The sequence below is a fragment of the Nicotiana tomentosiformis genome, chromosome 5, assembly GCF_000390325.3.
Source record: "Nicotiana tomentosiformis chromosome 5, ASM39032v3, whole genome shotgun sequence".
Lineage (NCBI taxonomy): Eukaryota > Viridiplantae > Streptophyta > Magnoliopsida > Solanales > Solanaceae > Nicotiana > Nicotiana tomentosiformis.
Genome location: NC_090816.1, coordinates 100,573,634 through 100,645,722, shown reverse-complemented (window position 1 = coordinate 100,645,722; position 72,089 = coordinate 100,573,634). Strand labels below are relative to the sequence as shown.

The 72,089-nt window shown below is 35.6% G+C and overlaps 2 protein-coding genes and 2 long non-coding RNA genes across 4 annotated transcripts; 3 read left to right on the top strand and 1 right to left on the bottom strand.

The window, feature by feature from the left end:
* The first annotated feature begins 834 nt into the window (after positions 1 to 834).
* On the top strand, positions 835 to 2,726 carry LOC138891590 (5-epiaristolochene 1,3-dihydroxylase-like). The gene is made up of 2 exons (XM_070175157.1): positions 835 to 1,774; positions 1,897 to 2,726. Exons 1-2 carry the CDS (start codon positions 881 to 883, stop codon positions 2,518 to 2,520), a joined length of 1,518 nt encoding a protein of 505 aa, XP_070031258.1. The 5' UTR covers positions 835 to 880; the 3' UTR covers positions 2,521 to 2,726.
* A 22,132-nt stretch (positions 2,727 to 24,858) lies between these two features.
* Positions 24,859 to 26,711, top strand: LOC138891589 (5-epiaristolochene 1,3-dihydroxylase-like). Its single transcript, XM_070175156.1, has 2 exons — positions 24,859 to 25,783; positions 25,906 to 26,711. Exons 1-2 carry the CDS (start codon positions 24,890 to 24,892, stop codon positions 26,524 to 26,526), a joined length of 1,515 nt encoding a protein of 504 aa, XP_070031257.1. The 5' UTR covers positions 24,859 to 24,889; the 3' UTR covers positions 26,527 to 26,711.
* Positions 26,712 to 31,004: 4,293 nt separating this feature from the next.
* Positions 31,005 to 51,563, bottom strand: LOC138891588 (uncharacterized). The gene is made up of 2 exons (XR_011407961.1): positions 51,507 to 51,563; positions 31,005 to 31,545 (listed from the first exon to the last, which is right to left on the bottom strand). It is a non-coding gene; the product is annotated as an uncharacterized lncRNA (long non-coding RNA).
* On the top strand, positions 47,696 to 50,034 carry LOC108943768 (uncharacterized). The gene is made up of 2 exons (XR_001967713.3): positions 47,696 to 48,926; positions 49,196 to 50,034. It is a non-coding gene; the product is annotated as an uncharacterized lncRNA (long non-coding RNA).
* Positions 51,564 to 72,089: the final 20,526 nt, after the last annotated feature.

Genomic DNA, 72,089 nt, shown 5'->3' with positions numbered 1-72,089 from the left:
CCACTTTCAGTTTCTAAGGAACACAAGACAAGTTTATTTGTAAATACTTAATACTATCAAATTTCAGCCGCCAAATTAGTACAGCATTGTTGTTCTTTGAGTCAGCTGAATTATTTTGACTATGAATAATTAATGGTCAACAGGAAAGTAAACAAGGTCTGCTTCAATCAGATATTGACAAACAAAAGTTGCAGAAATTATTATATTTGTCTTTCCGTTTACTCCTAAAACTTTTAATACCACAAATTTTAAAAGTTTTTTTTTTTCTTAAACTCCATATCGAGTCAAACTAACTCATCTAAATTGAAATAGAAAGAGTAGATATTATTACATGTTACTCTGTTTGATTTGACCCTCTGGTATTCGAAGTCTATTAGCCCGACTAATTCAAATTTGTGTCAGTAGACCCGTGAAGGAAATAAAAAGCTCTGATTATTTTAGATCTCTGGTTAGGAATGATACAACTCCAACCATCCCACAGTACATGTATAACTTGGTACATACAAACAAAACTAAGTTGTCTCTCCACTTTCACTTTCTAAGGAACACAAGACTAAGTTTATTTGTTAATACTTATAATACTATCAAATTTCAGCCGCCAAAGTCTTTCTGGGCCATACCCCACACATTACTAGGAATTTTCCCGACTAATAATTAGCACATCATTGTTGTTCTTTGAGTCAGCTGAATTATTTTGATTAGGAATAATTAATGGTCAACAGGAAAGTAAACAAAGTCTGCTCTAATCATAGGTAACAAAAGTTGCAGAAATTATTATATTTGTATTTCCGTTTCTCGCCAAAGTTACAAAAGCCTATAAAAGACCATACACAACTAGACTTTGAAGAATCATCTAATAATCCTCCATTTATCTCCGAAAATGCAATTCTTCAGCTTGGTTTCCATTTTCCTATTCCTATCTTTCCTATTTTTGTTGAGGAAATGGAAGAACTCTAATAGCCAAAGCAAAAAATTGCCACCAGGTCCATGGAAAATACCAATACTAGGAAGTATGCTTCATATGATTGGTGGAGAACCACACCATGTCCTTAGAGATTTAGCCAAAAAATATGGACCACTTATGCACCTTCAGTTAGGTGAAATTTCTGCAGTTGTGGTTACTTCTAGGGAGATGGCAAAAGAAGTACTAAAAACTCATGACATGGTTTTTGCATCTAGGCCTAAAATTGTAGCCATGGACATTATCTGTTATAACCAGTCCGACATTGCCTTTAGCCCTTATGGCGACCAGTGGAGACAAATGCGTAAAATTTGTGTCATGGAACTTCTCAATGCAAAGAATGTTCGGTCCTTCAGCTCGATCAGACGTGATGAAGTCGTTCGTCTCATTGACTCTATCCGGTCATCTTCTTCTTCTGGTGAGCTAGTTAATTTTACGCAGAGGATCATTTGGTTTGCAAGCTCCATGACGTGTAGATCAGCATTTGGGCAAGTACTCAAGGGGCAAGATATATTTGCAAAAAAGATCAGAGAAGTAATAGGATTAGCAGAAGGCTTTGATGTGGTAGACATCTTCCCTTCATACAAGTTTCTTCATGTTCTCAGTGGAATGAAGCGTAAACTTCTGAATGCCCACCTTAAGGTAGATGCCATTGTTGAGGATGTCATCAACGAGCACAAGAAAAATCTTGCAGCTGGCAAGAGTAATGGTGCATTAGGAGGTGAAGATCTAATTGATGTCCTACTAAGACTTAAGAATGATACAAGTCTTCAATTTCCCATCACCAACAACAATATCAAAGCTGTTATTGTTGTAAGTACTATTGAATACTATATATGCTTATACTTACTCCCATATCCATTGCCATAGCTAAAAGATTTTCAAAATCCTATCACAAATAAGAAAATAATAGCTTTGCCATTATTAATTTACAGGACATGTTTGCTGCCGGAACGGAAACTTCATCAACAACAACTGTATGGGCTATGGCTGAAATGATGAAGAATCCAAGTGTATTCACCAAAGCTCAAGCAGAAGTGCGAGAAGCCTTTAGGGACAAAGTATCTTTTGATGAAAACGATGTGGAGGAGCTGAAATACTTAAAGTTAGTCATTAAAGAAACTTTGAGACTTCATCCACCCTCTCCACTTTTGGTCCCAAGAGAATGCAGGGAAGACACAGATATAAACGGCTACACTATTCCTGCGAAGACCAAAGTTATGGTTAATGTTTGGGCATTGGGAAGAGATCCAAAATATTGGGATGACGCCGAAAGCTTTAAGCCAGAGAGATTTGAGCAATGCTCTATGGATTTTTTTGGTAATAATTTTGAGTTTCTTCCCTTTGGTGGTGGACGGAGAATTTGTCCTGGAATGTCATTTGGTTTAGCTAATCTTTACTTGCCATTGGCCCAATTGCTGTATCACTTCGACTGGAAACTCCCAACTGGAATCAAGCCAAGAGACTTGGACTTGACTGAATTATCTGGAATAACTATTGCTAGAAAGGGTGACCTTTACTTAAATGCCACTCCTTATCAACCGTCGAGACTAATTTAATATTGGCATCAACTTTTTAAATTTTCTTCATCAACCTCATTATTAATGTACAATAATCTTTCTTCTGTTGTTGTAGGCTTTATCGATTTCCAATACATGTATTCTTTATTTAAAAATGTATCACATTCCATGTATAAAGGATACAGGACCTTCCTGCCTCGTGGAAGTTCAAACAGGAAAGTATGGCAAAAAGTTTTATTCATTTACCTAGGAGTGGAATAAAAAGTGTTGGAGGTAGAAATATTGTTTAAAAGTATCTTAGCTTCTGGCGCTTAATACAGGGGGTAGGAGGCATCGGATCATGCATCTTACTTCAACAGAAAGTAGATAAAAGGCCACAGAATTGTTCTATAGTTTCAACATCACTGGTAATTTGATAACGAAATTAGTACCACAAGCTGAACATAAGAACACCAAATCAGTGCATAGAATGCAATTGATCAAGAAAACCAGTGAATAGAATGCGAAAATCAGAACTTTCTAAAGCATGACCAAAAACGAGCTAAAGAATACAGAGAAGAAAGGTGAATATTCAAAAAATTTACTTCCTATCATTTAATCACATGTGTTCATAACAAAAAGGAAGGGTTTAATCTTGAGTAAATTAATTTAAACACCCTTATCATATGACTGAGTTAAAGGCACACCCCCTGTATTTCAAAATTCAAATATTTAATACCCCTATAAAATGAAAATCCTACATAAAAGTTAATGACTGTTGCTAACTTGAAGCCTAAGTTAAGAGAGTTAATCAAAGTCAACATCTGAGCTAAACGGATTGAGAATCATGATTTGAAGGTTCCTATTGGTTCGTACGATGGTTTTGGACTTGTGCTTATGTTCGGTCTAGCACCTGGGGGCTCAATCCCTCCTTTCTTTCCAATGCCTCCGGACACCTTGGAATAGATTTGATTGGAAGGAGGGTGCGGAACAAACACATTGGTTTGACTGCTGGGATTTCATTGGGACGCATCAGCGAAAAATGGAACTATTGAATCATGAGTGACTCGCTTTGTCATGATGGGAAGAATTGCAATAGTCCGTTAATCGTTTCCCTTTCATTCATATAACATGTCATAGATGGACTAAATTGCATTTCTGCATGTTTGCTTATATATACTTGTTTTTATATAGAAAAACCAAATTAATACATAAAACAAGAATCTGCAGAAATCATGATTAAGGCAGCTGGGAACACAGATAAGCGAATGCCTAAGCAATGAAACTAATTCCAAAATATCAAAACAGTACTTGAAAGCAACTTGGTTTCTGACACTTGGTTCCCGCCACTTTAGATCTCTAGGTTAGTTTGTCTTTTTCTAAAAGCGGCTGAGTCAGCTCTTCTAAGTTCTAACAATAAAAAGTTTTTTCTATTTCTTCTATTATATAAAAGAGAGAAGAGGAGGTCGACAAAGGGCATCATGGTCATTTTAAAAATATTTTTTTTAGGTAAAGACTATTTTTTTTTAGGTAAAGACTATTTTTTTTTTAAAGTGGCAATAAATTATGTAAATTTTTATTAAAGTGTTTTTATATTAGTATCAATTGATATAATTTTATACAAGTTCTCATTAAATTGCAATTTTAATTGGAATACTTTATAAAATTAGGAAAAAAATATTTAAGAATAAAATATAGTCAAGTTCCTTTTTTATTATAGAATATTGAATATTGTTCAAATTGTATAATAAAGATTTCCTCTATAAAACATTATTTGAGAATAATCTAAACAAAAGATTAAGACAACTAATTTGGGGAATTATTTTTTTTATTATGTATTAGGCAGCATAAGAAGTATCATTCTGCATGATTATACTTTTTTCTCTATGATTAAATTTAGTTGGGTACTTCCTCTGTGTTCAATAAATAATTCAACATTATATAAATTTTAAAATACATAAATATAAAATTAACAATTTTTAAAAAAACTCAACAAATAATTATGGTAGAGAAAGTTGTATTACACTCTAGAGCATCTCAATCATATCAAATGAAACTAGAAAAATACTGCAATGCTTCAATTTAAGGTCATTTTGATTAGTATTTAGAGTGATTGAAAAATAAATTTATTTTAAATAAATTATTCAGATATGTCATTAAACTAGAATAACATATAAATTTTCTGGTAAAAAAATTCTGAATAATTAAAAATTACAATTATTTTTTGCAAAGAACAAAAAAAATCTTTTTCGTCAACTATTTGGAAATAAAATGAATATGTTTTATTATTTAAATTTTGATTAATATAAAAAAAAATACATTAACACAATTGATAATACTAAAAGAGTAAAACTATATATATTCAATTTAAACAATGAGAAAATATATCGCGGCTTATTTTTCAATTGACTTTTCAATCAATTTTTTATAATCGATTTTAAGTTTGGTAGTGCAAAACTATTTTTTTAAAATAAAGATATGTAGAATCTATGTAGAAATACTCTACAGTGCACTTGAAGTATTGTATAATCTTTGTAAAATAAAATGTTAGACTTCAACAAGTATTACAAAGTGATTGGTATAGTAATACGATTTCAGAAAAATTAAAATACACATAACGCAAAAGATTTAAATATATATATGTAAATGTGGTTCTATACATTTACAAATGCCTATATTTTTTTTCTTTCCCTGAAGTCGAATAAATGTGGTTCTATACATTATTATACAAATGCCTATATTTTTTTTCTTTCCCTGAAGTCGAATAAAATATGTAATTAGCAATAGATCAAAAAATATTAAAAGGAAAAAAATAAGAAAAAAAGAGCAACAATTGGGCATGTGCATCGCACAGATACATCATCTAGTTTAAGGAAAAGGCATAAAATTAACTTGTCATGGATTTCCAGTTATACATTACTCTGGCCACATCCTATTACCTCTTGATCATTCCAGAGATAAAGTGTGTAGTTGGTAATTCATACTTATGTTTTTTTTCGAAAGTTTTTATAGCTCTTCATGTTCCTTAAATTAACCAAAGTTATTATATTTTTTTTAACAAAAAGTCACTCAACTTACTTATGTGTCATGAAAATCACTAAATTATTTTTATAACCAAAATGTCATTCAGCTTTGCCTAATTATAATAATAAGAATCTCTTTTTTATTTTTCTCATAATGATTTTATGTGATAATTAGAAGTTGAGTAACTTTTTAGTTAAAAAAAAATTCGGTGACATTCGTGATACTTAATTAAAGTTGAGTGACTATTTTATTTTAAAAAAATAACTTTAGTAAATTCGAGGGAAATGTGAATAAATTCAGGTTATAGAAACTTTTTATCCAATTTACTTTGTTCTAATTGTAAAGAGTTAATTTAAATCATTCCTTCCGTACTATTCCCTCTTGATGCATTAATCAATCATTTAAAGGGAAACTATTGGGTTATAGGAGCCAAATAGTTGGGCGTTTAATTATAAAAGAGTACGAGGGTTTTAATTAATAAATTGAAACGAGTCACTTTGTATTAGTGTTATGAGGTTATTAGGAGTTTATTAAAAGAGTGCTTAAGTTTTTTGTATTTACACAAATCTCTCCGTCTAAAAAGGCAGAATAGCCTAGTAAACATTTTTACTTGTTCAAATTTGACATCTAGGCCCCCCTACTTTATGAAATTTTAACTAGACACCTGAACTCGATCAAAACATATATTTTAGACCCCTGACCATTGACGGGGCATACACGCATATTAGGAGCCTGACTGAGTGAATTAGTATTTTTTATTAAGTAAAAAATATAAATTAAGATAAATCTATATCTATCTATACTATATTAAAAGTACGAAGGCTCTATCGAAATGTCGTTCGTCTTTTTTACCCTTCGTAAGTACATTATATGTTGGATATAATAGTAATTGTAATAACTATTTTATTCAGAAAAATTAAAATTAAAAAAAAGCTAATTGTCGACTACTTGCGGTTTACCTCCCTTTTGTATAAGTTTTGGATTCCAATTCCATTAGGCTTCTACTTACCGTGTTAGGCTTCTACTTACCGTATTAGGCTTCTCCCATTGTTTGTTTTGAAATCAAATTAGGTTTCTAGAATTTTACAATGGATTAAATTTTTCCTTTACTTACCGTATTAGGTTCTTTCTTCTTTGTTTTGAGATCAAATTAGGTTTCTAGAATTTTACAACTATAAAAGAAGCTATTTCTACATTCTTTGTCATAAACATACGTCCTCATAGCAAATTTGCTTCCCACTTGCGGTTAAAAAATATTCCTCTGTTCTATTCCACTGTGCCATTAGAAATAGCATTATGATTGTTCCTCACATCTTCTCCTTATGCCAGCTTACTAATTGTTATGCCACTGAAGTTGCTTATATTTTCTCACAAAATTAAATGTGATTATCTCTTTTAATTGACAATAGTATACATATCATAATTTTAAAATTATGTTCTTAAAGAATAGCCCTTGACAATTGGTGTCGTTAAATCCATCCAAAGTTTTGATAATTTTCGTTGTTTCGGATAAACAATTTTCCTTATCGATCTCATAAATAATATTTTATATAATCTTCTGGTTATGATGTAATATATTATGTTCTGAAAGTTATGTAGCTTACTTGCAGTTCAACTATGATTTTTTCTGTTGCTCTTCAAAAACTTAGATTGGGATATTCTTTTTTGAAATCCTTATTATGAAAACACACCCCATAATCAATATTTTGAAAAGACTAGCTTACTGTTCAAAAGGTGATGAATTAAGAAAATATGAAATAATATTGCCAAATCTTAGATTGGGATATTTGAAAATGTTTTAGCTTTATTTGATATTTATGCTACTATTGAAAAGTAATTGGTTTTAATGTGCATAAAAATTAACGCAAAACATAAATAGAATCATAAAAAGCTTAGCAATCCTCAATTTTAATAGTAGGTACATTGTGGTTGGATTAAAATGCATTAGTACATTAGCTATCCATATTATTGGTCTAAGTAATTCTTTTAAATCTTTTGTTAAATAAAAATTTTAAAATTATGAATGTCTTCTATGACTTTAGTGCCCTTTTGATATTAGACCACGTGTTCGCACTTGATTCCAGGTACTCGCAATGGAAACTGAAATTGAATTTGCAAACGAATGTGTGCTACTTAACAGTTTGAGAAGATCCGACTCTCAGTGGATAATAAAAGTCTTACTTATTTAATGTGGAGTAGTTAAAGAATGTAAAAATGAAACAAATCAAGGCATTCGATGGACTCTGATATTTGTAGATGAGGAGGTAATGTTATTTTTATCTTTGTATTATATCCAATATTTTTCGTATTATATTCAATCACGATATTAAATTATGATAAAACTTTACAGGGAACAAAAATGCAAGCTATACTTTTCACTGATCAAGTGAATATGTGGAAGGAACATTTAGAACAAGGCAATATCTATTACATCATTAACGGCCGCATAAATGATCGTAAACCTAATTTTCAATCTGTATACAAAGAATTTGATATTGTGTTCGGTAATAATACTATAGTCAAGAAATGCAACAACCTGTTTTCTACCGTTAGCTTCTCAAACAGTTTCGTTTCGTTCTAAGAGGCATTTCAATGCACCAATGGAACAATATTTGGTAATTTCTTTAGATTTCTTTGATTAATCTTACATTATGAATAATATTCTACTCCTACTTGCTTATTAATTCTTAGTAGTTATTTATATGTATTCTCTATTAATATTGTTTTGCAGACACACTTGGTATTTTAGTGAAAGTTAATGCTTCCATCGGAGACGTTAACAGGAAACGAAGAGAAATAACGCTAATGAATGATAGGTAAGTTGAATTTAGTTAACTTATTCATTTATTATCATACATTAACTATCATATTATTAATTGATCAAATGCATTAAATGTAGTTAATATAATATTGAATTATAAAACTCAAGTATAATCGTCAAACTGTAACTTTATGGGGAGAAATAGCAGAAAAAGATGGTGATATGCTCCAAAAGATGATGTTTGAAAAACCTATTGTGGCTCTATGTGATGTTAAGGGTACAACATACCGAGATAGTATATCCGATTCCTTTGCGCTTACGGTAAATTCTTTATCTTTTATATTGGACTTAACGTTTTCACTTTTATAATTGTGTAGGTAATTTCGTAATATCTACTACACATGTTAGTAGTGTAATAATAAATCCAGCGTTTGAAAAAGCAATTGCTCTATGGAATTAGTAAGATATGTTTTGAACTCGACTTAAAGGAATTATGGCTAAAATTTAGTTATTACTATGTACTAATTAATTGAAACGCATGCATAACCGTATAAAATCACAAGACAAAAAAATAACACTAATGCCAAGTAGATTGATAAAAAAGGCCGAAAATCTGAAGATCGTAGTAATAACACATGCAGATTCGTTTGACAATACAAAGGTACATTATTGATCAACTATTTAAAAAATAATTATACTTTGTATAATGTGTCCAATCTAACCAACTTATTTTATGTTTATTTGTAGGACACATATCGTAAATTTAATGCGAAAATAAAAGATATCATCAACAAAGATGACCCATGGTATTTATTTTGCAAGAAATGCTATAAGAAAGTGAGCTTGGTAGATAATATCGCAACATGTCCCCGCTGTGGCGGCAACGTTGAATATGAAGAAAGGTAAACACAAAAAAGGTTTTGCTGCCTGCTCATATATTAAAAAAGATATTTAGTGTTCTAATTATGTACTACTATGTTTTGTAGATATCTTCTAAAACTTGAGTTGTTTGACGAAAAAGAACATTGTTACATAACACTTTTTGAAGCTACAAAATACAATATTATTTACGATATTCAACATGTTCTTGAAGTTTTATAGTCATACTCGCCTCTTCCGTTGGCCCTTGGAAACATTAATCCTTAAAATTTGTATAAAGTTAGTCAAATAAACACTTGCATCATTTAGCTCAACTGTAAGCTTATTAGATAATTTCATATGTATCTATTTTGTAACTCAAATAAATATTTTTAGGATATATACGTAATAAAAAACTTTATAATTTTCGGATATAAATTTTGTAACACTTGACAAATAAGTTAAATTACACTTGCAACACACACTGAAACTAGTAAATAAAAAATGAAAGAAAAGGCCCGAAAAAAGAACGTCACCCCATAGCTATGCCGTCTTCATCGACCGGTCATCACCTTCACGAGTTCAAACAAAAAACAAATAACATGACCCAACTGAAGTAAGTGCATCTTCAAATCTTGGTAGCCTTTGAATCGAAATTATTGAGAGTATTGTAGAAGTATTTATGTAGTTGAGGGTATTTTTGTAATTAGTAGTTGAGGGTATTTTCGTAATTAGCTAAATATAGTATGTGTATATGTACAGTACAATACAGATATACATTTTACTTTTCTCTTTATCAAAACGTCGGTTTTTCTCTCTCTCTCCAGAACCTTCCACCATCTTCTCTTCTTCTCTCTCGTTTGTTTTCTCCGAGCTTCAATCACCACATCAATGGTGATTTCTGCTCGTATCTGAGTCTTTGTTCTCGACATGGTATCAGAGCAGGCTCATCTCTTTCATCACTAATCTCTGCTTGTTTTGAAGTTGCAAGCCAAGTTGGGAAACCCTAATTTTCACCCACAGTTTTTTCCAGATTTGTCGATTAATTCATCTTGTATCATGGCGGTAGATGACGATACTTCGGATTCAACTAGTTCACCAAATGTAAACAAGGATACGTTAGATTCGACCAATCCCTTGTACATGCATCCTTCAGAGAGTGCCGGATCGACACTAGTGCCGGTGGTATTTGACGGAACTGGTTATAGATCCTGGAGAAGAGGCGTCCTCAGAGGTCTCTCAGTGAAGAATAAAGTCGGTTTCATCATCGGAAAATGTAAGAAGCCAGATTCCGACCATCCGACATTTGAGCAGTGGGAGAGATGCGACGACATGGTCACATCGTGGATTCTCAACTCACTTTCAAAGGATTTGGCAGATAGCTTACAGTATGTGGTCGATGCCAAGGAATTGTGACAGGAACTGGAGGATAGGTACGATCAGACGAATGGAGCGAAATTGTACCAGCTTGAAAGGGAAATTAACGACCTAAGTCAGGGAACCCTAGACATTACAGGATATTATACAAAAATGAAGAAGCTTTGGGAAGAGTTAAACACATTGAATGCACATGCACAATGTAAGTGCCAGTGTACTTGTGGTGCCAAGGCAAATATGCACAAGGCTGAACAAGACAGAAGGCTAATTAGATTTCTAATGGGTTTAAACAAGGTCTACACAGTTGTGAGAGGAAGTATTTTGATGATGAATCTGCTGCCCAGTATTGCACAAGCCTTTTCTATCCTAATCCAGGAAGAAAAACAAAGGGAAGTTAGGCCAAGTAACCATCTGATGATGGAGTCTGCTTCAATGAATGTCAGTGGTCTTGCAAATCCAGCTTTTAGGACAAATTATGCTCAACAGAGGAACACTACAGGAAACAACTCATACAGAGGCAGTTATCCATCCAACAGGTCACGCCTGTTTTGTGACTACTGCAAGAAGCAAGGGCACACTAAGGATAAATGCTACAAACTACACGGATTTCCCCAGGACTTCAAATTCACTAAAGGAAAAAGTATGGCACCCGCTGCAAGTATGCATGGAGGACCTGAAGGGATAGTTCCTAGAGGATGCAGTGAAGTTGGTGCTAGAAATCAAAGCATGGGGATTCAAAACCTGACAAAGGAGCAATATAATCAGTTACTGCATCTGTTGGAGAACTTCCATGGTGGAAGTGCAATTGAAGTCTCAAATAACATCACTAGTGGGGCAGCAAACTTTGCAGGTATATTGGTTTGCTCTACTCATAAAGAAATCATTGGTAATTTTTCATGTAAATGCTTCAAATCATCTGCTGAATATTGGATTTTAGACTCCGGAGCTTCTAATCATATGTCCTATAACAAAGCCCTATTAACCAACATTAGAATTCTACCTTATTCTTTCCTAGTAACCTTACCAAATGGATACAAAGTTAGAGTGACAGAAATTGGTGATGCAGTCCTTAGCCCTAAGCTGACCTTACACAAAGTGTTGTTTGTCCCCTATTTTAAGTTCAATTTGATCTCAGTTCATTGTTTAACATCTTACCTTAAGACAGTTGTCCAATTTTCTGATACTTCATGCATTTTGCAGGCCCCTTCAATGAAGAGGCCTCTGGAGATTGGTAGAGCAAGGAATGGTCTGTACTTCCTCTGCTCAAAATGTCAGTTCCTTGGTTCAGCTACTGTCCCCACTTCTCTCGTTGCAAATTCATGTTCTGCTTCTACTAGCAATCCAAACAATGCACAACCACATAAATCACTCACTGTAAATAATGACAACCTGGAAACTTGTCCTGCTAATTGTCTTTCATCATCACCTGTAAATGTTCCACTCTCAAGCAATAAGAAAGGTTCTTATACATCTTCTTGTCCTATTAATGTGTGTGGACCCTTTTCTAATTCTTCATCTTATGGAAATTGTGTTGACTATTTGTGGCACAACAGATTGGGCCATGTACCTTTTATAAAAATGAGGGGAATATCATCTATACTTGTAAACTTTGCACCCAAACAACCATTCTTATGTTCAATTTGCCCTATGGCCAGGCAAACAAGATTACCATTTCCATAGAAAAATACATCATCTACCAATGTTTTTGAACTATTACACATAGACCTCTGGGGGCCATACCACACAGTCACACATGACAATTACAAATATTTTCTTACCATAGTTGATGACTTTAGTAGGTCAACCTGGACATATCTTATGAGTTGTAAAAGTAATACACTTCAAGTTCTAAGAATCTTTGTGTCTATGATAGAGAACCAGTTTAATTCTTCCATTAAGTCCATGAGGTCTGACAATGGACTGGAGTTTGTCAACAATGAAACTTCATCATTTTTTCATTCCAAAGGAATTATACACCAGAAAACCTGTCCATACACACCTCAACAAAATGGCGTGGTGGAAAGAAAACACAGATATTTGTTGGAAACTACAAGAGCCTTACTGTATCAGTCCAAGTTACCTATCAAATATTGGGGAGAATGCATTCTCACAGCCACATACTTGATTAATAGACTACCCTCTACAGTCCTGAATAACAAATCACCCTTTGAAATACTTTACAAAAACAAACCCAACTATTCACACCTTAAAAGCTTTGGATGCCTATGTTATCCTACCACTCTTAAAACTCATAAAGACAAATCTGAACCCAGAACTGAGCCTCATATTTTTGTAGGTTACCCCTTTGGCACAAAAGGTTACAAGGTACTGAACTTAGCCACTAAAAGAATGCACATTTCCAGAGATGTACAATTCCATGAACATGTTTTCCCTTTTGTAGTGTCTTCTGATCACACTTCTCTTCCTTGTGTTTTGCCATCGTTTCATTCTGATCTTGCATGTGAAGGTCATAGAAATGCTGCCTTGAGTAATAGTTAGTCACCAACTGGGACTTCACCAAGTTCTGTCACCAACTTTTCTTTACCAGGTGATCAAGATATTTTCCCACTAGTTGATCAAAGCAACCATTCACCTGTTGATGCAGGTGTTTCTGAAAATTCACCTATCCTTTCAAATACCTCAGACCAACATACCACCAACACTTACTCATTCCCAAGTCCTACAAGACCATCCAGGACAGTAAAAATACCAAGCTACCTAAGTGAATATGTGTATTCCCTTCCAAATTTAAAGAACAATACATCACACACTGTCTTGCTCAATTTTCCCCTTTCAGACCATTAACATATTTGTTTTACTGCTTTAAAAAAGGATAGTCAGCATATGATGAGAAACATTACTCATGAATCTGAGCCATGTTCTTATGAGGAAGCAGCCTTAAACCCTGCATGGCAAGCAGCCATGACACAAGAATTTGAGGCTTTGCATGCTAACCATACATGGAATTTAGTGACATTGCCCACAGGTAAGAAAGCCATAAGATGCAGATGGGTGTATAAAATCAAACACAAAGTAGATGGGATTGTTGAGAGATTCAAGGCAAGACTTGTGGTGAAGGGATACACACAACAAGCAGGAATAGACTATACTGAAACTTTTTCTCCAGTTGTCAAGATGACAACTGTTAGGACCCTTATTGGCATAGCAGTTAAAAGGGGCTGGAACCTTTTCCAACTAGATGTGAACAACGCATTCTTACATGGAGATCTACATGAAGAGGTGTACATGGAGGTACCACAGGGACTGCAGATTGAGGTTCCTAGTCTAGTTTGCAAGTTAAACAAGCCCTTGTATGGACTGAAACAAGCAAGCAGGCAGTGGTATGCTAAGCTGACTGAAGCATTGTGCACCAGGGGTTTTAGACATTCAGAAAATGACCACTCACTGTTCTATAAAAAAGGATGGCCTTTCAATAGTATTTGTGGCTGTCTATGTTGATGATGTGATTTTTACAGGTACAGATGTAGAAGAAATTAAAGCACTAATTGCTTTCCTCCATGATCAGTTCAAAATCAAGGATTTAGGAAAGTTGCACTATTTCCTGGGACTAGAATTGTTCTACAAGGATAATGGAGTCCTCATTTCACAGAGGAAGTTCACTGCAGATCTATTGAGAGAGTATGACAATTAGTACACTACAGTCTCTTCTCCTCTTGACTGTACTGTCAAGTTGAAGGCAGAAGAGGGAACTCTGCTAGCAGAGCCCACTCACTATAGAAAGTTAGTTGGGAAACTTAACTTCCTCGCCAATACAAGGTTAGACATTGCCTGTAGTGTTCAGCACTTAAGTCAATTTATGCAAACACCCAGAGAACCTCACCTTAAAGCTGCCCTTCGTGTCTTAAGGTATCTTAAGAATGATCTAACCTTGGGCATTTTCTTTTCTAACAACCCAGATTGCACTATGAAGGCTTTCTGTGACTCAGACTGGGCTGCATGCCCTGATTCTCGACGATCAGTGAGTGGATACATTGTCTTGTTAGGTGATAGTCCAATCAGCTGGAAGTCCAAGAAGCAGGAAATAGTCTCCCTCTCCTCTACAGAAGCAGAATACAGATCAGTAAAAAAAGTAGTTGGAGAACTAATCTGGCTTAAGAGACTGCTAGAAGAACTGACAGTTCCTTGCTTACATCCTATCTCAATCTTTTGTGATAGCCAAGCTGCAATACACATGGCAAGAAACCCAGTGTTTCATGAGCGTACCAAGCACATAGAGGTGGATTGTCATTTTGTACGAGACAAGTTACATGATGGCCTCATCACTTTGCATCACATTCCCACAGATGCTCAGCTTGTAGACATATTTACGAAGGCCTTAACAAGGATCAAACATACTTCTATTCTTGGCAAGTTGGCAGTGAGTTCCTCACCTCCAACTTGAGGGGGGGGGGGGAGGGGGTATTGAGAGTATTGTAGAAGTATTTATGTAGTTGAGGGTATTTTTATAATTAGTAGTTGAGGATATTTTTGTAATTAGCTAAACATAGTATGTGTATATGTACAGTACAATACAGATATACATTTTACTTTTCTCTTTATCAAAACGTCGGTTTTTCTCTCTTTCTCCAGAACCTTCCACCATCTTCTCTTCTTCTCTCTCGTTTGTTTTCTCCGAGCTTCAATCACCACATCAATGGTGATTTCTGCTCGTGTCTGAGTCTTTGTTCTCGACAGAAATAACTGTGCCCACTAAATTTAATGAGTGTTAAGATTGTATCCGGGATTTATTCTTTTTGGTATCTTTTTCTGTGGAGGCAATAAAAAGAAAGTGAAAGGAAGCTAAAAATGTGAAAAAAAATTTCTTTAGAGGATTTTGGAATTCTTCATCAATGTAACACAAGGGACTGATTCAGAGTGAATTTTCCGGTGATGTTACTTGTTGTTCTATGTTCCTGGTTCGCTCGTTGTTTAGGTTCGGGCGAAGAGATCATCGGCCAATGGTTGAAGGGGGCGGTGGAAGCAAAGGAAACGAAGGCGTAGAGGGTGACGGTTGACGGCGAAAGAGGAAAAGAACGAGAAGTGAAGGGGCGGGTGGCAGCAAAGAAAGGGAATCGTGATGAATCTTGGATAATTTTTAGCAATTAATATTTTATAAAAATAAATGATGACGTAGCATTAATTTACTCCGAGTTGTATGTTATGTTATCCATGTGGAGTGAGCAATGGGCAGTGTGGTAGGTGTTTAAAATACATATTTTAATTAGAGTTCATGTGTCTAATTGAAACTTTATAAAGTATAAGCACAAAGATGTTGGATTCGAACAAGTGACGGTGTCTATTAGGATATTTTAAGAAAAGAATTACTCAAAAAGGACAAAAAAAAATACCACATGTCAATCCCTTCCTTCTTCTTCTTATTTATGGATTTGGAAGTTAATGTGATTTTTGAATGGGTTGTTTAGGATTGCTGGAGATTGTGTTTCAAATTTTGGGTCAATTGGATTGAAGGTGATTTGAAATTTGAATCACGTTCACCATTGTTGAAACAACCCTAAAATTTTAAGGTGGGTTTAAAATTTGAATCTAATTTTGTGTTTTGTTAAGTGGGTGTATGTCACGACCCAATTTCACTTATAGGTCGTGATGATGCCCAACACTACAGTTAGACAAGCCAACTAATAAGTCAAACGTACATTGGTTAAACTTTTATTCCAAGAAAATAATAAAATACCAACTTCTACCAATGTGTGTGTGCCAAAACCCGGTGTCACAAGTGCATGAGCATCTAGTAGATTATACAAAATTTCAAATACTGTCTCAAATGAAATAGACAGAATATAAATATAAGAAGAGACACTGGTAGCTGCAGAACGGCTCAGAAAGGCAGCTCACCACTATGCCTCGGGATGACGTGGGTATGTGATGATAGGTACTCCACTAGTACCTGTCTCAGATCCTGCACAAAAAGTGCAGCAAGTGTAGTATGAGTACGTAAACAACGTGTACCCAGTAAGTATCAAGCCTAATCTCGAAGTGGTAGAGACGAGATGGCCGACTTTGACACTCACTATGGGTCAATAATAATAACTGAAATAAAACTAGGATATTTAAATCAGCATGATTTACAGAATTTATAATAATTTATTTAATCAGCAGAAATAATCAAATTCCTTCAAATGTAACAATTCTCAATATATTAATTAAATTTCTTCAATTCAAATAATTTTCAATTTATCAATTAAACCTCATTTACATGAGTAACAATTAATTCCTTAACAAGCAAGAATAATAATTCATTAAATTTCAAGGATTTTTTAATTTATTAAATTAGCTTCACAAGCTGAAATAAATTATTAAAGTATCGTGTAATTATTATTTTTTTTGCTTTGGCTATTAGAGTTCTTCCATTTCCTCAACAAAAATAGGAAAGATAGGAATAGGAAAATGGAAACCAAGCTGAAGAATTGCATTTTCGGAGACAAATGGAGGATTATTAGATGATTCTTCAAAGTCTAGTTGTGTATGGTCTTTTATAGGCATTTGTAACTTTGGCAATATAATAATTTCTGCAACTTTTGTTACATATGATTAGAGCAGACTTTGTTTACTTTCCTGTTGACCATTAATTATTCCTAATCAAAATAATTCAGCTGACTCAAAGAACAACAATGATGTGCTAATTATTAGTCGGGAAAATTCCTAGTAACGATTTCTGTCGAGGACGTACGGTCCGATCCAGAGTGTCGTGTACACTGCCGAGGGACGTGCGTCGCGATTCATAGATGCATCTATCCCGCCGAGGTGTTCGGCCCGCTCCACAAGAAAGGAGGACATTTTCTTATGTGCCTCCGAAAGGAGAGTATATTTATTATAAGATGAATTTGGGAGGAGAATAATTTCTTTTAATAATTAATTGATTTAAACAAAAATTAAGCATATGAAAATATCATATTTTTCTACTTTTCATAACAATTCACAATATATACATCAATTATTTTAATTAATAAAGAATACAATTCACACAAGTAATTCATGCTTTGAGTCTTAAACTACCCGAACTTTAGCATTAATAGTAGCTACGCACGGACTCTCGTCAACTCGTGCGTACGTAGCCCCCGCAATTAGCAATAATTATTCAATTTAATCCATATGGGGTAATTTCCCCCTCACAAGATTAGACAAGAGACTTACCTCGTCTTGCTCCAATTAATCCACTATAAGGCCTTTTCCACGATTATCGAACTCTGTCTGGCTCGAATCTATCCAAAATAATTCGATACAATCACTAAAAATTATAAGAATCAATTCTACAAGAAAATACTACATTTTAAATAAAAATCCCGAAATTAATTAAAAATTCATCTGTGGGGCCCACATCTCGAAATCCGGCGAAAGTTATGAAATCCGACAACCCATTCAATTACAAGTCCAACCATACCAGTTTCACTCAAATCCGACTCCGAATCGATACCGAAATCTAAAAATTTCATTTCTATGAGATTTCTAAACTTTTTCAAATCTTAATCTCAAAACACTAATTAAATTGTGAAAACAATGATATACTTGTATATGTAGACCAAATCCGAGTTAGAATCACTTGCCCCAATGTTTTTCCCTTGAAAATATGTCAAAAGTCGTCTCTGTTCAAACTCAAGTTCGCCAAAAATGGCAAATGGGACGAATGTCCTCTTTTTATAAAACTGCCCAGCAGCCTTCGGAACTGGTCCTCGAACTGGGCCTCGATCGCGGCTTTGATCACAGGCTCGAACCTGGACCTCGGCCATGGCCTCGATTAGGGCATCGAACATATGCCTTCGATCAGGGCATCGAGGTTGGGCCTTCGATCAGGGCATCGAGCATGGGCCTTCGATCAGGGCATCGAAGTTGGGCCTTCGATCAGGGCATCGAGCATGGGTCTCGATTCTAGCCCTCGAGCCTTACCTTCAATCATGTCCTCGAGCCTTGCCTTCAATCGAGGCTTCGATACTGAGCCTCGTCCCTGGCTTCGACTCAGGCCTCGATCGTGGGCTCGATATCTGGGTTCGATCTGGGGCTCGATCACAGCCCAGAATATACAGCAGAAGAGAAAATTGTAGCAGCTTTTTAAGTCCAACTTTTGTTCCGTTAACCATCCGAAACTCACCCGAGGCCCTCAGGATCTCAACCAAATATACCAACAAGTCCTAAAATATCATACGAACTTAGTCGAACCTCTAAATCACATCAAACAACGCTAAAACCATGAATCATACCCCAATTCAAGCTTAATGAAACTAAGAGTTTTCAACTTCTACATTCGATGTCGGAACCTATCAAATCAAATCCGATTGACCTCAAATTTTACACACAAGTCATAAATGACATAATAGAGCTGTGAAAATTTTTAGAACTAGATTCCGACTCCGATATCAAAAAGTCAACTTCCCGGTCAAGCTTCCAAACTTTAAATTCCTATTTTAGCCATTTCAAGCTTAATTTAACTACGGACTTTCAAATAAAATTTCGAAAATGCTCCTAAGTCCAAAATCACCATACGGAGCTGTTGGAATCATCAAAATTCTATTCCGAGGTCGTTTTCACATAATTAGACATCCGGTCACTATTCGAACTTAAACATTTTAATTTTTTTCTTCAAAATTCCATATCTCGGGCTAGGGACCTCGGAATTTGATTCCGGGCATACGCCCAAGTCTCAAATCACGATACGGACCTACTGGAACTGTCAAAATACTGATCCGAGTCTGTTTGCTCAAAATGTTGACCAAAGTCAACTCAATTGATTTTTAAAACTCTAATCCATATTTTAATCCATTTTTCACATAAAAACTTTTCATAAAATTTTACGGATTGCGCACGCAAATCGAGAAATGATAAATAGTACTTTTAGAGGTCTTAGAATACATAATTAATTATTAAATTTAAAGATGATATTTTGGGTCATCACAGTGTAATTTAAAAAAATTTAAAAATAATATTTACATGTTGAATACAAAAATTGATATCATCTGGAGTTAATTTGGAATTTGATTTGGAATACATTTAGATTGATCTTGTATCGAAATCGTTGCAAAAAAATTATTCTACATGGTTATATAAAATATTCTAAGGATATTAAACATCTATCAGGATGTTTGAGAGAGCTGAAAGATGGTTTAAGTATCTCTAGGGTTGTTCCCCAAATAGCTAAACATTAACTTATTGATTTAATGATAATCGATCATTTATCGAGTGATCCTACAAATGATTAATCATTAAATTTTTTTATTAATAATTGAATATCTAGCGAGTGATTCTACAAATAGTTAACATTAACTTATTCATTTAATAATAATTGAACATCTATCGAGTGATTCTACAAAAGGTTAAATATTAACTTAGTGATTTAATGATAACAGAACATCTATATTGTAATTCAACAAATAGCTAATATTATCTTATTGAGTTAATGATATTTAAATGTCGGTCGAGTGATTAAACGAAAAATTAAATATTAAGTTATTAATTTAATGATGATTGAATACCTACCAGATAATTCTCCAAATAGTTAAATATTATCTTATTGATTTAATGATAATTGGACGTACGACTAGTTAAATATTAACTTATTGATTTCATGATGATTAAACATTTACCAAGTGATTTTACACAAAATAGTTAAATATTAACTTGGTGATTTAATGATAATTGAGCATCCGTCGAGTGAACCTACGACTAGTTAAATATTGTCTTATTAATTTAATGATGATTGAATATTTATTTTTTGTTTGTTTAATACGAAGCAAGCTTGTTGTATTATTATGTACTTTTCCAACTTCAAATATTCCAAGAGATATTTATACTCATATCAGGTATTTTAGAGTTAAAAATTGTAGACAATAAATTTGCGTCGAGAAAATAAAATCAAGGTCGAAAAATATTGCAATAATCATAATACTTGATTTCAAATAATATGAGTGTACAATCTCTATTAATCATCTGATTCTTTTTTCCCAATATAAATTCAAGGGCCTTTAAGCTTGATCTTGAATTTGAATTTGATTTATCCGTCGTGAACGCTTTGATTGTTGCCACGAATTTTATCACGAACAAGTAGCCTTGATCGACTTGTATTTGATTTGACTTCGTTCTTGATCTTGAATACTTGAAATTTGTGTTGAAGTGCTTGAATGCTTGAACACTTGCAGTTTGTAGAGAAATGTGGCATTTGATCCACGAGTTCCCTTGTGTCTTCTTGTTATAACTTCTGGTGTCTTTTCTGGGTTATGAAGACCCCTATTTATAGTTGTGGGAGGGGAGAGTTATGATAAGAATAAACTCTTTCTGACCAATCAGATTGAAGAGTGACAAGGCCGCATTCGATTGGCCAGAATGTGTCACTTGCACACGTGGCGTGGCTTCATTAGCCTTTTAATTTGACTTGGCATGCCTTGTCATTTTCACACGTGGCATGATCCTATTGGTTCTTCCGCATGACTTGGCATGCCACGTCATTTGACACGTAACACCAAACTGGGCCTTTAGGAAGATGACATATTGGGCCTAATGAAGTGGGCTCATCACTTGTAGCTCAATTAAATGGACTAGCCCAATGAATTTTTTTTATCTAATCCATATACATTAGATTTATATAACTAATCCAACTATTAGCCCAATAAATTTATTTGAACTAAGATATGTTAGAAAAGATATAGTCCAAATAATTTTATGAATTTAAATTCAATAAAATTTAGATGCTTACAAATGCCCATACTTCAAGATTTATCGGAACGTACACTAATTGCAACTCAAAGATTAGGCTTGAAGTACACGTAATAGTCATATTTGTCCTCTGAAAAATTATCTCGTATTGAATCTTTACTTTCCTCGAGCTAAGAAAAGAATTTCAATGTTACTAATGGCATGTATATATACACATAATGACCAAAACAGCAGTCATCACGTAGGAGAAAGTTTTCATGAAACTGTTTTCCACTTTAAATTCCATTCTTTGCATTAAACCTACACAACGTAAATTTTTTCCATTCTTTGCACTAAGAAAAGTATTATTTGACATAGCAATTCTTTACGTGGCCATTCAGAGTCAAAGGACTCCTATTCATATAGGAATGCCGTCGTCCGCACATCACCAACCAAATAAGGAGTGCATATTTGATTGATTGTGCATATTTATTATGTATTGCTTGTGAAAGAGTGCATATTTAGGTTGTTGTCGAACAACGTCACTCCCAAGATATATAAGAGATAAATATGGCGGGTTTAAAATCGAGATTAGAGATAATGAGGCTATGACATGATCATAATGAGCGGTGGAGAAATGCGAGCCAGCGTAATTCGAAAGAATATGACTAGTACATTATTATAGTTGCTCGAGACAGAATTACGATTAGTCGAGTGCTTATGATCAGTAAAGAATACTTATGCAAAATTGTAGGAGACGTAGCTGGAAGGATTCCGTTAATTGAAAAAATCATAACTCTAGGCTTTTCCAATCTTGTCTCCAACCCTTAGTATTCCTAGTTGTTAATTTACACTTTAATTTGTTATATAATTAGTTAGACATAAGAATCTTAATATTTATAACTAAGGAATTGTTCGAACTTGTCTTTTTAGTAATATTGAACAGTTATAGTGAAACCTTAGTTCTCTGTGGGATTCGATTCCACACTTTTAGACCGGATTATATTTGCAACGACCGCTTATCCTTTTAAGGACTAGAGTCGGGCGTGATCACACAACCTTTTTTTGTAACAGGTCACAGACCAAACCAATTCCGATTGACCTCAAATTTTGCACACAAATCATAAATGACACAACGGATATACTCTAACTCACGGAACCAAAATTCGAGCTCGATATCAACAAAGTCAACTCTTAGTCAAATTTCTTAACCTTTCAAACCTTCAACTTTCGCCAATTCAAGCCAAAATGACATGCGGGCCTTCAAATCAATATCCGGACATACTCTTATGTCCAAAATCACCATGAGGAGCTATCGAAACCATCAAAATACCATTCCGAAGTTGTTTACACATAAGTTAATATCCGGTCAACTCTTTCAACTTAAGCTTCTAACATTGGGACTAAGTGTCCCAATTCACTGCGAAACATCCCCGGAACCAACCCAACCACCCGAGCAAGTCACATAGTGACAAATGAACATAGAATAAGCAGGAAACGGGGCTACAATACTCAAAATGATCGGTCAGGTCATCACAATATTGCAAGGCCATGAAAAGTCACAGTTTTAGATGTTGCAAGTCCACGAAAAGTCACAGCCTTAGACAGTGCAAGGCTTTGTCCAAGGCATCAACATTGGTGCCTCTGATGGCGCCTTGCAATGTATCCGAGCCACTTTTATTTCCACATTAATTTTTGACATGTAGACTTTAACCCTACCTTATAAATACTCTTAAACTTAGTTTTTAGAGAGGGACATTATTGGAGAGGCAAAAGGCTACAGAACACTCTGAAGCGCAGATCACAAGAGTTTTTCTCTTAGTTCTTCTTTAATATATAGTTTAACTCTCTAATCTAGAGTTTTATGGAACTTTTTGGAAGATGAATTCTTGTTACGTTTTAATATAAGTTTGCCTTTAAATAGCCCTACTTGTTCAACTGCGTGTTTATTGTTGTTGATTGAATGGCCATTAATTGACTGTGCATATTTATTATGCATTGCTTGTGAAATAGTACATATTTAGGTTGTTGTCAAACAACGTCACTCCCAAGATATATGAGAGATCAATATGGCAGATTTAAAAGCTGGATTAGAGATAACGAGGCTTTGACATGATCATAATGAGCGGTGAAAAAGTGCGAGCTAGCGTAATTCGAAAGAATATGACTAGTATATTTTTGTAGTTGTTCAATAGAGAATTACGATTAGTCGAGTGCTCATGATCAATAGAGAATACTTATGCAAAATTGTAGGAGACATAGCTGGAAGGATTCCGACAATTGAAAAAATCATAACTCTAGACTTTTCCAATCTTGTCTCCAACCTTTATATTTCTAGTTGTTAATTTACTACTTTAATTTGTTGGATAACTAGTTAGACATAAGAATCTTAATATTTATAACTTAGGAATTGTTCGAGCTTGTCTTCTTAGTGATATTGAACAGTTATAGTGAAACCTTAGTTCTATGTAAGATTCGACTCCAGACTTTTAGATCGGATTATATTTGCAGCGACCGCTTATTCTTTTAAGGAATAGAGTTGGGCGCGATCACACAACCTTTTTTGTAATAGGTCACAAACCAACAATTACAAGTTTTTGGGTTGCATGTAATATTTGTAGAGGTTTGGTTCTATGTCCTCCGACGATATACTCTTTTGGTTATTTATATACATGGTAGGCACCAATGCCAAATGCCCCATCACCACGGGCACTATAGCCTGGGTGAATGGCTTCAATTAAAAAAATTATTACTAGGCATTCTGTTTGGACACTATTTAGTTTACGTTGAAATTCGGAAATAAATAATACTTTGTAAAAAAGTTGAAGTTCCGAGAGTAAAAATTATTATTTCACTTGAACTAAGTTTAATATTTACTATTTAATAATATTCAAGAAAAAATTTCAATATTTTACCATTATATTATTTAATTAAAACTTAAGTTTATATTTACAAATAATAATGACCAACCCATTATTTGAAGATACTGAATTTCAATATTTACAAATAATAAAAATATTATTTATGACCACACATTTAACTTTTAATGTCTTATTTTGCTTTTTGATATTTAACATGTACTTCTGTTATTTATTACATTTAACATGTCTTGTTTCGCTTTCCAAGATTCAAATAAATGTTTTAAGTACATATATGGAACAATAAAATAAAATTCATCAAACTTCCATATACAATACTCCTACAAAAGCGCACAAGGGTGTGACCTAGTGGTCAATGAAGTGGGTGAGAATCATGAGGTCTCAGGTTCAAATCCCAACGGAGGCAAATACTAGGTGATTTCTTGTCATCTATCAAAGCTTTGGTGGATATAGTTACCTTGTACATGTTGTTGGTGGCAGGTATCCCGTGGAATTAGTCGAGGTGCATGCAAGCTGGCTCGGACACTACGGTTATCAAAAAAAAAAAAAATACTCGTACGAAATAAATAGTTCTCAATGTTAATTACTAAAACAAGTACTCCATCCGTTTCAATTTAGACGATACACTTTTCTTATTCGTCCGTCAAGGAAACAAAAAGCTCTGATTATTCCCGACTAATAATTAGCACATCATTGTTGTTCTTTGAGTCAGCTGAATTATTTTGATTAGGAATAATTAATGGTCAACAGGAAAGTAAACAAAGTCTGCTCTAATCATATGTAACAAAAGTTGCAGAAATTATTATATTGCCAAAGTTACAAATGCCTATAAAAGACCATACACAACTAGACTTTGAAGAATCATCTAATAATCCTCCATTTGTCTCCGAAAATGCAATTCTTCAGCTTGGTTTCCATTTTCCTATTCCTATCTTTCCTATTTTTGTTGAGGAAATGGAAGAACTCTAATAGCCAAAGCAAAAAATTGCCACCAGGTCCATGGAAAATACCAATACTAGGAAGTATGCTTCATATGATTGGTGGAGAACCACACCATGTCCTTAGAGATTTAGCCAAAAAATATGGACCACTTATGCACCTTCAGTTAGGTGAAATTTCTGCAGTTGTGGTTACTTCTAGGGAGATGGCAAAAGAAGTACTAAAAACTCATGACATGGTTTTTGCATCTAGGCCTAAAATTGTAGCCATGGACATTATCTGTTATAACCAGTCCGACATTGCCTTTAGCCCTTATGGCGACCAGTGGAGACAAATGCGTAAAATTTGTGTCATGGAACTTCTCAATGCAAAGAATGTTCGGTCCTTCAGCTCGATCAGACGTGATGAAGTCGTTCGTCTCATTGACTCTATCCGGTCAGATTCTTCTTCTGGTGAGCTAGTTAATTTTACGCAGAGGATCATTTGGTTTGCAAGCTCCATGACGTGTAGATCAGCATTTGGGCAAGTACTCAAGGGGCAAGATATATTTGCAAAAAAGATCAGAGAAGTAATAGGATTAGCAGAAGGCTTTGATGTGGTAGACATCTTCCCTTCATACAAGTTTCTTCATGTTCTCAGTGGAATGAAGCGTAAACTTCTGAATGCCCACCTTAAGGTAGATGCCATTGTTGAGGATGTCATCAACGAGCACAAGAAAAATCTTGCAGCTGGCAAGAGTAATGGTGCATTAGGAGGTGAAGATCTAATTGATGTCCTACTAAGACTTAAGAATGATACAAGTCTTCAATTTCCCATCACCAACAACAATATCAAAGCTGTTATTGTTGTAAGTACTATTGAATACTATATATGCTTATACTTACTCCCATATCCATTGCCATAGCTAAAAGATTTTCAAAATCCTATCACAAATAAGAAAATAATAGCTTTGCCATTATTAATTTACAGGACATGTTTGCTGCCGGAACGGAAACTTCATCAACAACAACTGTATGGGCTATGGCTGAAATGATGAAGAATCCAAGTGTATTCACCAAAGCTCAAGCAGAAGTGCGAGAAGCCTTTAGGGACAAAGTATCTTTTGATGAAAACGATGTGGAGGAGCTGAAATACTTAAAGTTAGTCATTAAAGAAACTTTGAGACTTCATCCACCCTCTCCACTTTTGGTCCCAAGAGAATGCAGGGAAGACACAGATATAAACGGCTACACTATTCCTGCGAAGACCAAAGTTATGGTTAATGTTTGGGCATTGGGAAGAGATCCAAAATATTGGGATGACGCCGAAAGCTTTAAGCCAGAGAGATTTGAGCAATGCTCTATGGATTTTTTTGGTAATAATTTTGAGTTTCTTCCCTTTGGTGGTGGACGGAGAATTTGTCCTGGAATGTCATTTGGTTTAGCTAATCTTTACTTGCCATTGGCCCAATTGCTGTATCACTTCGACTGGAAACTCCCAACTGGAATCAAGCCAAGAGACTTGGACTTGACTGAATTATCTGGAATAACTATTGCTAGAAAGGGTGACCTTTACTTAAATGCCACTCCTTATCAACCTTATCCAGAGTAATTTAATATTGGCATCAACTTTTTAAATTTCCTTCATCAACCTCATTATTAATGTACAATAATCTTTCTTCTGTTGTTGTAGGCTTTATCGATTTCCAATACATGTATTCTTTATTTAAAAATGTATCACATTCCATGTATAAAGGATACAGGACCTTCCTGCCTCGTGGAAGTTCAAACAGGAAAGTATGGCAATAAGCAACTCATCAGGCAAGTCGTCAATCCCACACTTGGAGAGATCCTGCTTTGAAGACCCTCTTCTTCATTTGAAGACCCTCTCCTTCTGCTCAAGACTCTTACAGTCTTGATTTTTGTCTTTGATCTAAGACTCTCATAGTCTTGATCCTTGATACAAGACTCTCTCAGTCTTGATGCCTTTTCTTCACGAAATGCCCCCATATATATAGATATAGGGGCTTCCACTAGCAGATATGAAGGGACAATATACAAAGGGGCAATTCTGTCATTGTGCTTTGCCCAGTCAAAGCACTAATAAGCACTTAACCATTTAATGGGGTACTTACCCACGAAATGGCTCTCTTCAGCACTTATTTTTGTTTGTGGATCACTCAGCCTTCATGGTGGAACACTCAGCTCTTCTGGTGGAGCACTTAGCCCACTGATGGAGCACTGGTCCCACCTCCCACTGAACCAAGCCTTTACACACAACATTACTAAATCTGATCCTATCTTATAGTTGACATCCCCCAACTATATAGGCCATTATCTTACACGAAATGACATTAGCTACAAGCACTAAACAGACATGGATACAAGTCATTACAAAAATACAACGGCCCACTGCTTTGGCATGTGCACTACATGTGCCCTTTTTCTTTGTCAGCTATTGCACGCCCCAAGTCTGGCATTCCACCCAGCCTTGGCTGATTCTGACATTGCTCCACGCCAATGTCTCATCCGCAACCTGTTGTCCATGATTTTACCGCACACGCCCGACGCCTATCGGCCGCACATTGCCTTAGCCGCATTTCTGCCTTGTCTTTGTCAACACTTGTTTCATCCGTGCCATTGCTTGTCTTTTGTCTCACATAACTTTGCCTTAGCTATTGAAACCCTTTGCCATCATTCCGTGCCTCCGTGATTTAGCTTTGCTTGTACTTGGCGCTCCCACAACTTGAACTCCCCGTACCTTTGTCTTTGGCGCGCATGCCGCTTCATGCCGCCCAAACTTGCCCGCACTGCCTCATCAAGCCTTTGCCAAGTCGATATTGCTTGTCTCAAGACCTTGGCCACTACTTGTTCTCATGACAATGTTTCTCGTCCATTGTCCCGCATGATCGTTTTGCTCCCGCATAGGCCAACAGCAAGGCCATCACGTCCCAATCCTTGCCATAGCCGCGCCATGTCCGATTGACAAAGAATCGGGTCCTAACAAATCACCCGCACCCTTTGAAATCGACGTCCTCATCGAGCCGACTTAATGGATCTGCCCCAAGGAGTTGTTGACAGACAACGCCCTTATTGCTCCATTCCATAAGAGAGTTTCCCGCACTTTGACAATTCTTGCTCTCACGAACTGTTCCATCCTTGGCGCAGTTCAGCATTTTTGCCACAAGCCATGTTCTCAAACAGCAACATTCCGTCTGCTACTGATCGTCTTACCACTGCCATGAATCTTGCTCTGCTCCGATACTCGTCTATCAAAGTAGTTCTGCTAAGCACGCTGCTTCACTCTGATACTAGTTGTATCAGAATAATTCCGTCTCAGCTTTGATACCAGTTGTCATGGGGTCAATTTGGGCCAATTTTTTGCGCCTAACTTGACACGTGCGGCATCAACCTGATACTTAAGTTACTCAGCCTTTTCCAACACTTAGCCAACTTTTCATCAAGTTTGGCTTCCCACAAGATTTGGCAGCAACATAAAGAGAACACCAATATTTACGGGAAAAACCCAACCTTTGTATTAATAACAAAATATACAAAGGACCCCTCTTTGCCATGAACACAAACCATTCACAGCCCACTTCGTCCGGCCAAGATCATAAATAGATCTTGTCATACTAAGACCTGCCAACGCTCCAGCCTTAGCCCACTTTCGGAAACACTTAGAAACCCTCACGTTTCCCTCTTGGTTCCCATTTTGCTATGAACACAGGTCGTTCATAACTACTAAGACCTGCCCATGCCAAGCCCTAGCCCACTTTTGAAAACACTTAGAAACCCTCACGTTTCTCTCTTATTTTCCGACTTTGCAAAGATTACAAGTCGATCTTTGCTCACTAAGACCTGCCCATGCCAAGCCCTAGCCCCCGTTTTGAAACACTTAGAAAGAATCACCTTCCTAACCTGTTTCCGTTTCTTTGCTATGAACACAAGTCATTCATAGCCCACTTAGTCAAGATCACAAGCCTATCTTGACACACTAAGACCTGCCCATGCCCAGCCTTAGTACCACTTCGTCTTCGTCTTCGTCTCGGAGACCCTCTTCTTCATTTGAAGACCCTCTCCTTCTGCTCAAGACTCTTACAGTCTTGATTTTCGTCTTTGATCTAAGACTCTCACAGTCTTGATCCTTGATACAAGACTCTCTCAGTCTTGATGCCTTTTCTTCATGAAATGCCCCCATATATATAGATATAGGGGCTTCCGCTGGCAGATATGAAGGGACAACATACAAAAGGGTAATTCCGTCATTGTGCTTTGCCCAGTCAAAGCACATAACCATTTAATGGGGCACTTACCTATGAAATGGCCCTCTTCAGCACTTATTTTTGTTTGTGGAGCACTCAGCCTTCATGGTGGAATACTCAGCTCTTCTGGTGGATCACTTAGCCTACTGGTGGAGCACTGGTCCCACCTCCCACTGAACCAAGCCTTTACACACAGCATTACTAAATCTGATCCTATCTTGTAGTTGACATCCCCCAACTACATAGGCCATTATCTTACACGAAATGACATTAGCTACAAGCACTAAACAGACATGGATACAAGTCATTACAAAAATACAACGGCCCACTGCTTTGGCATGTGCACTACATGTGCCCTTTTTCTTGGTCAGCTATTGCACGCCCCAAGTCTGGCATTGCGCCCAGCCTTGGCTGATTCTGACATTGCTCTGCACCAATGTCTCATCCGCAACCTGCTGTCCATGATTTTATCGCACACGTCTGACGCCTGTCGGCCGCACATTGCCTTAGCCGCATTTCTGCCTTGTCTTTGTCAACACTTGTTTCATCCGTGCCATTGCTTGTATTTTGTCTCACATAGCTTTGCCTTAGCTATTGAAACCCTTTGCCATCATTCCGTGCCTCCATGATTTAGCTTTGCTTGTACTTGGCGCTCCCACAACTTGAACTCCCCGTACCTTTGTCTTTGGCGCGCATGCCGCTTCATGCCGCCCAAACTTGCCCGCACTGCCTCATCAAGCCTTTGCCAAGTCCATCTTGTCTGTCTTAAGACCTTGGCCAATAGTTGTTCTCATGACAATGTTTCTCGTCCATTGTCCCGCATGATCGTTTTGCTCCCGCATAGGCCAACAGCAAGGCCATCACGCCCCAATCCTTGCCATAGCCGCGCCACATCCGATTGACAAAGAATCAGGTCCTAACAGCAAGCCAAGCCCGACAATACCAACAAAGTTGAAGGTGCTAAGCAAAACCCAATTTGTTTTAATGATTAACATCATCAATTGGAATATAAGGGGATGAGATCACAAGGTGCAAGTGAAAGACTAGTTAGAATACACAAAGTTGACTTAGTGGGATTATAGGAACCTTTCCTGGATGCCACAAAGTTGGAATTGTTTTTTGTTTTGAAAATGCAGCAAGAACAACAAAATCATGTGCCTATGGAGCAGTAAACTGATCTACAAAGTCATTAACAATAGTAAGTGATCACACCCAACTCTAGTCCTAAAAAGGATAAGCGGTCGCTGCAAATATAATCCGGTCTAAAAGTCCGAAGTCGAATCCCACAGAGAACTAAGCTTTAGCTACAACTGTTGACTATCACTAAGAAGACAAGTTCGGACAATTTCTAAGTTATAAATATTAAGATTCTTACATCTAATTAACTAATAAATTAAACTAGTATATTAACAACTAAAGATAATAAGGTAATAGATTAAGGAGGTCTAGAGTTATGATTTTCCCAATTGTCGGAATCCTTCCCGCTACGTCTTCTATAATTTCTCCTAAGTATTCTCTACCGATCGTGAGTACTTCGGATGTCGTAATTCTCTTTTGAGCAACTACCACAATTTACTAGACATATTCTCTCAAACTACGCTAGTTGTCACTAACTCACCGCTCACTACGACCGCACTAATGTTTCATTATCTCTAATCTCGCCTTTAAACTTTTCGTATTGATCTCTCACATACGTTATGAGTGATGTTGTTCAACGACTACCTAAATGTGTACTCTCTCTCTCGATAAATATACACATTAAATAGGCACAGTCAATTGATGGCCATTCAATCAACATCAATAAACACGTAGTTGAACAAGAAGAGAAATCCAACGACTCAATTATATAAAAACGTAATAAGAATCCATCCCACAAAAGGTTCCATCAAAACCCTAGATAACAAATTAGCTATTCATAATAGTATGCTAAAGTACAATACTAGAATTGATCATAACCAATAATGAAAATAGGAAGAAGGAAGTGAAAAACTCGTAGAAGAATTTTTAGCCTTGCTCCTAGCGTGTTCTTACCTCCTTAAGTCGAATCCTCTCTCCAAACGCATCTTCTTTAGGTCGAATTTGCACTAAAAACGTCCTCCTATTCTCTTAGACATGTTTAAGGAGTATTTATAGGCTAGAGTTGAAGTCCTTGCGTCCAAATTCGGGTTGGAGACTTTTAACCCGCGATCGCGGTCAACCTGGCTATAGACCTCGCGAAGCCTGGTCTGTAGCGCGGTCAAGCTGGATATAGACCTCGCGAAGCCTGGTCTGTAGCGCGGTTTGGGTACTTGGCATTTTTTTGCTATTTTCTTGCATTTTCGTCATATTTTTTTGCAACCTTCACTCGTCGTTGTCTTCCGATGCTCCTACACATAAAACAACATAATTTAGTTCAAATGTCGCACAATTAACTACTAAACTAACAACATGTAAGGCGAGTAATGTACTAAAAGAATAGCATTTTGGCCTAACATCAGTAAGAAACAACTCACTCTAAAGGCCAACTATGATAATAAACTTCTATGGATCATAGGGGTGCATACTAAATCCATTGTAGTTAAAAGACGTAAGCTATGGAGCACACTAAATGCTTTCCAGTCTGGAATTAATGGTCTATGGGAGACTTCAAATCCATTATGATAAATGATGAGAAAAAAGGAGGTACACCATAAAACTTGAGCAAAAACTCTGATTTTATCGTTTGTATGGAAAACTGTGGGATGTCCGAACTTGGATTCACTGGAAATCCATTCACCTAGTGCTATGGGTGTGGAAAAGGGAGAATAATCAGTAAGAGGCTAGATAGGATAATGGTTAATGAGGAATGCACAAACCACTTTCAGATCAACAAAGTTGATCATAAAGCTAAGACATGTTCTGAGATTCCTAAACATTTGGATCACATAGAGTACGTATATTAAATGGCTCAAAATGGAGGTATCTATTCTTAAAGAGAAGCAAGGATGAAGTGGGCAAAAGAAGGTGTTCCAACTCCAAATATTTTTACAGTGTGATAAAGAAAAGGAAAAAAGAAGGAAGGCTCACATACACACACAAGAATAAAAATAAGCATGGAACATGGATAGAGGGCAAGGAAGCCATCTCAAATGCAGTTGTGGATCATTTCAATAACCTTTTTACACTTACTCCTTACGATAATGACATGTCTATTCTTAGATCAGTAGAACCTCTTGTCACTGAGGATAATAATAGGCTCATTTATGACATCTGAGAGGTAAAAGAAATTAGAAGTGTTATTTTCTCTATTGACCCAAATAGTGCTACATGCCATGATGTCTTCAATGGCCACTTCTTTCAAGCTTCCTCGGGCACTATCAAAAAGGAAGATTGCAAATTTCTTCTGAATGTTTTCCTACGCACTAGTCTCACCTGATACTACACTCATACTAACCTTGTGCTTATTTGCAAGTTACCTTCCCCCGCTACTGTGGCGTAACTACGACAAATTAGCCTTTGCAATGTCTCCAACAAGATCATCTCTGCCAGGCTTTCCCAACCGCTCCCTAAACTCATTTCAAACAACCAAACTAGGTTTGTCAAAGGCAGACTCGTCACTAAAAACATCCTCCTAGCACAGGAAATTGTTCATAGGATTGGGAAAGAAATAAGGGAGGCAACATTGTTATTAAGCTTGATTGTCTAAAGCTTCCCTTGGAGCTTCTTTATAGCTATCCTCAGGAAAATGAACTTCTCAGTATTCTCCTAGCTAATAACTGGTACTCCATACTTATTAATGGAATCAAACATGGATTCTTCAAATCCTCCAGAGATCTGAAACAGTGTGATCCTCTATCCCTTTCCTTATTACTCTTGGCTGCAGAAGCACTTATAAGAGCACTTAACAAGCTAAATGAAAATAATCAGTTCATTGGTTTCTCTATGAGCCCGAGAAGACCCAGAATAAATTGTTAGGATTTTATCCGAAATTGCTAATCTATTAGGACCCTCTTTCTTAAAGAAAGAGAAAAAGACTTCTAAAAGGAATAAATTTCCTTCTTATGCCTTATACTTTTCTTGAAGGAGAAGTTTTACACTTCTATAAATTGAAGATATCTCCTTCCCACAAACAACAACAAAACAACCTCCACAATATAGTCTTTTCAAGAATCGTATTTAGGGGAGATTAGTCTCTCAAAATTTTATTTTCTTTTTTTATATTAGTGATATATCATATATAAGTCGCCTGACCAAACCATAATAAACTATTATGCCTAGTTTAGTATATTTGTTTATACTCTGATTATCGTCCATCAAGCTTTGCATTGTTAGCTTCTCCATGCATCGTGTTATTTATATCACAACAAGTGGTATCAGAGCCAACGGTTGAACGAGGTTGAAGACGGGTTTCAAGGCGAGTTGCAAATCAAGATGCAATTAATTTGATAATAATGAAGATTTACCCAAAAATAAGTTTGAACGTGTTGCTACATGTGGAGATAAATTTACAACCACGAGTATTCAAAACCCTTGTTGCCGCATCTTTAAAGAAATAAAACTCTTTTTAACCCATATTTTGGCCACTTTTGACCAATGCCAGTTTTAACACATGTCTATTGTAACACAAGAGCCGTAACGTCAGTTTTAACTTATGCTTCTTTTAATCATGTCAGTTTTAACCCAAGTTTATTCTTAATGCATGGGCTCCTTTTAACCCATTTTTGGGCTCCTTTCAACCAATCCCAAGATTTTTCAACCTATACCTATTTTTAAGCATAACAAGCAGCAATGATGAAGATTATTTGAAGAAAGCGAATAAAGTTTTGTCAAGAAAATTCAGGCCAATGGGAGAATTATTAGGATTTTGTCCTGAATTTTTAATCTATAAGAGCTCTCTTTCTTGAATGAAGGGAAAAAGACTCCTAAATGGAACAAATTTTCTTATTATGCCTTATCCTTTTCTTGGAGGAGAAGTTTTACACTTCTATAAATTAAAGATATCTCCTTCCCACAAACAACAACAAAACAACCTCCACAATGTAGTCTTTACGAGAATCATGTTTATGGACGATTATTCTCTAAAAAATTTATTTTCTCGTTTTATATTAGTGATAGATCATATGTAGATCAACAACAACAACAACTCAGTATAATCCCACTAGTAGGGTCTGGGGAGGGTAGTGTGTACGCAGACCTTACCCCTTCCCTGGGGTAGAGAGGCTGTTTCCAATAGGCCTTCGACATCCCTCCCTCCAAGAACTCCCACCTTGCTCTTGGGGTGACTCGAACTCAGAACCTCTTGGTTGGAAGTGGAGGGCGCTTACCATCATAGCAACCCACCTTGTCATAGATCATATGTAGATCGATTGACAAAATTATAATAAACTAATATGTCTAATTTAGTATATTTTTCTTTTATACTATGGTTTATCGTCCATCAAGTTTTGCATTGTTAGCTTCCGCATGAACCATGATATTTCAATACCAACATAAAATACCTGAGCTACGCTCATGATTTGGTTCTATTCACTTTTGGGGATAAAACAAATCTATTAATTTAATCATGAACATTCTCAACAAGTACTAACTAGCCTCAGGGTAGTAAGACAACTATTAGAAAATTTTCTTCCTCGGTCAAAATTTTGAAGATAGAGTTATCAACATGAGGATCAATAGATGGACTAGATTCAAGTATTCTGAATTCCCCTTTACCTACCTAGGGTGTCGAAGTTTTCTACTTTTCTAATCTAACGTCCAAAGGCTTTAGTAAGGCTGGTGGATGGCAGGTAAGGATGCTATCCTTCGGGGGAGGGCCTCTATTATCAAACATCTCCTTCAATCACAACCCTTCGACCTCCTTGCTGCAATAAACCCACTCCCACCCCAAAACTATTAGTAATCAGATTGAGATGTACCTCTCCAATTTCCTCTGGGGGGAATGAGTGAAAGAATAGTTAACATTGGAGCTTATGAGATAACTTAAGTTATACTTGTACTGAAAGTGGAGTAGGTTTTAAGAAACAGCAGGACATTTGTAAAGCCTTTGCTATTAGAAAGTGGAAGAGGTTCAGGGTAGAAGGTAATTGATGGACCAAGTGTTTGCATGCCAATTATTGCCCTAGATCAAATCTGTAATGACCCAATCAGTCATTTTGAGCATTTACATCCCGTTTAGCTGATCGAATTCTTGAGTAGCTTCATATAATGTATTATAACTTGTGTGAATTATCGGTTTTAGTTTTCAGGTGATTCGGGACTGATTCTCAACTAGAAAGCTTAAAAGTTAGAAGAATTGACTATGTTTAACTTTTGTGTATTTGACACTAGATCGTAGTATTGATGGTTCCATTAGGTCTGGATGGCGATGTTGGACTTGGATGTATGCTCGATTTTCATTTGGAGGTTTCTTGAAGCTTTTGGCATTAATTAGCGAAAGTTGGCAATTTCAAGGTTTGGAAAGTTCACAGGTTAGATTGGGAGTTGAATTTGATTATTACCAGGATCGTATTGTGGTTCCATAATTGGAATAGCTTTGTTATGTCATTTGGAACTTGTATGAAAAATTTGAGATCATTCCAGATTGATTTGATATGGTTCGGCTTGATTTTTGGAAGTTGAAAGTTTAAAAGTACATAAAGTTTGATTTGATGTGTAATTTCAGGCCTCGAGTAGGTCCATTCTATGTTTTGGAACTTGTTGGAATATTCAGACGGGGTCTCGAGTCACTCGAGTGTGTTTCGGGGTGATTTTGGATCATTTCGCTTATATTGGCAATGCTAGTTTTTACTGATGTCTGCAGTGAATCGTGTTTGTATGGGAGTCATCGTGATAATGAATAAGGATTTGGACTGAGCTGTTTTATCTCTTCGCATTCGCGAGAAATACATTGCGTTCACAGAGGCTGTGGAACTTCGCATTCACGTTTGTGAGGTCGCGTTCGCGGTGGTGAGCTGGGAGCTGCAACACTTTTCTTCACGTCTGCGAGACATGGGTCGCGTTCGCGTTGGGTGGAATATGTGGGTATCGCATTCGCATGGAACACATCACGAATGCGTAAGGCATTTTTGGTGGCAGTTCATTTTGTTCATCGCGAACACGAGGAGCATTCCACATCCGCAAAAGGATCACCTAGGCAATGCATATAAGAACTCTATTTTCTGACTTTGAGTTATTTTAATATATTTTGAGATATGGAGCTCGTATTTGGGAGATTTCGGAGGCGATTGTCTCCATATGGATTAGGTTTCGAGCCGTTCAGAGGTTGATATGTGGGGGATGGCATTTCTAGAGTATTATTTGGCTTGCTTAGTATTTGATTTGGCTTATTCGAGGTAAGTAAGATATCTAAACTTGGATTTGAGGTTATTTAACCCTGGGAACTATGTTATAAGAGATATATTGGGGTAACGCACATGCTAGGTAAAGAGCGTGTGGGCGTACACCGGGGTAATCGTGATTCAAATTGACAATTAGACTATGACCGGAGTTGTTGTGCTGTTATATCTTGATCTATCCATATAATTCCTACTTGCTATAGTAATTGAGTTGTGATTCATGTTAGAAATTATGTTTAGACTGTGCTTATTTGGTTGAGACCTAATGAGGCTATTTCTGTTATTTTGAGTTATCTGCTTTAGCTGTAATTATATACTTAGTCATGATTCTTCATTTTGCACGTCATATCTCAGTCTTTGTTCATCATTTACTGTTACATCATATGTTATCATTATTTGGGCTGAGTGGTACAAGATTGTGAGCCCTTGAGACTTGAGAGATTAATGACTGAGGTGGGCCTGGGAGCTGTGATGCGACTGTTATTGTGGATCGGGTTGCACGCCGCAGCCGACCATATGGGCTTTGTGAATATTCTTATTATTATGGATTGGTTTGCACGTCGCAACATGCCTTATTGGCTTATTTATTATTGTGGATCGGGTTGCACGCCGCAACATGCTTTATAGGCTTTTGTTTAGCACTTGGGTAGGATCCGCCCCTCTGGAGTTTGACATACCAGTAGTGAGCGCATACATGGTGATATATATATACATGTACTTTGGTGAGGGGCTTATGAGCCAAGCACTCGTACAGTGCTGAGTGATTTTGTGTGTGTGTGTGTGTGTGTGTGTGTGTGTGTGATGAAGTGGGCAATTGAGGCAGACATCTTGAGTATGTTGAGAGTGATAGTACTTGCGATACCACCGTGAAATCATTCATATGACATGCATGCTTAGCATGTAGGCATATAGTTGCATTTTTCTTCATGTTATATGGTAATGTGACATTTATGATTTGATATGTAAGCATAGAGATGTTATTCCTCATGCTAGGCAGTATATGATAATTAATGACTTGACATGCTCGTTGACATGTAGGCATAGAGATGTACTTTTCTCATGTTAATTTATAAACGAAAAGTCTTATATGATGTTGTAAATTGAAAACTCTCCTCGAAGTCCATTAGATGTATGTTGGATCTTTGTTTGGCTTCCCTCTGAAGACACAACACTTCTGAAGGGTTTGAAGCAATCCTTGCTTTAACTCAAAATTATTCGCTGTAATTGGAGGTGGTCTAACACTTGATAAACCTTGATTGTAGACCAGTCTAGCATAATCACCAAGTGGTCTCCCAAGCAAGGGTTGATGTTGATTAAGTCTGAGACCCCTATCTTCTTCATAGATGTTATGCGCATCTCTAATAGCTGCTTCTTCAGCATCCCGTGCAGCTTGTTCTCATCATTGTGCTGCTTCTCTCGCAGCCAAATCTACATTATCTTCACCGTTTCCAGCCATATGTTCTTTGGTTGAGGATTGCCCAACCTTTTCGGTTTTCTCGGTGAGATTTCTTTCCTTTTTCAGTTGTCGTAGTTGTTTTTTACTTTCTGGCTCGTATGGTAGCACTTTCTTCGCAGAAGTTCGAGTCATGCACCAATCTAACTTGTAACCTACGTGCAGTCAAAGAACATCAAACTTAAAAAGAGAAAAAATAAAATAAAAATAAAAGAAAAATTCTTGAATTAGTACTACAAACTATTTCAAACACAATTGATTGTCAATCCCCGGCAACAACGCCAAAATTTGACTAGCTCGAAACACACACTTAAATTATGCTTTCTAGTCAAAAATAGTATAGAATAATATCGTATCCACATGGATTGGAGTTAAACATTATTTTCGTAGTTTCTAGCTTAATCTCTATCCAAGAGAATCAACAATTGAGGTTTATATGATTTCTAACTAAAATTAACTAAGAATCTAAAGCTATTGACTAATGACAATCAAAATAAAGATAAGCAAGGAAGTTATCAGTGGAAAAAAATAGGGGTTGATAGGATAGGTGCAAGATAATTGGTTGGGATCTAACTCTAGATAATTCACTTCTAATGTTCAAGTGAGTCTCTCGAATTCACTCAATTATTACTTCAAACATTTAGTAGAAACTCCTCTCTCGATTAAGTCTCAACCTCATGATATGAACCAATTTAAGCACGTGAAGATATGCAAGAATGCATAGTGGATTGGTCTTTAGGAAAACCTCTTTCGATTATTCTCATAACTAGGTTTAATCGATAATTCAACTAGGCTCTTTCGATTACTAAGAAGAATTAATGAACTCAACCAACAATATAATGCAGAGATATCACAAGTTATGCCTATGTCGATTACATGAGCAAGTAAATATAGATCCAACAATTAAATCATCCAACATCGCTTCAATACATAAAAATAGAGTTATAATCCACAAACAAATATCAATACACCAAATCCATCAAACCCTAAAGAGAACTACTCCATAGATATGTAGAAATTCATCACAAATATAATTAAAAGATAGGAAAACATAAATTCAAACCAAACTCGGGTCTTGAGCGAAGAAGGAATGATGAAATCCTTGTGCTCGTGTTCTTCCAATTCCTTCTTAGCATCCTTAGGTCGGATATGTGTCAAAAGTCCAGAAAATAACGTTTTCCCATGTATTTATACCAAGTAGGGTCAGCCCCAGACGAAATCACCTTCTCCTAACCGAAATAGGATTGTCACTTTGTAAATATTGCACAGGCACGCCAAATGGGGCGATGCACCATGCGGGGCATTAGTGGGGAAATCCAGAGAGCTAGTTCTAATAGGCAGTAGGAAATTTGCACAGCTACAGCGCCCCATGCGCCGCACTAGTGCACATTTGTCAGAGTACGATTCAAATCTCAATTTTTGACGTCCAGACTTGGTCCTCGACCCCCGAACACAATCCCGGCTTAATCCCTTGGCTTTTCCTCAGACTTCAAAGCTCCAAATCACTCAAATTCATTCCATAACATCTACATAGCTCGGAATCACTCCTACAAGGCATACAACACACAATTAGTGCAAAACACTATAAATTAAATCTCAAAACGAATAAAGTGCAATAAATTGGAGTGCAATAAGCGACTAAAACATGCGATTATGGTCTACCATCAACAACACGTAATAATAACATCAAGAAAGCAATGCGGACAAATACAAATGAGATAAATGAGAGATAACAACAAGAATCACAACCGAGGTACCGCCTCGAAATCTCATTTCACAATTTCAATCACAATCTTTCCTTATACCGACGAGGGAGCCTTATATTTAGATAGTTTTGAAAATATTTTTCCCGAAATAGCTACATACCCTTTAGCCCATCTTATGTCGCCGCGTGTCTTCAAGTAATTTTCTTATTAGCAACACGCACATAGATCCCACCTTATGCCGCCGCATGCACGTTAAACTCTATCTTTATACCTCTGCATGCGCATAAATATCACAACATAATCACAACTCGCACCACAAGTACCCATATGCCACAACTTGCCAAAAGAATCAACAATACCAATGTTTCCACAACAAATAGCTCATGGCTCAACCTCAATGTGTACAAGAATCCCAACAATAATAAAATAATAGTGAATAGCTCAGCAAGAACAATATCTCAATAATTAACAACCTCGCCTCAAAGTGATAATGGCTTTTACAACTTCAACACCAATAGCTAAACAAGATATACTCCATGAATTAGCAATTTCAAGTAAGTAATTCCACAATTAAAGAAGTAACAATACAATAAGGAAGAAAATAATTTCAACTAAAGCATATAAGAACCTAATAACAAGTAAGAGGTGGAACAAGTACCAACAATGTCAAATAAAGCATATGAGAATAGATTAATAATGAAATATATAACATGTTATGACTATTCGATTAAAGGATGAAAAGAGTCTAAATAGCCTAAACCGGTTAAATACCACATATAGTGTGTGTACCACTCATCACCTTGCGTACACGGTTTTTACAAATCAAAATTAACACAAACAACTCCAATCCTAATGAGGTAGTTCGCCCACACAAAGTTAGGCAACATACCTACCTCAAACAAGCCAAATCAATCCTTTAATAAGCCCTTTCCGTGAATATCGAATTCGAAACGGCTCGAATCTAGCCAAAATAACTTAATACCATAAATACAAGCTATATTAAACTATTCTGAACAATAAAGTTGCAATTTTAAAGAAAATTAAAAAGTCAACTCAAAAGGTCAACCACGGGCCCGCACTTCAAAACCGACCAAACTTATAAAATTCGAACACTCATTCAATAATGAGTCCAACCATACTAGGAAAGTTTCATAAAATTCCCCAATTTTTCCAACTCAAAATACAAATTAAATGTTAAAAATAATGATAAATTCATGAATAATAATCAAATCTGAGTCAACACACTTACCATGATCAAGTCCTTGAAAATCCCCTCCATAATAGCCTAAAACCGAGCTCTCTAACTTAAAAGATGACAAATGGGAATAAACCCTTGATATGCCCCTTTTCTGCTCAGTTCTTTCGCTTTTGCGGATCATCAACCGCTTCTGCGGTTTCGCCCATGCGAAAAATCCATCGCAGGTGCGACTTCAACTCAAGCCCAATAGTCTCCGCTTTTACAATCCAAAAAGTGCACCTGCGCTCCTGCTTTTGCGGGAAAAGGGCGCTTGTGTGCACCCACACCTGTGAACAAAGTCCGCTTCTGCGACCCTAGGCCATCTTGGCCAATTTGGTTTATGCGACCAAAACTCCCGCACTTGCGGGCTCGCAGATGCGGACGACATCTCACATCTGCGGTCCCCTCCAAGCCCAAGTACATTTCGCTCCTGCGATCCCCCAAGCGCACCTACGGCCAGACCTACCGCAGGTTCGATGACACCAGATATCAACAACATCCCTCCTAAGTCCCAAAATGAACTCGAATCAATCTGAATTATGCCCGGGGACCCTGGGACCCTGTCCAAATATACCGTCGAGTTCCAAAACACATAACGAACCTACTCGATGCCTAAAACTACATCAACAACATGAAATCTACGAATTGCTCCTCATTTCAAGCCAATTGAATTAATGAACATTTCAATTCCAAAACAAACGCCGATTCATACTAAACCAATTTTGATTGACCTCAAATTTTACACACAAATCATAAATGACACAACAGATATACTCTAACTCACGGAACCAAAATTCGAGCCCGGTATCAACAAAGTCAACTCTCAGTCAAATTTCTTAACCTTTCAAACCTTCAACTTTCGCCAATTCAAGCCAAAATGACCTACGGGCCTTCAATTCAATATCCGGACATACTCCTTTGTCCAAAATCATCTTACGGATCTATCGGAACCATCAAAACACCATTCCGCAGTTGTTTACACACAAGTCAATATCCGGTCAACTCTTTCAACTTAAGCTTCCAACATTGGGACTAAGTGTCCCAATTCACTGCGAAACATCCCCGGAACCTACCCAACCACCTCAGCAAATCACATAACGACAAATGAACATAGAATAAGTAGGAAATGGGGCTACAATACTCAAAACGATCGGTCAGGTCGTCACAATATTGCAAGGCCATGAAAAGTCACAGTCTTAGACGTTGCAAGTCCATGAAAAGTCACAGCCTTAGACAGTGCAAGACTCTATCCAGGGCATCAACATTGGCGCCTATGACGGCGCCTTGCAGTGTATGTTGGCGCCTTGGAATGTAGTTTGGCGCCTCTGACGATACCCCGCGTCGACGATGCGTATCTGAGCCACTTTTATTTTCACATTAAATTTTGACATGTAGACTTTAACCCTACCTTATAAATACTCTTAAACTTAGTTTTTAGAGAGAGATATTATTAGAGAGGAAAAAGGCTACAGAACACTCTGAAGCGCGGATAACAAGAGTTTTTCTCTTAGTTCTTCTTTATTATGTAGTTTAATGCTTTTGAATATGACTATGATTGTTTATACAATTATGAGTAGCTAAACTCTCTAATCTAGAGTTTGATGGAATATTTTGGCGGATGAATTCTTATTACGTTTTAATATAAGTTTGCCTTTGAATATCCCTACTTGTTCAACTACGTGTTTATTGTTGTTGATTGAATGGCCATTAATTGATTGTGCATATTTATTATGCATTGCTTGTGAAATAGTGCATATTAGGTTGTTGTCGAACAACGTCACTCCCAAGATATATGAGAGATCAATATGGCAGATTTAAAAGCGGGAGTAGATATAACGAGGCTTTGACATGATCATAATGAGCGGTGAAAAAGTGCGAGCTAGCGTAATTCGAAAGAATATGACTAGTATATTTTTGTAGTTGCTCGAGAGAGAATTACGATTAGTCGAGTGCTCATGATCAGTAGAGAATACTTATGCAAAATTGTAGGAGACATAGCAGGAAGGATTCCGACAATTGAAAATATCATAACTCTAGGCTTTTCCAATCTTGTCTCCAACCCTTAGTATTTCTAGTTGTTAATTTACTACTTTAATTTGTTGGATAATTAGTTAGACATAAAAATCTTAATATTTATAACTTAAGAATTGTTCGAGCTTATCTTCTTAGTGATATTGAACAGTTATAGTGAAACCTTAGTTCTCTGTAAGATTCGACTCCAGAATTTTAGACCGGGTTATATTTACAGTGACCGCTTATCCTTTTAAGGACTAGAGTTGGACGCGATCACACAACCTTTTTTGTAACAGGTCACAGACCAACAATTACAAGTTTTTGGATTGCATGTAATATTTGTAGAGGTTTTATGTCCTCCTATGATATACTCTTTTGGTTATTTATATACATAGTAGGCACCAATGCCAAATGCCCCATCACCACAGGCACTATAGCCTGGGTGAATGGCTTCAATTAAAAAAAAATTATTACTAGGCATTCTGTTGGGACACTATTTAGTTTAAGTTGAAATTCGAAAATAAATAATACTTTGTAAAAAAGTTGAAGTTCTGAGAGTAAAAATCATTATTTCACTTGAACTAAGTTTAATATTTACTATTTAATAATATTCAAGAAAACATTTCAATATTTCACCATTATATTATTTAATTAAAACTTAAGTTTATATTTACAAATAATAATGACCAACCAATTATTTGAAGATACTGAATTTCAATATTTACAAATAATAAAAATATTATTTATGACCACACATTTAACTTTTAATATGTCTTGTTTTTATTTTTGACATTTAATATGTACTGTTATTTATTACGTTTAATATGTCTTGTTTCTGTAACGACCCGATCGGTTATTTTGAGTATTACAACCTTGTTTTCCCATTTACTGCTCAAATTGGGCTTTACAGTTGTTGTGTGACTTGGTGGGGCAATTGGTTCGGGTCCAGTAAGGTTTTGGAATGAATTGGAATACTTAGTTCCAAGGTTTAAAGCTTAAGTTAAAATAGTGACCGGATGTTGACTTATGTGTAAATGACCTCGGAATTTAATTCTGATAATTCCAATAGCTCTGTATGGTGATTTTGGACTTAGGAGCGTGTCCGGAAAATTATTTGGAGGTCCGTAGTGGAATTAGGCTTGAAATGACGAAAGTTGAATTTTTGGGAAGTTTGACCGGGGGTTGACTTTTTAATATCGAGGTCAGAATCCAGTTCTGAAATTTTTATAGCTCTGTTATATCGTTTATGACTTGTGTACAAAATTTGAGAATAATCGGACGTGAATTGATAGGTTCTGGAGTCGTTTGTAGAAATTAGAAATTTCAAAGTTCATTAAGCTTGAATTGGGGTGTAATTCATGGTTTTAGATTGTTTGAGGTGATTTGAGGGTTCGACTAAGTCCGTATGATGTTTTAGGACTTGTTGGTATATTTGATTGAGGTCCCGAGGGGCTTGGGTGAGATTTGGATGGTTAACGGATCATTTTTAGCCTTGGTGAGATTGCTGATATCTGTTGCTGCATTTTTCGGATTTTCACTTTCGCGTTCTTGAGTGGGCCATCGCGTTCGCGAAGAGGAATTTCAAGCAGGCAGGATTTACTCTTCGCGTTCACGAGGGGGTATCGCGTTCGCGAAGAGGAGCTGGGTTGCGCATCGCATTAGCGTTTGGGATATCACGTTCGCGAAGGGAAACATAGTGGGCATGGGTTTTTTGCCTTCGCATTCGCGAAGGGGAGCTCGCATTCGCGAAGAAGAGCTCTGTAAAGCATCACGTTCACGAACAATGTCTCACGTTCGCGAAGAGCAAATGTTGGGAAGCACATTTTGTGCTTCGCGAACGCGAGGGACCTGTCGCGTTCGCAAAGAGGAGAGGTCTGGACAGAAAGTGTAAGTTCAGAAAATTACCCATTTTTCATTTTTAACGATTTGGAGCTCGGATTGAGGCGATATTTGGGAGATTTTCAGAGAAAACAAAGGGGCAAGTGTTCTTAACTCAATATTGGTTAAATTATCCGAATCCATGGTTGTTTTTACTATTTAATTGGTGAATTAAGTTGAAATATTGTGAAAACCCTCTTGGTTTAATTTGGAGATTTGAGAGTCGAGTTGATGTCGGATGTGAGTAAAATTTATATGGTTAGACTCGTGGTTGAATGGGCGTTAATATTTTATAACTTTCATCGGATTCCGAGATGTGGGGCCCACGGGTAATTTTTGGGGCGTAATTTCGGATTTTGTGAAAATATTAGTATTTTGATATGGAATTAATTCTTATAAATTTTGTGGGCTGAATCAAATTAATTGTGACTAGATTCGAGCCGTTTGAAAGTTGATACACGCAGAGTGGAATTGCTGGAGAATTGCTTAGCTTGCTCGACTTTGGATTTAGCTTGTTCGAGATAAGTAACTCTTCTAATCTTAGAGCTGAGGGTATGAACCCTGAATATATGTATTATGTGAAGTGTTGGGAGGTGACGCACATTCTAGGTGACGAGCGTGTGGGCGTGCACTATAGAAATTGTGACATAATTGTTTCTGTAGAATTTTGTAGTTAAATAATCTTGGCATTTTCCATGCGATTTTATGAGTTAAAAAAATTGAGCTGAAAAGCATATTAAAAATCATTTTGAGGTTATGTGCCAATATTATTGAGACCCACAGAGGTCATATTATTGTGAATTATTTATTTTAAATTAAAAATTCATACTCAGTCATATTTATTTCATTGCATATCATATCTCAGTCTCTGTTGTTATTTATCGATACATCATATCATCCTTTTGGGTTATTCTCATGACATTGTGAGCCAATGAGAGAGAGACTGGAGAGATTGATGACTGAGGGAGGCTGAGGGCTTGATTGTGAGGATATTTTTGGGATCGGGTTGCACGCCGCAGTAGGTCATGTTGGCTTTATATATATTATACTATTGAACGTGAGTTGGCCGTGCAGAACGTGAGTTGGCCGTGCGGATCTATATATTATACTATTGCACGTGAGTTGGCCGTGCAGCACGTGAGTTGGCCGTGCGCATCCAGATATTATTATAGCACGTGAGTTGTCTGTGCTGATCCAGATATGATATTATAGCATGTGAGTTATCCGTGCTTATAGCGCTTGGGCCGTAGGAGCCCCTCATGAGTCTGTACACACCTCCAGTGAGCGCAGTAGACTATAAATAGGGATCGGGCTGCATGCCGCAGCAGGTATTGTATAACGCTGAGTGATTGAGTGTGCTGAGCATATTGAGAGAGAGAATGCGAGACAGTGAGATTGAATATTCTGAGAGTGTGAGTACATGAGTACAAACTCTGAGATACATTGCATTGACATGCACCCATGACATATATGCATAGAGATGTGTTTTCCTCATGCTGTACGGTATCACATTATTCATGATTTCTCACACATGTTGACAGATGGGCATAGTGATGCATTTGTTTTACACGAGTTATCTAGAAAGAAAATGAAACATATGATTTATTATTGAAAGGATGTTGGGAAAATTATTGCTTTCAAACTTATTCATATTTTTTGGAAATTTCGGTAAATGATTTGGGTTTTTCACTGATGTACTTGAAAGGAAGAACTATTATTTTTGAAAATCATGATTTGGCTGAGCATTTTATCTCTGAGTTACTTCTGGTATTATTTGCTTTATGTTGTTATGGACTGTTGTGGACTAGTAGTTTTGGACCCAACCTTGGTAGAAGCTCGTCACTACTTTCAACCTACGGCTAGGTTTGTTACTTACTCAGTACATGGGGTCGGTTGTACTGATACTACACTTCTGCACATTGCGTGCAGACCTTGGATGTTGTTGCTGTGCTCGATGGTTGCGGAACTTGAAGATGTACCTGCGTTTTTGGTAATTGAACATATGTCAGGTAATTCTCCAAATAGTTAAACATTAAATTATTGATAATCCATCAATTATCGAGTGATCCTACAAATGATTAATCATTAAATTATTTATTAATAATTTAGTATCTGACGAATGATTCTACAAATAGTTTGTCACGACCCAAAAATCTCATCACAGGCAGTCGTGATGGCACCTAGTCTCTAAGACTAGGTAAGCCGATTTCAATTACATTTTTGGAGCCATTTTTTTTTAATTAAATAAGTAACCAAAACTAACAGCGGAACAAATATGAATGTATAATCTCCCAAGACTGGTAGTACTAAGTCACGAACTCTAACTGAATACATGGAATGATCACGAGGACCAATATTGTTTGATTCAAAATTAACAGTACAATGAAATGAAAAGACTCCAAGGGACTGCGACGACCAAGCAGCTCTACCCTAAATTCTTACGATCTCGCTTTAACTCTTTTCAAGCTCAATAACTCCAATACCTGGCTCTGCACAAAAATGTGCAGAAGTGTAGTATGAGTATACTACGGTCGGTACCCAGTAAGTATCAAGACTAACCTCAGTAGAGTAGAGACGAGGTACAATCAAGACACTCACTAGTCTAATAACCTGTGCAATATAATATACAAAATAATAGGAAGCGAATAACAATAAGGGCAACATAAAACAACCAGTAATATGCACAGCAGACAACAATAATACCATTAGTATCGCATAGCAATTAATAAATACAATTACACACAATAAATCAAATCCTTCAAATAAATGTCTTTCACATATAATTCTTTCAAATAACACTCTTTCAAATATAATTTTCTCAAATAATTACCTTTCAAATATAATTCTTTCATATAATACCTTCTACATAAAAATCCTTTCAAATAAATATTTTAAATATAATTCTTTCAATTAAAAAGTTACCATGTGACACCTCGTTTCATAATCATAATCACAAATTTTAAAAGTCTTTTTTTTCTTTAAACTCCGTATCGAATCAAACTAGCTCATTTAAATTGACATAGAAGGAGTAGATATTATTACATGTTACTCTGTTTGATTTGACCCTCTGGTATTCGAAGTCTATTAGCCCGACTAATTTAAATTTGTGTCAGTAGACCCGTGAAGGAAATAAAAAGCTCTGATTATTTTAGATCTCTGGTTAGGAATGATACAACTCCAACCATCCCACAGTACATGTATATCTTAGTACATACAAACAAAACTAAGTTGTCTCTCCACTTTCACTTTCTAAGGAACACAAGACTAAGTTTATTTGTTAATACTTATAATACTATCAAATTTCAGCCGCCAAAGTCTTTCTGGGCCATACCCCACACATTACTAGGAATTTTCCCGACTAATAATTAGCACATCATTGTTATTCTTTGAGTCAGCTGAATTATTTTGATTAGGAATAATTAATGGTCAACAGGAAAGTAAACAAAGTCTGCTCTAATCATAGGTAACAAAAGTTGCAGAAATTATTATATTTGTCTAAATAATTTTATGAATTTAAATTCAATAAAATTTAGATGCTTACAAATGCCCATACTTCAAGATTTATCGGAACGTACACTAATTGCAACTCAAAGATTAGGCTTGAAGTACACGTAATAGTCATATTTGTCCTCTGAAAAATTATCTCGTATTGAATCTTTACTTTCCTCGAGCTAAGAAAAGAATTTCAATGTTACTAATGGCATGTATATATACACATAATGACCAAAACAGCAGTCATCACGTAGGAGAAAGTTTTCATGAAACTGTTTTCCACTTTAAATTCCATTCTTTGCATTAAACCTACACAACGTAAATTTTTTCCATTCTTTGCACTAAGAAAAGTATTATTTGACATAGCAATTCTTTACGTGGCCATTCAGAGTCAAAGGACTCCTATTCATATAGGAATGCCGTCGTCCGCACATCACCAACCAAATAAGAAGTGTTTGATAGTCTTCAAATCCCACTTGAACTTGAAGTAGTCAATGACTAAATTCCTTCGGGACATAAATTACATTACTGACTTCCACATCGCTAATATGTCTTTGCAACCCTCTCGGCATCTCTCTTTATCTCTCTCTCTCTATATATATATATAGATGCATGCTCTTCGGTTGTGAATATCAATTCGTAGTGTTTGCCAATTTCTCGAGTGCATATTTGACGGGTAACTTCTTCTTCTTTCAATTTTTGTCACCCTTTTACAGCCAGCACATCTTGTGGTATAAAATTAATATCTTGCTGTAGAAAAGTCCAAATCACAGTCCGTTTGATTTTACAGAAGCTAGACTTTTATTTCTAGAACATATCTGAAATTCTGAATTAAAATCTTTGAGAATCACCCTAGGTAATTTTTCGAAGTTAGCCTTAATTTCTATCATGCTGATAGTTTCAGACTTGTGCTGACTTTACCAAAAAATTTATATTTTGATATAGGAACGTCGGAATATTTTGATATAGGAACCTCGGAATCACAAACCGTTTGATTTCTCAGAAACTAGAGTTCAAGATCTACAACATATCCGAAATTCAGAGTTAAACACATTCAAGATCGTTCCAGGTGACTTTTTTGAAGTTGGCTCTATATTCTGATGCGCCGTCAGTTTTAGATTTGTGAGACTTCACCAAAAGTTTTGTATCTTGATGTAGGAAGTTCGGAATCGCAAACCGTTTAATTCCGCAGAACCTAGAGTTCAATATATACAACATATCCAAAATTCAGAATTAAACCATTTCAGGATCATTCTAGATGAAGTTTTTGAAGTCGGCTCTATATTCTAATGCGCCAACAATTTCAGATTATCCCGACTTCACCAAAACTTTCGTATCTCGATGTTGGAATGTCGGAATTGAAAACCGTTTTAATTGGTAGAACCTAGACTCAGAGAGCACCAAAAATCACGGCCCGAATCATGCCAAATTGTTCTAGGCAATACTTTGAACTCACTTTTCGAATTTGATACACCTTGACAGGTAACCATCTTTCTTGTACTTGTATTTTTTTTGTTGCCTTCTTTTTGTTGTTGTAGGCAATGGGGGTATCTTCGTCAACAAGATTAGATGCACATAAAAGAAAAACATTGTTGTTCACAAAACTAGACTTTGAAGAATCATCTAATAATCCTCCATTTATCTCCGAAAATGCAATTCTTCAGCTTGGTTTCCATTTTCCTATTCCTATCTTTCCTATTTGTTGAGGAAATGGAAGAACTCTAATAGCCAAAGCAAAAAATTGCCACCAGGTCCATGGAAAATACCAATACTAGGAAGTATGCTTCATATGATTGGTGGAGAACCACACCATGCCCTTAGAGATTTAGCCAAAAAATATGGACCACTTATGCACCTTCAGTTAGGTGAAATTTCTGCAGTTGTGGTTACTTCTAGGGAGATGGCAAAAGAAGTACTAAAAACTCATGACATGGTTTTTGCATCTAGGCCTAAAATTGTAGCCATGGACATTATCTGTTATAACCAGTCCTACATCAGATAATGCATCTTACTTCAACAGAAAGTAGATAAAAGGCCACAGAATTGTTCTATAGTTTCAACATCACCGGTAATTTGATAACGAAATTAGTACCACAAGCAGAACATAAGAACACCAAATCAGTGCATAGAATGCAATTGATCAAGAAAACCAGTGAATAGAATGCGAAAATCAGAACTTTCTAAAGCATGACCAAAAACGAGCTAAAGAATACAGAGAAGAAAGGTGAATATTCAAAAAATTTACTTCCTATCATTTAATCACATGTGTTCATAACAAAAAGGAAGGGTTTAATCTTGAGTAAATTAATTTAAACACCCTTATCAGTTATCATATGACTAAGTTAAAGGCACACCCCCTGTATTTCAAAAATCAAACACTTAATACCCCTATAAAATGAAAATCCTACATAAAAGTTAACGACGTTACACTTGGTTGCTAACTTGAAGCCTTAAGTTAAGAGAGTTAATCAAAGTCAACATTTGAGCTAAACGGATTGAGAATCATGATTTGAAGGTTCCTATAGGTTCATATGATAGTTTTGGACTTGTACTTATGTTCGGTCTAGCACCCGGGGGCTCAATCCTTCCTTTCTTTCCTCTGCCTCCGAACACCTTGGAATAGATTTGATTGGAAGGAGGGTGCGGAACAAACACATTGGTTTGACTGCTGGGATTTCATTGGGACGCATCAGCGAAAAATGGAACTATCGAATCATGAGTGACTCGCTTTGTCGTGATGGGAAGAATTGCAATAGTCCGTTAATCGTTTCCCTTTCATTCATATAACATGTCATAGATGGACTAAATTGCATTTCTGCATGTTTGCTTATATATACTTGTTTTTATATAGAAAAACCAAATTAATACATAAAACAAGAATCTGCAGAAATCATGATTAAGGCAGCTGGGAACACAGATAAGCGAATGCCTAAGCAATGAAACTAATTCCAAAATATCAAAACAGTACTTGAAAGCAACTTAAAGGAGAAGAGAACACTCTTAAGCTTCCTCGCAACCCCAATCCCGTTAAATTTGGGGCTAATTCTTGTCAACAGAATTAGAATATCAACCAAGATTTCAGCAAAAAGAGTTTCCAGCAGACTAATATAATTCAAATACAAACTGATATAAGTTATATCATTGTTAGTACGAAGATGGATTTTGATGGTTTCCCTTTGGTTGAAACTTGGAAATAAAATAAAAACAACTTTAGGAAATGGTTCTATTACTGAAATCAGAAGCAGCTTTCTCTTACCTCTTTGATTTTGAGATTGATAAATCTTCATAGCTTTCTTTCGGTGCTATCTTTGCTATAGTCTTCTGGTGGTTTCTGACACTTGGTTCCCGCCACTTTAGATCTCTAGGTTAGTTTGTCTTTTTCTAAAAGCGGCTGAGTCACCTCTTTTAAGTTCTAACAATAAAAAGTTTTTTCTATTTCTAAAAGCGGCTGAGTCACCTCTTTATATTAGTATCAATTGATATAATTTTATACAAGTTCTCATTAAATTGTAATTTTAATTGGAATACTTTATAAAATTAGGAAAAAAATATTTAAGAATAAAATATAGTCAAGTTCCTTTTTTATTATAAAATATTGAATATTGTTCAAATTGTATAATAATGATTCCCTTTAGAAAACATTATTTGAGAATAATCTAAACAAAAGATTAAGACAACTAATTTGGGGAATTATTTTCTTTATTATGTATTAGGCAGCATAAGAAGTATCATTCTGCATGATTATACTTTTTTCTCTATGATTAAATTTAGTTGGGTACTTCCTCTGTGTTCAATAAATAATTCAACATTATATAAATTTTAAAATACATAAATATAAAATTAACAATTTTTAAAAAAGCTCAACAAATAATTATGGTAGAGAAAGTTGTATTACACTCTAGAGTATCTCAATCATATCAAATGAAACTAGAAAATTACTGCAATGCTTCAATTTAAGGTCATTTTGATTAGTATTTAGAGTGATTGAAAAATAAATTTATTTTAAATAAATTATTCAGATATGTCATTAAACTAGAATAACATACAAATTTTCTAGTAAAATTTTTTTGAATAATAAAAATTACAATTAGTTTTTCAAAGAACAAAAAAAAACTTTTTCGTCAACTATTTGGAAATAAAATGAATATGTTTTATTATTTAAATTTTGATTAATATTTAAAAAAAATACATTAACACAATTGATAATACTAAAAGAGTAAAACTATATATATTCAATTTAAACAATGAGAACATACATTGCGGCTTATTTTTCAATTGACTTTTCAATCAATTTTTCATAATCGATTTTAAGTTTGGTGGTGCAAAACTATTTTTTTTAAATAAAAATATGTAGAATCTATGTTGAAATACTCTACAGTGCACTTGAAGTATTGTATAATCTTTGTAAAATAAAATGTTAGACTTCAACAAGTATTACAAAGTAATTGGTATAGTAATACGATTTCAGAAAAATTAAAATACACATAACGCAAAAGATTTATATATATATATATATATATATATATGTGGTTCTATACATTATTATACAAATGCCTATATTTTTTTTCTTTCCCTGAAGTCGAATAAAATATGTAATTAGCAATAGACCAAAAAATATTAAAAGGAAAAAAATAAGAAAAAAAGAGCAACAATTGGGCATGTGCATCGCACAGATACGTCATCTAGTTTAAGGAAAAGGCATAAAATTAACTTGTCGTGAATTTCCAGTTATACATTACTCTAGCCACATCCTATTACCTCTTGATCTTTCCAGAGATAAAGTGTGTAGTTGGTAATTCATACTTATGTTTTTTCCGGAAGTTTTTATAGCTCTTCATGTTCCTTAAATTAACCAAAGTTATTATATTTTTTTTTAACAAAAAGTCACTCAACTTACTTATGTCATGAAAATCACTAAATTATTTTTATAACCAAAATGTCATTCAGCTTTGCCTAATTATAATAATAAGAATCTCTTGTTTATTTTTCTCATAGTGATTTTATGTGATAATTAGAAGTTGAGTAACTTTTTAGTTAAAAAAATAATTCGGTGACATTCGTGATACTTAATTAAAGTTGAGTGACTACTTTATTTTAAAAAAAAATAACTTTAGTAAATTCGAGGGAAATGTGAATAGATTCAGGTTATAGAAACTTTTTATCCAATTTACTTTGTTCTAATCGTAAAGAGTTAATTTAAATCATTCCTTCCGTACTATTCCCTCTTGATGCATTAATCAATCATTTAAAGGGAAACTATTGGGTTATAGGAGCCAAATAGTTGGGCGTTTAATTATAAAAGAGTACGAGGGTTTTAATTAATAAATTGAAACGAGTCACTTTGTATTAGTGTTATGAGGTTATTAGGAGTTTATTAAAAGAGTGCTTAAGTTTTTTGTATTTACACAAATCTCTCCGTCTTAAAAGGCAGAATAGCCTAGTAAATATTTTTACTTGTTCAGATTTGACATCTAGGTCCACATACTTTATGAAATTTCAACTAGACACCTGAACTTGATCAAAACATATATTTTAGACCCCTGACCATTGACGGGGGGGCATACACGCATATTAGGAGCCTGACTGAGTGAATTAGTGTGTTTTATTAAGTAAAAAATATAAACTAAGATAAATCTATATCTATCTATACTCTATTAAAAGTACGAAAACCCTATCGAAATATCGTTCGCCTTTTTTACCCTTCGTAAGTACATTATATGTTGGATATAATAGTAATTGTAATAACTATTTTATTCAAAAAAAATTAAAATTTAAAAAAAGCTAATTGTCGACTACTTGCGGTTTACCTCCCTTTTGTATAAGTTTTGGATTCCAATTCCATTAGGCTTCTACTTACCGTGTTAGGCTTCTACTTACCGTATTAGGCTTCTCCCGTTGGTTTTTTCTTTGTTTTGAAATCAAATTAGGTTTCTAGAATTTTACAATGGATTAAATTTCTCCTTTACTTACCGTATTAGGTTCTTTCTTCTTTGTTTTGAGATCAAATTAGGTTTCTAGAATTTTACAACTATAAAAAAAGCTATTTCTACATTCTTTGTCATAAACATACGTCCTCATAGCAAATTTGCTTCCCACTTGCGGTAAATTTCTATCTTGTACTATATTCTTGAAGTTATGAGTTATGTAATAATGATTATTCGTGCATTATCACTATTGGTTGAATGATTGCATCAAACCGATCAATCTTTTTAAAAAATATTCCTCTGTTCTATTCCATTGTGCCATTAGAAATAGCATTATGATTGCTCCTCACATCTTCTCCTTATGCCAGCTTACTAATTGTTATGCCACTGAAGTTGCTCATATTTTCTCACAAAATTAAATGTGATTATCTCTTTTAATTGACTATATTATACATATCACAATTTTTAAATTATGTTCTTAAAGAATAGCCCTTGACAATTGGCGTTGTTGAATCCATCCAAAGATTTGATAATTTTCGTTGTTTCAGGTAAACAATTCTCCCTATCGATCTCATAAATAATATTTTATATAATCTTCTGGTTATGATGTAATATATTATGTTCTGAAAGTTAGGTAGCTTACTTGCAGTTCAACTATGATTTTTTCTATTGCTCTTCAAAATCTTAGATTGGGATATTTTTTTTTGAAATCCTTATTATGAAAACACACCCCCATAATCAACAACAAACAACAACAACCCAGTATAATCCCACTAGTGGGGTCTGGGGAGGGTAGTGTATACGCAGACCTTACCTCTATCCTAGGGTAGAGAGGCTGTTTCCGATAGACCCTCGGCTCCCTCCTTCCAAGAATTCCCCACCTTGCTCTTGGGTGACTCGAACTCACAACCTCTTGGTTGGAAGTGGAGGGTGCTCACCACTAGAGCAACCCACTCTTGTCAAAAACACACCCCATAATCAATATTTTGAAAAGACTAGCTTATTATTCAAAAGGTGATGAATCAAGAAAACATGAAATAATATTGCCAAATCTTAGATTGGGATATTTGAAAATATTTTAGCTTTATTTGATATTTATGCTACTATTGAAAAGTAATTGGTTTTAATGTGCATAAAAATTAATGCAAAACATAAATAGAATCATAAAAAGCTTAGCAATCCTCAATTTTAATAGAAGGTACATTGTGGTTGGATTAAAATGCATTAATGCATTAGCTATCCATATTATTGGTCTAAGTAATTCTTTTTAATCTTCATTAATGCAACACAAGGGACTGATTCAGAGTGAATTTTCCGGTGATGTTACTTGTTGTTCTATGTTCCTGGTTCGCTCGATTGTTTAGGTTCGGGCGAGGAGATCGTCGGCCAATGGTTGAAGGGGCGGTGGAAGCAGAGGAAACGAAGGCGTAGAGGGTGGTGGTTGACGGCGAAAGAGGAAAAGAACGAGAAGTGAAGGGGCGGGTGGCAGCAAAGAAAGGGAATCGTGATGAATCTTGGATAATTTTTAGCAATTAATATTTTATAAAAATAAATAATGACGTAGCATTAATTTACTCCGAGTTGTATGTTATGTTATCCATGTGGAGTGAGCAACGGGCAGTGTGGCAGGTGTTTAAAATACATATTTTAATCAGAGTTTATGTGTCTAATTGAAACTTCATAAAGTATAAGCACAAAGATGTTGGATTGGAACAAGTGACGGTGTCTATTAGGCTATTTTAAGAAAAGAATTACTCAAAAAGGACAAAAAAAAAAATATCACATGTCAATCCCTTCCTTCTTCTTCTTATTTATGGATTTGGAAGTTAATGAGATTTTTGAATGGGTTGTTTAGGATTGCTGGAGATTGTGTTTCAAATTTTGGGTCAATTGGATTGAAGGTGATTTGAAATTTGAATCACGTTCACCATTGTTGAACCAACCCTAAAATTTTAAGGTGGGTTTAAAATTTGAATCTAATTTTGTGTTTTGTTAAGTGGGTGTAATTTAAAAAATTTAAAAATAATATTTGCATGTTGAATACAAAAATTGATATCATCTGGAATTGATTTGGAATACATTTAGATTGATCTTGTATCGAAATCGTTGCAAAAAGATTATTCTACATGGTTATATAAAATATTCTAAGGATATTAAACATCTATCAGGATGTTTGAGAGAGCTGAAAGATTGTTTAAATATCTCTAGGGTTGTTCCCCAAATAGCTAAACATTAACTTATTGATTTAATGATAATCGATCATTTATCGAGTGATCCTACAAATGATTAATCATTAAATTATTTATTAATAATTGAATATCTAGCGAGTGATTCTACAAATAGTTAACATTAACTTATTCATTTAATAATAATTGAACATCTATCGAGTGATTCTACAAAAAGTTAAATATTAACTTAGTGATTTAATGATAACAGAACATCTATATTGTAATTCAACAAATAGCTAATATTATCTTATTGAGTTAATGATATTTAAATGTCGGTCGAGTGATTAAACGAAAAATTAAATATTAAGTTATTAATTTAATGATGATTGAATACCTACCAGATAATTCTCCAAATAGTTAAATATTATCTTATTGATTTAATGATAATTGGACGTACGACTAGTTAAATATTAACTTATTGATTTCATGATGATTAAACATTTACCAAGTGATTTTACACAAAATAGTTAAATATTAACTTGTTGATTTAATGATAATTGAGCATCCGTCGAGTGATCCTACGACCAGTTAAATATTATCTTATTAATTTAATGATGATTGAATATTTATTTTTTGTTTGTTTAATACGAAGCAAGCTTGTTGTATTATTATGCTCTTTTCCAACTTCAAATATTCCAAAGAGATATTTATACTCATATCAGGTATTTTAGAGTTAAAAATTGTAGACAATAAATTTGCGTCGAGAAAATAAAATCAAGGCCGAAAAATATTGCAACAATCATAATACTTGATTTCAAATAATATGAGTGTACAATCTCTATTAATCATCTGATTCTTCTTTCCCAATATAAATTCAAGGGCCTTTAAGCTTGATCTTGAATTTGAATTTGATTTATCCGTCGCGAACACTTTGATTGTTGCCACGAATTTTATCACGAACAAGTAGCCTTGATCGACTTGTATTTGATTTGACTTCATTCTTGATCTTGAATACTTGAAATTTGTGTTGAAGTGCTTGAATACTTGAACACTTGCAGTTTGTAGAGAAATGTGGCCTTTGTTCCACGAGTTCCCTTGTGTCTTCTTGTTATAACTTCTGGTGTCTTTTCTGGGTTATCAAGACCTCTATTTATAGTTGTGGGAGGGGAGAGTTATGATAAGAACAAACTCTTTCCGACCAATCAGATTGAAGAGTCACAAGGCCGCATTCGATTGGCAAGAATGTGTAACTTGCACACGTGGCGTGGCTTCATTAGCCTTTTAATTTGACTTGGTATGCCTTGTCATTTTGACATGTGGCATGATCCTTTTGGTTCTTCCGCTTGACTTGGCATGCCACGTCATTTGACACGTGACACCAAACAGGGCCTTTAGGAAGATGACATATTGGGCCTAATGAAGTGGACTCATCACTTGTAGCCCAATTAAATGGGCTAGCCCAATAAAAATTTTTTTATCTAATCCATATACATTGGATTTTTATAACTAATCCAACTATTAGCCCAATAAATTTATTTGAACTAAGATATGTTAGAAAAGATATAGTCCAAATAATTTTATGAATTTATATTCAATAAAATTTAGATGCTTACAAATGCCCATACTTCAAAATTTATCGGAGCGTAGACTAATTGAGACTCAAAGATTAGGCTTGAAGTACACGTAATAGTCATATTTGTCCTCTGAAAAATTATCTCGTATTGAATCTTTACTTTCCTCGAGCTAAGAAAAGAATTTCAATGTTACTAATGGCATGTATATATACACATAATGACCAAAACAGCAGTCATCACGTAGGAGAAAGTTTAAATTCCATTCTTTGCATTAAACCTACACAACGTAAATTTTTTCCATTCTTTGCACTAAGAAAAGTATTATTTGACATAGCAATTCTTTACGTGGCCATTCAGAGTCAAAGGACTCCTATTCATATAGAAATGCCGTCGTCCGCACATCACCAACCAAATAAGGAGTGTTTGATAGTCTTCAAATCCCACTTTAACTTGAAGTAGTCAATGACTAAATCCTTTTAGGAGACAAATTACATTACTGACTTCCACATCGCTAATATGTCTTTGCAATCCTCTCGGCATTTATATATATATATATATATATATATATATATATATATATATATATATATATATATGCATGCTCTCCGGTTGTGAATATCAATTCGCAGTGTTTGCCAATTTCTCAAGTGCATATTTGACAGGTAACTTCTTCTTCTTCTTTCAATTTTCGTCACCCTTTTACAGCCAACATATCTTGTGGTATAAAATTAATATCTTACTGTAGAAAAGTTCAAATCACAGTCCGTTTGATTTTACAGAAGCTAGACTTTTATTTCTAGAACATATCTGAAATTCAGAATTAGAATCTTTGAGGATCACCCTAGGTAGTTTTTCGAATTTAGCCTTAATTTCTGTCATGCTGATAGTTTCAGATTTGTATTGACTTTACCAAAATTTTTATATTTTGATATAGAAACCTCGGAATCGCAAACCGTTTAATTTCTCAAAAACTAAAGTTCAAGATCTACAACATATCCGAAATTCAGAGTTAAACACATTCAGGATCGTTCCAGATGATTTTTTTGAAGTTGGCTCTATATTCTGACGCGCCGTCAATTTTAGATTTATGAGACTTCACCAAAAGTCTTATATCTTGATGTAGGAAGTTCGGAATCGCAAACCGTTTAATTATGCAGAACCTAGAGTTCAAGATATACAACATATCCAAAATTCAGAATTAAACACTTTCAGGATCATTCTAGATGAAGTTTTTTGAAGTCGGCTCTATATTCTAATGAGCCAACAGTTTCGGATTATCCCGGCTTCACCAAAACTTTCGTATCTCGATGTTGGAATGTCGGAATTGAAAATCGTTTTAATTGGTAGAACCTAGACTCAGATAGCACCAAAAATCATGGCCCGAATCATACCAAATTGTTCTAGGCAATACCTTGAACTCACTTTTCGAATCTGATACGCCTTGGCAGGTAACCATCTTTCTTGTACTTGTATTTGTTTGTTGCCTTTTTTTTTTGTTGTAGGCAATGGGGGTATCTTCGTCAACAAGGTTAGACGCATATAAAAGAAAAAATTTGTGGGAACAAATAGAAGGACAAATCTTCAAATATCATATGGAAGGATAAATCCATGACGACATATAGATGATCAAATCCACACCAGCATATAGACGGACAAATCCATATCACCATATAGACGGACAAATCTCCATCACCATATAGACGGACAAAACCATATCACTATATAGACGGACAAATTCACCTCGCTATATATACGGATAAATCCATATCAATATATAGACGGATAAATTCATACCAACATATAGACGGACAAATTCCCATCACCATATAGACGGATAAATCCATATCAACATATATAAGTATCAAATCCATGACAACATATAGAAATATCAAATCCATGACAACATATAGATGGATCAAATCCATGAAGAGGACAACTTAAGGTGCAAAGGGACTTAAATGTCTACCTTAAGATTGAAAAATTAAAGTTCCTTTTAAGTACAAACCTATGAAGAAGTCAACTTAAGGTGCAAAGGGACTTCAACGTCCATCTTAGGATTGAAGAATTATAGTTCCTTTTAAGGACAAACCCGCGAAGGGACTAACTTAAGGTGCAAAGAGACTAATATGTCTACCTTAAGATTGGAAAATTAGAAAACTTCAACTTGAAGACTTGGCGGACTTTGAAGATTTCAACTTGAAGACCAACAAATTTGAAGATTTGACGGGCTTGAAAATTTGGTGGATTTTGATGCTTCAACTTGAAGACTAACAAATTTGAAGATTTGACGGGCTTGAAAATTTGGTGGACTTTGATGCTTCAACTTGAAGACCCGTGGACTTTTACTTCAACTTGAAAAATTAGTAGACTTGAAGACTTCAGCTTTAAGACTTGTAGGGCTTAAATAATTCAACCTGAAGATTGGCGAATTTGAGGACCTCAATTTGAAGACTGACAAACTTGAAGACTTCAACTTGAAGACTTAGAGGCTTAAATATTTTGACTTGAAAACCGAAGAACCTAAAGACCGACAAACTTAAAGATTTGGCGAACATGGCACAACAAATCCCCAGACATTAATGCAAATACTTGATAGCCTCCTAAAAGATATTAATCATTTCATTGAAGACACCAATTTACCATAGCGGCTTGCCCTCTTTAAATCAAATGGGATCCAAAGTTTAATAGAAGAATGGTATCTCGGCTCGATTTTCAAGTACTGATTGAATGGATTACATTCCGTCGTACTTTATTCGGACAACGATTGGGGGATTATGTATCTATTGAACTTATGCGACTGAACTCAAAATGAAACTCTAAGCTGCCTACATACCTCGGTGAAGAGGATCAAGTCATATCGTAGTTCAGAATGGGTGATTTTTTTTATTTGTCTCCTAACTTTTGCCTAGGCCGTCTCTTTCGAGTTTTTCAACCTAGCTGAAATTTGTTTTGGGCCGTACACATTTTATACTCTTGCGGACTAGGAGTAACATACAGTTTATGCTCTTGCGTTAAGGAGCATAGTGATTTGCAATTTAAGCTTATATTTTGAGGAGATTTGCAACCTGAAGATTTTGCTCAAATTTGAAGAGCTTCATGACTTGCAGTTTAGGCTCGTGCATTGAGGAGCATAATAAACTTGCAGTTCAGGCTCGAGCATCATAACTTGAATATTTTGCTCAAATTTGAAGAGCTTCATGGTACGCAGTTTAGGCTCGTGCATCCAGAAGCTTAGTAATTTGAAGATTTAGCTCAAATTCTAAGTGTTTTATGACATGCGATTTAGGCTCGTACGTCCAAGAGCGTAGTAATTTGAAGATTTAGCTTACGTTTCGAAATGCTTGACAACTTGCTCAATTTTGAAGAGCTTTGCAACTTAAAGTTCGGCTCGAATTTGAAGAGTTTCGTGACTTGAAGATTTAGCTTTAAGTTGAAGAGCTTTGCAACTTGAAGTCTAGCTCGAATATAAAGAGCTTTCAACTTAAGTCTTTGCTCGAATTTGAAGAGCTTTCGACTTGAGTCTTTGCTCGAATTTGAATAGCTTTGTGACTTAAAGATTTAGCTCAAAGTTGAAGAGCTTTGCAACTTGAAGTTTAGCTCGAATTTAAAGAGCTTTGCTACTTGACGTCTTTGCTCGACTTTGAAGAGCTTTCGACTTGAGTCTTTGCACGAATCTAAAGAACTTTGTGACTTGAAGATTTAGCTCAAAGTTGAAGAGCTTTGCAATTTGAAGTTTAGTTTGAATTTGAAGAGCTTTGTGACTTGAACACTTGCTCGAATTTGAAGAGCTTTAAAATTTAATGACTTTTCTCGAATTTGAAAAGATTTATGTCTTGAAGATTTATTTCAAATTTGGGGAGTATCATGGCATACAGTATGAGTTCATGTGCCAAGAAGCATTATAACTTGCAGTTTATGCTCGTGCATTGAGGAGCATTATAACTTGTAGTTTAGGCTCGTGCGTTGAGGAGCGTTATGACTTGCAGTTTAGGCTCATGCGTCAAGGAGCATAGTGACATGCATAGACTCTTCGGTTTCATTCTCGGATGAAAACTTGCCCCCATCCTTGCCTTCTTGTTCTTCTTCTTCATCGTAAGACTCAAAGACAGGTAGCTCTTGGTCTCTACTTGTGGCCATACTTTGTTCCATATCATTAGCACGAGTTGCTAGTTCGTCAAATGTGTTGGGATTTATGCCTTGTAAGATATAGCGAAGACCCCAACGCATGCCTTGAATGCACATTTCGATGCTAGAAGTTTCACTAAGGCGATCTTTGCAATTGAGGCTTAAGCTTCTCCAGTGGTTGATAAAGTCAATAACTGGCTCTTTCTTTTGTTGATGAGAGTTTGTAAGTTCAATCATGCTTACGATGCATCTTGTGCTATAGAAATGATTGAGAAACTCTTACTCCAACCGCTCCCAACTATCGATGGAACCATATTCGAGATCTATTTACCAATTGAATGCATTACCTTTGAGAGATAGCATAAACTGTTTGACAAGATAATCGCCATACGTTCCAGGATTGTTGCAATTTTCAACAAAGTGTGCTACATATTGTCTCGGATTTCCCTTGCCGTCGAATTGTTGCAACTTAGGAGGTTGATAACCAACATGCATGTTCAAGTTATCGATTCTTTGTGTGTACGGCTTTGCATATGTGAGAGATAATTTGGACGACTCAGGCTTATCTTTAATAGACTCTATGATGAAGTTCTTTAATTTCTCAACGAGAATCAGACTTTCAGCGGAGACTTGAATCTCCTTGGTTGTCGTTGCTTTATTTTCAGAGGAGTCTTCTTTCTCTTGTTATCTTTGAAGATTTAAAGGTGTTTGTGTGGATTCTCCTTCTACTATGCTATCTAATGTATTTGTTAACTTGAAAAATTTTGCATTTTGATCTTGCACACGCTTTGATAAGCTTTCAATTGCTTTCGTCAAATTTGCAATTTGTTCTTCTACAGTAAAAGCTTCAATAACCATTGCTTGCATGATTGCCGTAGAGGATGAAGAATAATATACATTGCCAGGATAGAGCTTAGAGGTTTCATTAATGGAGACTAGAGGAGATCCAACACTCAAGTCATCATCATCGGCTTGCATGAAAGGTTTCTTGCACTTCGATAAACTAAGTTGAGCAAGAACCTTCTCGATCCTTTCGGCGACATCGTTCCCTTTTTGGGTCACGCTTGTAGAGGATCTAGTTCCTTTTGAGGATGAAGATCCGACAATAGGGGTTGATGCAGACGACACTTCAAGTGTTTGTTGTCCTAAAGAGCTTACTTTGTTGTTTGTAACTGGCCCAAATCTTTCAAATGTAATATTAAGGATGTTTTTCACATCAGTATAGAACTTGGAATTAGCAGCTTTAGTGGAAGTTGAACTAGAGTTGATTTTCTTTGAAGCCATTTTGATGTTCTTTGTCACGAACCAAAATTCCACCACAGGCGTCGTGATGACACCTAGACTCTAAGACTAGTTAAGCCGATTTTAATTACCTTTTGAAGCCATTATTTTTTTGAAACTAACAGCAGAAATAATTACAATATACAACCTCCCAAGACTGGTAGTGCTGAGTCACGAACTCTTACTGAATACATGGAGTGATCACGATGACCGAATATACAATATTGTTTGATTACAATTTATAGTACAATGAAATGAAAAGACTCCAAGGGACTGAGACGGCCAAGCAGCTCTATCTTGAATCCTTACGACCCGCTTTAACTCTGCTCAAATCCGATATCTCCATTACCTGGCTCTGCACAAAAATATGCAGAAGTGTAGTATGAGTACACCATGGCCGGTACCCAGTAAGTATCAAGACTAACCCCAATGGAGTAGAGACGAGGTACAATCAAGACACTCACTAATCTATTAACCTGTGTAATATAATATACAAAATACTAGAAAACAGATAGCAATAAGGGCAGGATAAAACAACCAGTAGTATGCGCAGCAAGACAACAAGAATACCATGAATATCGCTCAACAATTAATAAATACATGTACGCTCAATTAATTCAAGTTTTTCAAATAAATATCCTTCAAATATAATTATTCCAACTAACTCTCTTTCAAATGTAGTTTTCTCAAATAATTATTTTTCAAATATAATTCTTTCAATAAATCTTTTCAAATATAATTTCCTCAAATAAATATCTTTCAAATATAATTCTTTCATATAATTCATTTTGAATAAAAATCCTTCCAAATAACTATTTTGAATATAATTCTTTCAATTAAAAAGTGAGCATGTGACACCTCATTTCATAATCATAAATATACGGGTCTCAGCCCATTTTTATATTTTCACGATACCTCGTGCCCGTAATTAAATCATCATATTTTTCCGGCACCTCGTGCCCTCATTTCATATCACAACTGCACGGACAATTCACGTGCCAATTATCATTATCATTTCATCACAGCACCTCGTGCCCACATTTCATATCACAACTGCACAGACAATTCACGTGCCCTCATTATTTACTCACGGCACCTCGTGCCCACATTTCTTTTATAATCCGCCTGGCAATGGCCACATGCTCTCAATTTCAAAATAAATTAGATTGTTACTAATTTACCAACAACACGAAAAATTACACAAGATATAAAAATAAACACAAACAAATCACAACATCACATGAAAATTATCAACACCACAACCCCACATCATCACATATCGTCCCTGACAATAGCCACCCTTATCGCTCTTATTGCCGCCCTTATCGCTCCTATAGCTACCCTTATCGCTCCGCCCAGACAATATCAATAGACACCCTTATCGCTCCTATTGTCACCTTTATCGCTCCTATAGATACCCTTATCGCTCCGCCCAGACAATATTCTAACAAACACAACAATAGTGAAATGCCACCCTTATACCCGCATAATATCAACGGTGAAATGCCACCTTATCTCCGCAAAATAATAACTCACACAATACAATAATTTACACGGGAAATTAATACGGCAACATAATAAAATCAATTCATATCACAATTTTTCCAATGGCCATAACCAAATTTCAAAGATATAACAAAATCAATTAATTTCACAACAAATAGCCCAAGGCTCAACACAATGTATATAACACCCAAAAATAATCAATATAGATAGATATTACTCGGCATAAAGCAAAACCTTCATTAATGCAAATTTAGATAATTATATTAACACTTCTTCTTAAGCTCGCTTAAATTAATTATTTGCATAAGAAAATTCATATTGGAATTTATTTCCAAGAAATATTAAACCAACAATACTCACGATATTTCATAAATATTTCAAGTAACAATCACATCAAATTATCATATAAAAACAAATTCAACAATAAGGATTTAGGCATGGAAGATAGATGATTTAATAATTTTTCATAATTTTTTAATTTACTACACAATAATGCCTAAGCCTTTAATTTAATGAATTTGCACGTATAAGTCCGAGTACGTACTCATCACCTCACGTACACGGCTTTTCACATTTCACAAATGGCACATAAGACTCAATGCCTAAGGCATAATTCCCCCACTCGAGGTTAAGCAAGACACTTACCTTTTTGAAGTTATGCCGATATTCCAAAATCGCCTTCTTTCTTGAATTGGCTTCCGAACAGCTCAAATCTATTCAAATCAGTTGTATAACTTTATTAAAATTCATCGGAAATAATTCCGGATAATAAAACGTCGACTTAGAAATTTATTCAAAAAAGTCAACGCGGGGCCCTCATTCATGAAATCCGATATAATATTCATGAAATCCGAACACTCATTCCGGTATGAGTTCAATCATACCAATTTTATCGAATTTCAATAACAAATAGACCTCCAAATCTTAAATTTGTAGTTTATGAAGTTTCTACATTTTTCCCCCAAAATTTCAATCTCAAAGTACTAATTAAATGATAAATCAGTGATATATTCTTGTATATTAACCAAATCTGAGTTAGAATCACTTACCCTGATGAATTTCTTGAAAAAACCCTCGAGAAATCGCCACAAACCGAGCTCCCTAGGTTCAAAATGTAAAATAATGCCCTAAACCCCGTTTATATAGTGCACCCTCTGAACTCCCCGACGCGGTCCACAAAATTCCAAACACGGCCGTGCCCCAGGTCCCGCGGTCGCGAAAAAATGATGCGGCCGCGAAATTCTTGGGGCAGCACTTCCAGGCTTTAGTAGTTTGGCCATAACTTTCTCTATAGATATTCAAATGATGACTTCTTTACTTTTCTGGAAACTAGACACGAACAGCTACAACTTTTTGTTTTTGAATCATCTCAAATTTCCTTGAAGATCAAAAGATATAGGCTTCCGAAGTCGGACCAACGGGTTTGCAGAAATTCCTGGAGCGCCTCCGCGACCAAATTTACGCGGTCCGCGCCTCCTCCTCCGCCCTCAGTGGAATATTTGCCACCCTCAGCTAAATTTTGCTGCCGCCCGCGAAAAATTAAGCACCAGAACCATGCCTCAGTTCCGGTAATACCCGGACTCGCTCAAAACTCACCCGAAACACACCCAAGGCCTCCAAAACCTCAACCAAATATACCAACACGTTCCATAATACAATACGAACTTAGTGGAGGCTTCAAATCTCGTCAAACAACGTCAAAATTATGAGTCGTGCCTCGAATCGAGTTATGAGTTTTCGAATCTCCCAACTTCTATGTTTTGCGCCGAAACGTATCAAATCAATTCGGAATGACTTCAAATTTTGCACACAAGTCATAATTGACTTAATGGAGCTATTCCCATTTCCGGAATCGAAATCTGACCTCGTTATCAAAAATTCACCCTTTGGTAGGATTTATTTTTTTTTTTTCAAAAATCTTCTATTTTTCAACTTTGCCCAAAATGCGTCGAATTGTCCTACGGACTTCCAAATCCAAATCTGAACGTATGCCTAAGTCCAAAATCATCATACGAAGCTATTGATATCATCAAAATTTCATTCCGGGATTGTTTCCTCAAAAGTCAACTCCCTGGTCAACTCTTACCATTTAAACTTCTAAATAAGAATTGTTCTTTAAATAAAATTCTGAATATTCAGTAAATCAAACTCGACCATACCCGCGGGTCATAATACATATTGCGAAGCTGTTCGAGACCTCAAGTAACTGAACGGGGCATTAATTCTTAAAACGACAAGTCAGGTCGTTACATTCTTAAACTTTGGTGATTGAAAAGTTGAGATGAGAGGTAGAGATTGTCCCACCGGGCGTGCTAGAATTTGTAGACAATAAATTTGCGTCGAGAAAATAAAATCAAGACCGAAAAATATTGCAACAATCATATTGTACAATCTCTATGAATCCTCTGATTCTTCTTTCCCAATATAAATTCAAGGGCCTTTGAACTTGATCTTGAATTTGATTTATCCGCCGTGAACGCTTTGATTGTTGCCACAAATTTTATCACGAACAAGTAGCCTTGATCTTGAGCGCCTTGTATTTAATTTGACTTCGTTCTTGATCTTGAATGCTTGAACACTTGCAGTTTGCAGAGAATTGTGGCCTTTGATCCATGAGCTCCCTTGTGTCTTCTTGATCCACGAGCTCCCTTGGTTTCTTTTCTGGATTATGAAGACCTCTATTTATAGTTGTGAGAGGGAAGAGTTATGATATGAACAAACTCTTTCCGACCAATCAGATTGAAGAGTACAAGGCCGTATTCGATTAGTCAGAACGTGTCACTTGCACTCGTGGTGTGGCTTCATTGGCCTTTTAATTTGACTTGGCATGCCTTGTGATTTTGACATATGGCATGATTCTATTGGCTCTTCCGCTTGACTTGGCATGCCACGTCATTTGACACGTGGCACCAAACTGGGCCTCTAGGAAGATGACATATTGGGCCTAATGAAGTGGGCTCATCACTTGTAGCCCAATTAAATGGGCTAGCCCAATGGATTTTTTTAATCTGATCCATATATATTGGTTATATAACTAATTCAACTATTAGCCTAATAAATTTATTTGAACTAAGATATCTTAGATTTAAAGATATAGTCCAAATAATTTTATGGTTTTAAATCCGAACAAATTTAGATGCTTACAAATGCTTTTGAGTTTTAAATTACAAAAAGAATAGTAAAAAATTAATTTACAATTACTATTAATTCAAAGAGAGAAATGAAATTGAAATATTTATTATAAAATAACTCAATTAACTTTTTTATTTTTATTTACCACATTATAAACGTAATGTAAATATATCTTAAAAATTTTAATCAATACAAATTATAGTTATCCAAAGTAATAATATTGGATATCTGGTATTGATGATTCAAATATAGAAAAATATATCTTTCAATATAAATTGACAATCTACTACATATAAAAGCAAGAATATATTTATAATTGAGAGATTATTCCAAAGAAGATATGAGAAGGAGAATGGAATACGACGGAAATAGAAAAGAATGGTAGAATTAAAAAAGAAAAAGGTAAAATTAATTAGGGATAATTTGAAAAATATCAATTCAAGATAAGAATATTTTTGTCTTGAAAAAATTAATTTTCTGCTTCTGCTTCTTGGAAGAAGCTAGAATTTATAGCTTCTCCCAAAGCAGAAAAAGGGTTTTGTCAAAAGTAATTTTTTGTCTTGGCATATACCTCAAATTTTAAAAAAAAATCAAAAAAAGTATTTTTGGCCTCCCAATAGCTTGGCCAAATAGACTTTTAAATATTAACATATTGATTGAATGATGATTAAATGTATATTTTAAATATTTTTTTCAATACAAACCAAGCTTGTTGTGTTCTCGTGTTCTTTTTCCACATTCAAACATCTATTAGGATATTTGAAATATTTAAACAACTCTTACGAGAGATGTTTAAACAACTCTCAGAATGTTTAAGAAACTCATTGGATTGTTTTAAACATCTTATGGTTGTTTTGGAATGAAAGTTCATTATTATTATCATTAGATTAGATGTGGTGCAGTGGATGGAGCTCTTTCCTTAACCAGAGGTCTCGGGTTCGAGTCCTGGGTATGAAAAATCTTTGGTAGGGAGCGCTTTCCCCCCTCCTAAATGAGGCCCCACACAGAGCGAATTCAGCTATAGTCGGGCTCCAATACGGGTACCAGACATCAAGTGAGAAACCAGTAAAAAAAAAAGTTCATTATTATATTTTTATGCTATTGTTGGTTCAGTGAAAGTGCGAACAGAAAAGATGGCAACATAAACTTTAAACTTTAAATCTTTAACTTTGTATTTACTTCATTATTAAATTCTCAGTGAGTCTGATTTGTTTGACCAACTCTCACGTTTTTAAGTGTAGATATCCATTGTATTTTTATATATAGTGTGACGATCCCAATTTTCCTCCGTAGGACGTCGTGACGAAACCTAGTCTCTAAGACTAGGTAAGCCCAACACTTACTAAATTAATAGAAGAATTCAACCATCAACGATAAATACGAAATAGAAATCTTTATACATAACTTACAATTCCCAAAATCGGTAGTACAAGTCATAAGCTCTACTGAATTTGCTAGAAAAATTCCCAAATATAACTATTCGGAATGGAATTAAACAGTACAATGAAAATACAGAAGGTGACTACGAGGCCTGCGAACGCGACGACAGGTTTACCTTGAGTCTCCACAGCTCGATCAGCCAGCTAATAATCAACAACAACAGTGGCACCTGGATCTGCACAAAAATGTGCAGAAGCGTAGTATGAATACACTACAGCGGTACCCAATAAGTATCAAGACTAACCTCGATGGAGTAGTGACGAGGGACGGTCAAGACACCTACCAGACTAAACAACCTGAACAAGTGTGTAGATGAACTAACAGAGAAATAATATTAATATAAAGCTAAGCAGGATAAAGAATACAAAACAATACTTGCAATAATATACTAGTAACCAATATTCAACAAGAAGCAGTGCAGGTAATAATGTTGTAGAGTAACTGATCACACTCTAAGTCCGGGGAAACCAAATAAAGGGGAAAACAAGCAACAACTCAATGAGAACAACCGCTTTCACACCAGATCTGTTCAAGCATTTTCACGAAGTACCAAACCTCATTATCACAGCTCGCGGGTCCCAATTCATGAACCCTAATCACTTGGCATCTTGTGCCCATATTATAACTCATAACCGCACGGACGACTCACGTGCCAATAGAACAATCCTCACATAAAAGGCAAGAAGACAATAGTACGTATAATGGTTAATGACGCCATGATTCACCTTTTAAAACCGATATGAGTGATTTAACTATGTGTATGCTTGTGCAAATGTTCTACCATAAATTCAGTCAACAAATAAGAGTAGAGACAATGAATGGCACATAAGAAACGATCACCACGAGATGTACAGTGTAAGCAACAATGAAGTTTGAAGTATCGACCATAACAATAAGATTAGCTACATAGAACTGAACAAATAGTGCAACACGGAGGAAAACAATTAATAATATGCTAAGAAAAATAACAATCAAAGACAAGTGCACAGAAAAAGAGAAATAACAACAAGAACCCTCCTGAGGTACCGGCTCGTAGTCTCAAATCGTAAAATGAATTACAACTTTTCTTATATCACCGCGGGAGCCTTTATATTTAGTTTTAAAAATCATTTTCCCGAAATAGCTTCCGGCATTTTAGCCCACCTTATCACACCGCATGCCTTCTAGTAGTTCCCCTACTAGCCACGCATTTCAAGCCCACCTTATCTCACCGCATGCGTATCAATACCCAGACCTTATACTACCACATGCGTATCAATAATAACAACAGCATGGCAGAAACCTCGTGCAACACAATAACAACAACACGGCAGAAACCTCGTGCAAACACAATAATAATTTTCTCAACAAAAGCGTATGCCAAAAATCAGAACAACTCAAATAAATGATTTCATAATATATGCCCACATACCACAACATTTTCTCAAAATAGTTTCAATATCACAACCATGTATAGCCCTTGACTCAACAACATTGAATGCAACAACAACAACAATAACATGAGAATACGGCAAGTAAATCAACACAAGAACTTCAGAACACAAAGAAACGAAAGAACGAACTCACAGAGAAAGACACAACAGGGAAATAATAGTCTCAACAAGAATAGTTCAACAAGGGGGAGGTAATGTTTAACAATGATTCCACGAAATTACAATTCGACAACAAGAGAGATAGCATGAATCAATGACCCCGAATAAGAATACATCAACAATGAAAGGGGTAACAAACCTCCATTAAGGTTAAGTTATTACGGAAGAGATAACAATGATTTTAATTAAGGTTAAGTAATTACGGAAGAGATAATGATGATTTTAATTAAGTTTAAGCAATTACGGAAAGATAGCATGACGATAAAAGAGGCAACAACTTCAGTTAAGGCACATAAGATTTTAATCGGCAATAAAGGTAGAACATGAAGCAATTAATTCAAATTAAGACGCGTACGAGTGAATTTAGTAAATGAGGGATTTAACATGACAAACAACTTCATATCCAATGAACATAAAAACTTAAGAGCACTAAACGTTTAGATTTCCACAAATAAGCCCGAGCACGTACTCGTCACCTTACGTACACGGCCTCCACATGCACAATTTGTAATGACCCAACCAGTCATTTTAACTTTTAGAACCTCGTTCCCTAAAATAAAACTTTTCGTAGGTACTTGTAATGATTTATGACTTGCGGGGATGGTTGGTTCGGGATTTGGAAGTGTTTGAGGTGAAACCGGAACACTTGGTTCCTTAAGTTGGCCTTAATATGCTAAGTTTGACTTCGATCAATATTTTTTTAGAAAATGACTCTGGAATAGAATTTTGATGATTCCAACAGCTCCGTATGGTGATTTTGGACTTAGGAGCATGATCGGAATTTTATTTGGAAGTCTGTAGTGAAATTAGGCTTGAAATGGCTAAAATAGGAATTTAAAGTTTGAAAGTTTGACCGGGGAGTTGACTTTTTGATACCGGAGTCGAAATCCAGTTCTGAAAATTTTCATAGCTCCATTATGTAATTTATGACTTGTGTGTAAAATTTGAGGTCAATCGGAGTTGATTTGATAGGTTCCGACATTGAATGTAGAAGTTGAAAACTCTTAGTTTCATTAAACTTGAATTGGGGTATGATTCATGGTTTTAGCGTTGTTTGATATGATTTAGAGGTTCGACTAAGTTCGTATGATGTTTTA

Bases quoted from the DNA above. Each gene is read 5' to 3' on its own strand.
- LOC138891589 (XM_070175156.1), top strand. From the start codon at position 24,890: ATGCAATTCTTCAGCTTGGTTTCCATTTTCCTATTCCTATCTTTCCTA. The intron at 25,784-25,905 runs GTAAGTACTATT...ATTAATTTACAG, and splicing joins ATATCAAAGCTGTTATTGTT to GACATGTTTGCTGCCGGAAC.
- LOC138891590 (XM_070175157.1), top strand. From the start codon at position 881: ATGCAATTCTTCAGCTTGGTTTCCATTTTCCTATTCCTATCTTTCCTA. The intron at 1,775-1,896 runs GTAAGTACTATT...ATTAATTTACAG, and splicing joins ATATCAAAGCTGTTATTGTT to GACATGTTTGCTGCCGGAAC.